Here is a 72,089-nt window from a genome sequence, read left to right on the forward strand (position 1 = left end):
ACTCTCCAACATCGAAGCAAAGGGAAGTTTGAGCAAGGCAAATGGCATGATCTGGATGTGGCAGGAAAAAAATGAGACAGACACTCTGTTCCAGTGCTTTGAAAATCTGTTGGTTGTAAGATCTAGAGAAGGACCTCAAGTTCCGAGAAGTATCACTGAGCAAATTGTACAATGTATGAAGCTGCCTAATGTTTGATCTGTTTGGATGAAATGGTTATCTTTAAATAAGTTTGGTGCAGTTTGCTGAGAATGATGTTCTCCAGATTCGTCCATGTCCCTACAAAGGACACGAACTCATCATTTTTGATTGCTGCATAATATTCCATGGTGTATATGTGCCACATTTTCCCAGTCCAGTCTATCATCGATGGGCATTTGGGTTGGTTCTAGGTCTTTGCTATTGTAAACAGTGCTGCAATGAACATTCGTGCTGCTGCACATGTACCCCAAAACCTAAAATGCAATTAAAAAATAATAAATTAAAAATAAATAAATAATAAGTTTGGTGCAAAGTTTCTAATAACCACTATTTTTCAGCATGTCTCAGAGTTCATCTTGTTAATCAAGCAAGATCAACTTACTTTTACTGAGTAAAGGGTGTGTTAAGAAAGCAAGGGTTTTGCATCTTAAGCAAAATGGATGAATGAAAAAATTCTTAAGTAAATAAATAAAATCTTTAAGTGACTGTTTCTTTTTCAGTGAAGTCATTGATGGAAGCTCTGTACTGATTATGATGATGCTCCATTACTCTCAACGTTCCTTCAATTCCTTCAAGGCAACCCTCTTTAGGTTGTACAAATTCTAGTTTAGTGGCTAATTAAGCCATGATACTAGTTTGAGATTTAAAAAAAACTTCCTTCTTATCCCTTCTTCTTCTACTGTTTGAAGACTGATCATGCCTGATCTTATTAACAGTGATTTCGCGGGTGTCGCTCAAGTACCTTCCAGACGCAATTTGGAGTTAGCCCATTCTGGCATCCTCCTGCTAGATATCACCTACATTCTTAAATCTTAATGATGTAAAATTATTCTACATTTTTAGTGATCAGTTTCTCAAGTCACAATCTGACTCGATATAAAAGCTATTTCCTCAAAACTATTTATTAGCAATACAAGAGGTATATAGGAATTTGACTTCATTACAACTCTGTACTGTTCTTTCCAAACAGCTTCCAAGGAATGCAAAGGCACTACACATTGGTTACTAAAAAGTGTTTGAGAATTGGATTATTTAAATATCATGAAGAAGTACCTGATTTTAGGACTGGGGCTAGGAAAGCACAACATGAGCCTAGAACTTTTTGCTGCACCACAAGGATGCACTCAAAGAATGACAGGGGCATGTCAAAAGGGCACAGAAGCCAGTCTGACAAGGCTCTTTCTGGACATACTTAGGACAATTTGAACATCAAAATAAGTAATGACAGGAATGGATTATTAATCAAATTGAATTAATTTGATTAATTAATTGAATTAAATTTGTGAGTCCATACTGATATAGACAAAGTAAAATAAAAAGACGGGAGAAGGAAAAGTTCTCCTTTACGTGGAATATGAGTCAATAAATTTAGAAGAAGTAATAGCTTTAGAAAAATCGCCATTTTGCTTCGATACCGCATATTCTCACTCATAGGCGGGTGATGAAAAATGACAACACATAGACACAAGGAAGGGAGTACTACACATGGAGTCTATTGGAGGGAATGGGGAGGGACAGTGCGGGGGGAGCTGGGGAGGGATAGCCTGGGGAGAAATGCTAAATGTGGGTGAAGGGGAGGAAGGCAGCAAAACACACTGCCATGTGTGTACCTATGCAACTATTTTGCATGTTCTACACATGTACCCCAAAACCTAAAATGCAATAAAAAATAGAAAAAAGAAAAGTCACCATTTTGCAACCATCAGAGGAATGGTTGATTGATGTGAGAATCCTCAATGGATAATAAAAACTATTGGGTGAAAGTTTGCTGGGAAATGTGATAGTTACACAATTTTGATGTATCTCTTCATCATTACTAATTAATTATAAAAGTCAAAATGGTACCATTACAGTGAAGAAATCTGGCAGACACCACCTTAACAAGGGATCAAAGTTAACATCATCAACACTGGGACAAACTGATATAATGTGCCTCCTGATAGGATGCACTGAGAAGAAAACAACACTCCTTCTGGGGTGCTTCTGCCAAATATCCACAACCTGAACTAATCATGAGGAAGTATTCTACAAACCTGCATTATGAGACCCTCTACAAAATGACTATCCAGAATTCTTCAAAATTGTCATGAAAGACAATAAAAGGCTAAGGCACTGTTCCAGATTAAATGAAACTACAAACATGTAGTTAGATGCAATGTGTGCTCATGGACTGGTTCTTAGATCAGGAACAACAACAATGAAAAATAGCTACAGAAAGCATTATGGAACAAGCGTCAAATTTTGAATATGAACTATAGATTAAATAGTAAGATTGTATCAAGGTTAGATTTTCTGAATTTGATCATTTTGCTGTGGCTTTAGAAGAAAATGCTCTTGTCTCTAGGAGATAAACACTAAAGTATTTAGGATAAAGAGTCCTGATATACACTTCTTACTGTCATCAAAATAATAATAATGATACATATGTTGGCCATAGGTGAATCAAGGTGAAGAATACATGGAAATTCATCCTACTACTCTTTCAAATTTTCGTAAGTTTGATTTTTTTCTCACAATGAAAGCATGTGCACACACACACACACACACACACAGATGCAGAAGCTCCCCATCAGACAGATGCAAGACACCACTCCATTAAGGCAGGCAGTGACCTGCTAATGATCTATATCAGCCCGCACCTATATGGCACCCACTAGCCACATTTGTGACTATCTGAATTTAAGCTTACATGAATTAAAATTGAATACAATTTAAAATTCACTTCCTCAGCTTCACTAGCCACATTTCAAGTGTTCAATAGCCACATGTGACGAGTGACTACTGTCCTGGACAGTGCAGGCATCAAACATTTCCATCATCACAGAAAGTTCTATTAGACGAGGCTGTGAGGGAAAGAGCACAATCTGCCTTTGTCATTTAGTAAATGACTTGGGCAAGTTTCTTCACCTCTCTCAGCTTCCTTCTCCTTAGCCATATGATGAGGATAATCATAGCTGCCTCACAATGGTTTTGTGTGAGAGAGAACTTAGTGAGCTCATGTGTGTAGAAATGGCAAAGACAAGCCAGTGCTTTATTCCTCACTTCCTGGGCTCCCCCAAAGGGAGCTGACTCCTCACCCCTCAACCTAGAGAACCAATTCAGCTCCTCTTTTCACCAAAATCCTTTTCCTACTTCCGATCCATCTTCTTTTTCTCACAGCCATTGTAACTGTGTTATTCTCACCTGCCTTGCCCAAGACAGACTCCCCAGTCCTCCCCATCAGTATTAGGCATTTGGTTTGGATGTTCTATTAGCAATGCCCAGCCCCAGTCCTGGGCTTCCTGCTACTTCTATTACATCTCCCCGACTCTTAGATCCACCCAAACTCAGTGCTTTTTTGCCGTCCTTATCAACCAGGAATCTAAACCACTCTCCACCCCACTGCAATCTATGGATGACTGAGCCTTGGTTCCTGATGGTGCTGCAGACACCTTGAGGTGTGGCCATGGCAGTCATTCAGCCCTTGCTCCGGTAGCAGCAACTTTTTCTGATAAGGTCCCCAGACTGACTCTCAGTTGTCCCCTGCAGTCCCATTAGGGCCTGTGGAATTTATGACTTCTATACACAGCACCAGGAAGCTGAGGCTGGCTCCACGTGCTAGCTCAATCTCTTTCCCCCTCTCTGCCTTTGACAGATTGTATTTTCCAAAGATGACTGCACCAAAATATTCCACTGCATGTGAACTTCTTAAATGTGACGTTCACGCCAATTCTCCAAGAAATGGGGCCTCTGTTTTCATCTGCTGAATCTTGGCAGGCCTATAATTATAGTGGTTATGATTCTAGTGATACTGTATGACTTCTGAGAACATAAAAAGGCAATACAGTTTCCACCTGGTCTTATTGGAACAGTCATTCTTGGAACCAAGCCACCATGTTGTGAGAAAACCAAGTCCACAAGGGAAGTTCACGTGTATGAGTGACAGTCCCCACTGAGCCCCAGCCAATAGCTGGCATCAACTGCAAGACAGGTGATAAGCAAACACTCAGATGATTCCAGCCCCCAGCCTTTGAGCTGCCCCGACTGATGCTTTGTGGAACAGAGAAAAGCTGTCCCCACTGAGCTCCGCCCAGATTGCATATTTATGGTCAAAATCAATATGGTCCTTACTTTCAGTCGCTAAATCGGAGGATGCTTTCTGTTACATAGCAGTAGATAATTAGAACACTGCCTAATCAAACTACTTTGACTCAGCTACTAGCTATACAGCTATAGCCGGGCATCATGGGGCCACCATGTCTGGCAGTCCCCACATCTGAGCTCCAGATGTGGAGCACAAAAGTCCCACTGTCGCTGATATTCCCTTCCCTTTCCAGAATCTCAGCCTAGCATGGGGAGCCAAGAACCCAACCATGTTCTTCCTCTGTCGGGGCAGATGGTTCTCTTCCTGCCTGGAAGGAATTCCCTCTGCATAAAAGCCTCTTTTGGCCAGGTGCAGTGGCCCACATTTGCAATGCCGGCATTCTGGGAGGCCGAGGCCAGGAGTCCAAGACCAGACTGGCCAACATGGCGAAACTCCATCTCTACCAAAAAATACAAAAATTAGCCAGGTGTGGTGGTGGGCACCTGTAATCCCAGCTACTCAGGAGGCTGAGGCAGGAGAATCACTTGAAACCAGGAGGTGGAGGTTGCAGTGAGCTGAGATCACACCACTGCTCTCCAGCCTGGGCAACAGAGTGGGACTCTGTCTCAAAAAAAAAAAAGCCTCTTTCTTCCCAAGAAATTACACACCTTTCCCCCTTCATTGGGGCCTTAATGGCAGATGGGACACTGGGAGAGATACTGACATATGCATAGAAGTAGGTACAAAAATATTTAAACTCTATACAAGAATTCAAATAAGCTATTGACCTTATGAGAGAGTCACAATGATGGGCACCTTCAAAGGAAGAATAAGTACCGTGGAGGGCAGAGGAGAAAGACTACACCTGCTTGACTTGGTGTGAGAAGCATTCTAGATGTTATTGACACATCTTATAATAGACAGATGACTAGCATAGAAGCTCAGACCCACGAAATGCCTTAATCTTATTGCCTGGCTAAGATCTATTTACAACATTTTCTCCACATGCAGAGAGAACACTTTCTTCACCTTTCATTCCGTTTCCATATGCTTAATTTTCCTCACCTGCAGGAAGCCCAGATCTGTGGAAGCCCTCCCTTGAAAGAAATTCGCAATAATTTTGTTATTTCTCACAACAAGTCCATCCTCACAGTGAGCTGTTCTTTGACATTTATAAGGATGTGGATTTATCCATAAGCAATCCTATTTACATAGTCTCACTCATGTTCTTTGTCATTATAATTGCTAATAACGCTGTTTTAGAATTGGCAGAATGCTTCAATATCAGCATAGTAGATGCTTATTGGTGTGCCTGCCCAGTCCCTATTCTTTAAAAATTGTCCATGTCATGCACAGGGTTTGCTTCCAACACACATAACACTCATGGTTTTGCCATCTGACCCTACTTTCCTTACCATAGATTACTTGCCCAGAGGCGAGTACATGATAAAAACTAAGTGAGACTCTCTTTCTTCAAAATATGAATGGAGACATCCAGAAACTGTAAGTTGGTTGTGGAGTTGTATGAATAGCAGCATTTTCGTGGGAAGTTTTATTGTAGATGAGACAGTGAGCTCTGATGTCCAGGCCATCGTTGGGGAACCAAGTTGTGGTCCCAAATGACTACCCAAAATGTTGGTGTAGTCTCCTTTCCATGATCCATACTAATAATAGAGATGACCATCAAGCCCACAGGTTGGCACATGATCTGTCTGAGTTTGGGTTCCCCCAAAAGCAGAACCTGATACAGGAATTTGAATACAAATAGTTTATTTAGGAAGGTCCAATAAGGAAATGAGGAAGTATATTAATCAAGGTTTTTCCGAGAAACAGAATAGGATGTTTGTATATAGAGACAGAGATAGAGATATAGAGAGGGACAGAGATAGAGATAGAGACAGATTTATTTTAAGGTATTAACTTACATGATCATGGGGCCTGGGAAGTATAAAATCTTCTGGGAAGGCTGATAGGCTGGAGACCCAGGAAAGTGCTGATGTTGCTGTCTCAAGTTGGAAGGCAGTCTGGAAGCAGGTTTCTTCTTCCTCTGGGGATCGCAGAAGTTTTAAGACCTTCAACTGGTTGATTGAAGCCCACCCTCATAATGGATTTCCCGTTATGGAGGGTAATCTGCTTTACTCAAGGTCTTTTTTTTAAATATTTATCTCATTCCAAAAAGAAATACCTTTGCAAAACCATCTAGAATAGTGTTTGTCCAAAAACTGAGTACCATAGAATAGCCAAATTGACATATAAAATTAACCATTATAGGAAATGAGGCAAGGAAGGAAAGACCACCAATAAAGGGTACATTATCAAGCAGGTTATCACTACAGGCAAGTGGAACATAATCTTACTAGGGAACTCTGGGAGACAATGTAGAAAATACATCCTAGAGCCATTCTAACTGAAGGGTGAGAGAGCTGGGATATTTATCCTTCTACTCCTGATGGTCATTGGTTGAGGGTTGCTCTGGGGAGTGGGTATCAGTCCTGCAAGCCTCCAGTCCTGCTGTAAGTGTGGTGGGCTACAGCAGCCAGAGAAAGCCCACAGGCAATGAGACACAGGTGCCTGCAGTCAGAAATCAGCTGGCATGCACAGGACTGGTAAATGCCAACAGGAATGAGGGTGGGTACCCACAGCATCAGCATCATCATCATAATCCAGAGAGAGATTATCTTTGTGACTTTGGATAATAATTAAAGAGACAAGGACCCCTCTGCATCATTCAATCGAAGATGTGTTGCTCTGCACACACTCTCTTTGTTCTTAAGATCTCACAGACCTGTTGGCAAGTAAACTACAGGAGATCAGGAGGAGGCAGCATGAGAGAAGAGGAGCAGTTGAGGTCCTTGGTTCTCACAGGTATCTCCTTGCCTCACACTCAATGACTTTGTCTGAGCTTATTCAACATGTAAATTAAAAGACAGAATAGGATTGTGCCCAACATTGCCTACCCACTACCATTTGCTCCTTCTCACACTAATAGAACCCCCATTATCTCTGGTGTGATGATATACTTAGTTAAACTACTTTTCCCAAACTCTCTTGAATTTATGCACAAGCATGTGACCCAGTTTTGCCCAAAGAGATGTAGGTGAAAGTTGCTGAGTTGTACTCCCAGGAAAGGTTTTTGGTTTTGTTTTGTTAAAGGGAAAGACCTGGCAGAAGTGAACCCTTTGACTCTTTTGCTTAACTCTTATCCCATTATTTTGCCTGGGACATGGTCACAATGTTGGGAGGTGGAGCAGCCACTATCTGGCCATATGAGGTTGGCAGAACCAAAAGTGAAAAGCAATCTATATTCCTGAATTCCCTGAGCAAATGCATCAGACCTGGCTGCCTATTTCAAGACTTCTTATTTACAGAAGCAAAATAAAGCCTTTTGTGCTTGAGCCCCTGGAGTCTGGTTTTGTTCTAGGCAGCCAAATGTAATCCAGACTGATGGGAAGTAATTGGAAGAATGCACAGCTAATTAACTGCAGTTATTATTTATATTATTTCTCTATACCCCCTGCCAGAATACAAGCTTCGTGAAGGTAATCATTGTGTTTGTTTACTACTATATTCCTAATATTGAGCACTGTAAACATTCAGTAAATCTTTGTTGAATGAATGAATAAACAAACAAAGAATGATACTCATCTTTGACTGCTTAATGTACATTGTTTAGTTTCCTCACTGAGATTATTCTTCAGGTGCTGAGACTCAGTCTTCTCTGGCATCCTTCAAAGCACACATACATCACAATGGCAAAACATACCTGAATGAAAGAATGAATGACGGTCATGGGCTTGAATCCCAGCTCGGTCAATTATCAGCTGTGTCACCTTGGGTGAGTCACTCTTTCCGAGCCCATTTTCTCTTATTTAAAGTGGGAAGAGCACTCATTTCACAGAGTTGTTGTGGGGATAGGAACAATATATATGTTTCAGATAGGGGACCCTAAAAAGCAGAGGACTTGGTTGTGGGTAGTTTACTTGGGTGGCGGGGAGTAAGCTCAAGAAGCTAAGAGAGAGAAATGGGACAGAAGTGAAATCATGATAAAAATGGATTACTGAAGTCTCTGATGTGGGCAATGGGGGCTTGATTTCACCAGATTTTCTGAGAAATGAAATTCCTTCTCTAATTGTTTGCCAGAAACACAGGAGGCTGGGGTTTTTAATTCTCCATTAGTTGAGTTGGATGTTCCCCCAGTAGAGTTATCTTAAGCACATTTCTGGGCCTCAGCTTTTAGGTTGAGCAGGTTCCTAAGCCTTGACAAAGGGACTTGAGAGAGAACAAGATGGAAAAATGTTTGCTGCGTGCTTCAGATGAAATGCTATTTTAACATGACTCTAAACTCACACAGATGAGTCCTTCACTACTGAGGTAGATATTACAGTTGCTCCAAGATGCAACTTGGGGCCCCAAAGCATCTGCTATGGTGTGTAAAGTGCCTGACCCTTTATAACCAACAAAATGGCCAAAATTACAAAGGTAAGCATACCAAGTGTTGATGAAGATGTGGGGACGGGGGTACTCATGCATGGCTGTGGGGTGTGTAACGAGTGCAGGTTTAACAAAAGCAATCTGGTTTGGCTCAGTGAAATTTAGTTGGTACATGCCCTATGATCTAGTGACCTCCCACATCCCAAGAATAGAGCTTAGAGGAACTGACTCATCCACAGGTTTATAAGGACATCTTTATGCAGATGTTCAATGAGCTAGTTGGTGACAACCTGGAGGAAAGTTGGGCACAACCTGAGTGTCCATCCTTAAAGGAATGAATAAGGAAAATAAGGTGGATGCACCTTATGAAATACCATGCAACAGTAAAAAGCAACACACAAAACAGATATACAACAATGGCAATAGTTCTTTATGATAATGCACTGAGTGAAAAAAAGGTAAGAAATTGATATTTGTAACATGATGCCAATTATGGAAACTAAAATTCCACTCACAAAAATGCTTTGCTTATTTGACATGGATGCCTGCATGTCACATAACAAGGACACAGAGGGCATGCTTGAATGTGGGAGGGCATGCAGGTGACGATTGGAGATGACGGAGGTGGAGTAGGGGGTGGGAGAGGAAATAAAACACAAGCAGGGCTCTACATGGACCAGGGTTTATTCTGTGCTATGAACTGAGGAGTATGATTAACCACCTCATCGTACCAGAAAGCCTATACAGGTTTTTTAAGTGAATAAAATGCCTGGAACACAGTAGGTGTTCAAAAAATGGCTGCTAAAAATGTGACTGAAGGGACAATTGAGCAATTTCCCACAAAGACCTGCCATGTTCCCTAGAAACTAGAAGGATGCAAAGGAATGGCTTTCTCCACCTCATGCCTTACCTCTAGTGGGGGCTAATATTGGATGAGTGGACTCTTGTCAATTTGGATGGGGAAAAATCACATATTTATTTGCACTAACCTCTGACTGCAATTTGCCATGTACACAGTTGTGTTAGTGGTATCTGTGAGTTTATTACAAAGAGAAATCATAGATATTTTTACATCACATTATAGTTGTTGCAGGTATCTTGAAATATGCTCAGCACTACATGGAAATTATAGTAGTTATTAGACCTGCCAGTAGATCATATTTAATGCATTAGTAAATGTCCATTTATCACATATTTGGCTTTTATTTTTTATTACTGTATTTAAACATCATTAGTTTCTTTTGTGATTCTCTGTATTTTATTCCATGTGTTTCAGACTATTATTCTGAGAAAAGGTCTATAGGCTTTATCAGATGTCAAAGGGGCTCAAAGGCATGGCAAAGGTTAAGACTCCCCCCTAAATAAGTTTTATCAGTACTTCCTTAAGTTACAATGATTCATGAGAAAATGCACAGTTAGACTTTCCATTGCACCATTCTCACTGGCCAAGAATGAATTAAATGGTGGCCCCAGCACTGTGTTGTCATCCAGCTGGTGCTGGTGCCAGAGTGGCTAGTGCCTGTCCTTCCTGTGGGGACAGGGTAGGAGAGGAACAAAGGAAAGGAGGGAAAAGGAGAAAAGAAACGAATTGGGAAAGAGGGAGGGGCACTGGTGGGGTGCTGATAGTATCTGCTACAGACCTAATGCTGGTAAGCCATCTGCTGCTCTCCAGTGTAACAACCTCTTCACCTCCACGATCTCAGTTTCCCCATCTCTGCAAGAGGCCAGGGCTCTTCAAAGGTTGCAAACCAAAGCCCTGAGAACCAAATGAGGTACTTGGGTGGGTTTTGTTTGGTCTTCATGGCTTTAAAAATTTTTTTAATTGAACCAACTTCTCAAAATCATGAGATTCCACATGAAAACATGACTATTTATGTTCTCTAGAAAAATATTTGGCAACACTAGACCCCAAACTAGATGATCCCCAATACCATATGGTTCTGAGAATCTAGACGTTCCTCTTTTCTGCCAAAGTAAAATGGTTTAAGGGAAACCTTTCACAGCTTGTGGGCAAATTCTCTCCCATCCCCGTTTTCTGAAAGGTTTTTGGTTCAGAGTGTTTTTGTTTGTTAATTTGCGTGTGGTTTGGGGGATTTGTGGTTGCGATTTTTGTGGAAGACAGTGCAATTTTCTGCCTTTTCACATAGTTGGGGAGGGGGGAATTTGGTTTTTAAAAATCCAGGTAGCCTCAGCCTGCCCTGCCAGGGTTTTAGAGCCAGTACGTTGTAGCATCAGCTGGCAAGCCGGCTGCTTGCAGGGAAGGCCCAGCCATCTGTTCCCGGAGATGGTGAGAGAGCCATCTTCCTTCCTCCACACCTGCCCCGAAACACAGGCCCAGAGACATTTTATTACAGGAACAGCTCTTGTCTGTGCCAAATATCGGACCCCAAATTCCTCTGCTCTTTCCTGCATTCTCCATTCACTCCTTGTTGGTTATCTCCAGCTCAAAGAATCGCTCCAGCTACTGGGTTCCAGCCAACCCCCAGAGGCTACCAACTGTACCTATCAACAGAAGTGGGAGTCGAGGGCTCTTAGCCCCATTGCTGAGCTGCCCTGGGAGTCAGCAGCTGATGACACTGGCTGTCCCCTGATTGCCAATCTAGATGGCGCTTTGAAATATCCCATCCCCGATGATCCCCTCAAAGGCAGCTGTGATTAGTTTAGTCTCCGAGGTCTTTGAGAAAAACCTCAGTGACTTTGAATAATAATAAGAAAGCCCATCTAAAAGCATAGAAAGTGTGAATCCAAGGGTCTTTTTGAACAAAATGAAGTTTTATTCATTTCACATGCATGAAATAAGGGCTAACAGGATGGTCAACGAGCAACTTTGACTTAATGAATGGATAAGAATCATCGATTTGGTCACTCTCTTTCTTTTTTTTTTTTTTACAGAAATGGGTATTGTTAAAATGATTTTCAGGTCTGTAGAAACAATTTGAATTCTTGACTGGGCTGGGAATGGGAGTTGCCTTTCAAAGCATGATTGAGAATATGGCTCTGGCATCAATCAGACTACTGGGGTTTTGAATCCAGGCTCTCCCGTTCATTAGCTGTGTGACCTTGGACAGGCCTTGACCTCTCTGTGCCTCAAAGTAATCACCTGCAAAATGGAGAGAATAATAAGACCTTCCTCACAGGGCTGCTTTGAAGATTAAATGAGACATCCACGAAGAGCGCTCCAGACAGTACCTCGTTCAGAGTCAGAACTCAGTAAATGTTATATATTATTGTTGTGTTATTATGAATGATTTTTTTTTTCAAGGATAGTGCCAAGATTCACATCAGTTCTGGTTCTCCGTGACAAAAAAATAAATCCAAATTTCTGAATAGTGGGGTCTGAATTGATGAGCTCTTACTAGCATCTTGCTTTTCTCGGGGTACTTGTCACAGTAAATCTGATAAGAAATGCAGCGGGTGTGCTCTCAGCAGACAAAAGCCCACGGTGAGGCTGCTCTGCATTGGCTGCGGCCTGAGGTTGAGAGGAGGACAAGCTTGCCCTGGTGCAGCCGGCCTCTGTACAGTGCCCACGGGCCCAAGGAATTTGTGTATTCAGCTGGCCTCTCAGTGCCTCCCTGCTCATTTGCAGGTAGAGGTGAAACATCAGAATACAATTTTTTGTCACCTTGTGAAATTATGAGACTCCATTCCAGTTGCGTTTGTATCATCAGAGCACAACGGACACGTGGGGTAATTGCTGTTGCTGGGTTACTCCTTGTAAGTTCAAACAGTTTCACATGCTGAATGACAATATATTTGCCGTGACCTGGGTAAATTAAAACAATGCTTCCTGCCTAGGTAGACTTTGACGTGATTCAGTCCATCTGCTTCTGATGAAGGTACTACTTCAGTAAAGCAGGAAATTCAAACACACAGTGCTACCTTGGCGTTTGGTTTTCCTTCCTCTCTTCCTTCCCTCCCTCCCTCTTTCTTCTTTCCTCTCTCCTTTTCTTCCTTTTTCTCCCCTCCCTCTTTTCCTCCTCTTCTTCCTTTTTCTCCTTCCCTCTACCTTCCTTCATTTCCTCTATTCTTCCTTCCCTCCCTTCCTCCTCCCTCCTCCCTTCTTCTTTCCTCCCTTCTTGTTTCCTTCCTTTTTCTCATCCTTCCCTCCTCCCCTTCTCCCTCCTTCTCCCTCTTCCTTATCTCCCTCCTTCCCTCTTTACCTGTCTCCCTCTTTCCTTTCCCTTCTTCCTTCCATCCCTCTCTTCTTCCTTTTTTCCTTCTTCCTTTTCTCTCTTCCCTCCTCTTTTCCTTTCCCTCCCTCCCTTTTCCTTCCTTCCTTTCTTCTCTCCATCTCTTCCTCTTCCTCCTTCTTTTCCTCTTCCTTTCCTTCCCTCTCACTTCCTTGCTGCACTCCCCATTTCTTTGCTTCTTCTCTCCCTTCCTTCCTTCTTCCCTATTTTTCTTTCTTTTCCCTGTCTTTTTTTTTTTTCTAAGAGGAGAAACAGCAGCTCTCAGCTGCTCTGTGTTCTCGGCGCCAGACACTGTTCTCCATGTGTACACAAGTCTGCATCCTATGTCCAAACATAAGACAGAAACGTGATCAGGGCTGGGGAGAGGACGGGGGTTGGGGAGAGGACAGGATTTGACAGGTCTTCTGCATCCTAAGTCTCCAAGATGCAAAGGTAAAGTCAGTCTCTTTCCTTAAAGGTTACATTTCACATTTTAATTGTCTCATGTGGAGGCTGCTCCAAGCTGGAGCTCCCCTTGTCTGCTTGGCAGCCCTCCCAGCTAACTGATGCTTAGGTTTCCTGAGGAATGCCTTGTGCCTCCCTCCAGCACCATGAGAATTGGGGCAACAACACAACAAATGCCAATGAGTCAAGCACTAGGTGAGGCTGCAGTGCTAGAGGGATCTCGTTTGAGCCCTTCATGCTTATACTGACTGGGGTAGATGTTTCTGCCAGTTACTATTGCTATTTAACAAACCATCATAAGACGTAGTGAACTTAGTGACTTAAAACAATGTTATTGTCGCTTGGGTTCTGTGAATTGAGTGGACTCAGCCAGACGTTTTTCACTTGGAGTCTCTCCAGCCGCCATAGCTAGGTAGTGGCTGGAGCTGAAGTCTCCTGGCGGCTCAATAAGGTTGGATGTCCATGACTTTTTTCTTGCTTTTGTTCTCGTTATAGTAAAGAAAACATTTATTTTAGTATCACGTCTTTTTCAAAAGTGGGAGGATGCAATTCTAGACTGGTGGCTGGCTCTTCGCTGGGACCTAAGCTGGGGCTGTCTAGTAGAGTGCCTAAGCGTGACTATTCCATGGGGCTCAAGCTTCTCTCAGCTTGGAAACTGGGTTCTGAGACTGTCCTGATAAGGATCATGAGAGGCTGAACATTCCAAGAACAAGCATTCAAGAAGCGTTCCAGGGGAATCAGGCAGAAACATCATGATCTTTTGTGACCCAGCCTAGAAGTCACATAGTGTCAGCTTCTTCATAAGCAATTGGTCAAAGCAGTCATAAGCCTACCCAGATTCAAGAGGACAGGGCATAATAAATGCCACCTTGCAATGGGAAGAGTGCCAAAGAATATGGGAGGCATATTTAAACACGGTTACAGAGTTTAAAAAAGAAAGACTCTGCTTATTTTATTTAATTTTAAAGTCCCAATTACGCTAACATTTAAAATTCTGCTACTTTGTCTGGGGGATGGAGGGGAAGTGGAACATTTGAGAAGAGGAATGGATGTCACATTTTTAACATTTCAGTTGTCCTTTTAGGACTCAGGTGACAAACTGGAAGTCCCCAATATAATGGAGCCTGACACGGGCTTTACAAATAACTCGTTCAATACTTTAAAAGTTGAAGATTTCATATAAAACTGAATTTTCAATATCTCTTACAAAATCAGATCTGGTAATATAGGCTCCTCATTCACTCAAGGCAACAGGAGCCTAGTGATGTCCCCCTTTAGATAGGATTGATGTGCACCAATTAGCCCCAGTCCCTACCAATCCTTATCGCCCCTAACGTTGAGATTAAATATTAGTAGTCCTTTATCCACATGGCTATCTTGGTATTTTTCTTGCTTTTGTTTTTATATCTTGCTCCCATGTGTTTATCAAAAGTGAGAGAACATAACACTAGACCTTGAGGGCCACATAGTCAGCACAAATGGGAAAAGGCAGTTTTTTTGGGCATAAAAAACTTCCTGTGTTGTTTTTAATACACACCAGAGAGGATCTGTGCTGACCGTTCTCATATTCCTTCCTTTCTCCTTCCTTCACCCTTGCTCCTTCCTCCATTCTTTCTTCTCATCCCTCTCCTCCTCTCTCCCTTCCCCTACTTTCCCCCTCTCCTTCTCTTCCTTTCTCCCTCTTCTTTTTTCTCTTTTAGCAGGAGATCTGATCGATTCTTGTTAATAACACTGAATTGATTTCATTTTTGGTCTTAGGCTGTTACTTGAGTTAAAACTGTTTTTCTCTCTCCTGATATTTGTCTTTTATATGACAGCCAGAAGCATAAAGAAAGATTGGGGACCTCAAAACACCATCTTCAGTATAACAGACACATCGAAAGGCCTCCTGGATGAGCCTAAAGTGGTCTCCCAAATGCTGTGGGTGGTCTGCTCTCTTCAGGGAAAGACCACTTGCCAGCCTAGCTCTGGGCCTCTTTGGGGATGTTTACATATATTCTAGGCCAGAAGAGGCACTTACTTCAGAACCACCACTCCAGCTGGTTTTTCAAAGTGCAGCAAACTGCTACACAATAGGCAAGAAGTTTCTTTTGACTGACAACTGTATCATGTTCATGTCTAGTGCTCAGTGCTTGGCTACAGAGTCTAGCCCCTTAGCCTAAGAAAGGCCTGTCACCTGTTCATGCTTGACTTGGGGATTTCTGTTCCATCCATCCGCCATTTGCAGACTTCCCTTGATTTATTCCAGGAGAAATGGAGAAGGGTCTCTCTCGCTCGCTCTCTCTTTCTCCCCCCTTCCTCTCTCTCTCTCTCTCTCTCTCTCTCTCTCCTCTTCCTTCCCAAGAAGCATAGATTTAGCCCTATTTTCCTGTTTACAGTTCTCCTTGACTCTTATTTGGACTTAGTTCATTCACTGCAGATGAACGTTTATAAATATCGGCATTCCTTTAGCATAGACTACAATCTTCAGAACTTGTCTCCTGGATTCATTTAAGAAGGAGGGGCTGCTTTGAGAGGAAGTCTCAGCACGTTCAATTCCTAAGTAGTCCTAAGAACAAGAGAGGGAATGGGCTAGAACAGGGATCAAGTAACCATGCTGAATAAGGATACACATTGGTCCAGATCTTTCTCTGCAGGGAGGCTGCCCAGTCTGGCTCATAATGGAGCCCTGTAAGAGGGCACCCATCCAGCCACGGCTTGGAGCCATGAAGCTGCATGCCTTAGGCACTGTGAGGTAGAGGAGCCAAAGGGGCATAAAGGGATGAGGGGATGAGGCGGCTACTTCACTTTTCTCCATGTCAAGAAAACAAATGTTTTGACATAAAATTTCCCTTCTGATTTGTTCTGACTTGGGAAGGAAACATTTTTCTGAATCATTTCCTCAGGGAAAACTCAGCTATCTCAAGAAGGAAAATAAGCTCCTTCTTCTGAGCTTACTATACCACCTTGACTCATAGAAGAGGTACGTCTATGAGGTCATGAAACTGATTTCTGGTTTGCTACAAAAAGCAGCTGGCATGCATGCATGTATGCTTGTGCATGGATGTGCATTTCTGGGTATGGGTGCACATGTGTGTGTGTCTGTGGAGTGTGCCTGTATGCACATATGTCTGTGTGCATATGTGTGAGCATGTATATGGGCATGTGGATCTGCATTTGCATGTATGCATATGTGTACACGCCAGTCTGTAGACATTTATGTGTACATGTGTTTGTGCTCATGTGTGTGCACATGTACATGTGTTCATGTATTCATGGTTGTACATGTATGTACATGTGTTGGTATTTGTCTGTATGTGTGTGTGTATGTGCACATCTGTGTATCATAACAGATCACACAAGAGCCTAAAGAGAATGTGGGAAGGCAAAGGCTGTTCTCCCTGGAGCCTACTAAGTTAGGTTGGGGGGTAGCTTCCAGGCATGCTGTGAATTCTATACAGCACCCTCCCTGCCGTGCCTCTCCCACAACTGACTGTCCACTGGCATCAGTCACCATGAAAATAAGAGGTGACATCATTCTATGTGTCCACATGCCCATCCCCAGCTGAGGCTAAGTCATCAGGGTGGCAATTGGACTGTCTCCGACCTTACAGCCCCCCTGCCACAGTGGGGGCCCGTGGCCAGGTGTCCCTTCCCATTCCTGCTCAGAACCTCCATGACTTTGCGCTGACACTGTAAGTGTGGTCATCTCCCATTTTATGACATAAAAAATATTAAACTTATGAAGTTAACCGAAAAGGAAATGATTTGAATTTAAAGATTTGGGGCAAGTACCCTCAATTCTCTGAGCTTCAGTGTCCTCATTTGTGAAATGAGTATAATAGTATCCTCTTTCTCAAAGGACTAAATGTATACGTGGCTGGTCAGTAGATGCATGTAAAACTAGCCTGTTACATGGACTGAAGTTGATGGGGTAGTAATAGGAAACAGACTGTTGCTCCAACATCTGCATTTGCACCTGTAACTATCAGCTCCCCCTTCCCTATCCCTTGACATCTTACTCAGCACCCATACCTTCCAGGAACCTTCAATTTCCCAGTCCAATCCCCTTGGGCCCACTCTAAGGTTTGGCAATGGGAAGAACAAGCTGTTGTCTCCTTCATCTCTCATTCCTCAGCCCCTCTCCTTGGCTGTTTCCGGGTCTTCCTTTCTTCTCTGACACGTTGGAGTCTAGAAAGAGAGGTGGGACAAAAGAGTACAGTCACACTTCCCTGGCCACCCTGTAGTAATCCCATCACTGGATCTCTCTAGGTAGGCTCCCAAATGATGCCTTCTCCTGGAGCATTTCCATGGGTGTTTGGGAGGCCTCTAAATGTCCTCAGCACTGTACTGTCTCTGTTGAAGACATAACAGGATCTTCCCTATAAGATTGTTGTGAGGTTTACTTGAGTTACTATAGAACTTTACAGTAAAAAGGCACCCTCTCAACTCCTGCCTAGTCTGTTACACCCCACAACCTCTCTCTGCTAGGACCCCTCACTCCAGCAGGCAGCTCTCTTGGGTAAGGTCTCTTTGAATCAGTGCCAGCCCAGTTACCTTGTACAGAAGTTGCTTGGTCTCCAGAAGCTCCCACACCCTTGCCATTCCAAGTCCTAGGAGTGCAGTCTTGCTACACTTTCTGCACTCTCTCTGTCACCTGCCATCAGAAGGAGGAAGAGGGGTGATTCCAGCCACTCTTCCTCCTTCCACACTCTTTAGGCAGAAAGCAGTTTCTGGTCTCTGCTGGAGAATTCTCCCAGCCTCCTAGGGACGGCTCAAGCTCTCCCTAGAATTCCAGTGCACAGCAGGTCCCTAGGTTTCTGCAGCACAGAATTAGACCTCTGAAGAGGGTCACCAGGTGCCCCTTCTGGCAGGCTCTATTACACAGACAAGAACACTTCTCCTGAAGCTCCCCAATTGGTTGGTGGCAGGGGTGTGATGGGAAGTGGAACCTAGGAGGAGAAAAAACACTATGCTTCCCTCCAGATGACCCCCTACTCCCACACATATCTGTATAACTCCCTCACATTTCTAAGCAGTCTTCTTACATAGGCTGATGGGGTGAGTAGGAGATGCCTATGGGACAATTTTTCACTTGCACACCTCCCTACAGAGACAAAATTTTGAAAAAAGATGAATATGGTGTTTGAGAGCGGAGGCTTGAGGACAGAGTGTGTTAAGTCCCAGGATTCTCAGCTGTGTGCCCTTGGGCAAGTTACTACACCATCTGTGCCTCAGTTTCCACAATTGTGAATGAGGACATAACAGGACCTTCTCTATAGGATTCTTGAGAGAGTTAAATGAGTTACTATAGGACTGGGGCTTCATAGTGCCTGGCACATATTAAGTGCTCAATATACAATAGTATTGTGTGAGTCCTTCCATCGAGTTGGCAGACACCTTTAGTTATAAGGAAGAGATTGTACATTTGGGGGCTGAAAGTATCCATTGCACAACCAGATACAGTGGACATTTTAAACTCACAGTCAAGGAGATTTTACTCTGTCATTCTCCTTCTTTTAGGCTTTCAGTTACTCCCTTTATATTAAGCCTAAAGTCAAACTTCTGTCTGGTCCACTGAACTACCTGCGATTCTCCCAAGCTTGCCACATTCGCTCTTTATTTTCTTTTTCCTAGCTTTAATGAGGTATAACTGACAAACAAAAAGTGTGTATATTTAATGTGTACGTGATGTTTTGATACATGTATACATTGTGAAATGATTACCACAATCAAACTAATTCACATATCCATCATCTCACACAGTTGCCTTTTTTGGGAGAGAATAATTAAGTTCTACTCTTAGCAAATTTTAAGTATACAACACAATATTGTTAATTATAGTCTCTATGCTGTACATTAGGTTTCCAGAACTTATTCCTCCTAACTGAAACTTTGTACCCTCTCACCAACATCTCCCCATTTCCCCAATCCCACAGCACCCAATAACCACCATTCTACTCTCTGCTTCTGTGAGTTCAACTTTTTCAGATTCCACATGTGAGATCATATAGTCTTTCTGTGACTGACTTATTTCACTTAGCATAATGTCCTCCAGTTTCATCTATGTTGTCAAAAATGACAAGATTTCTTTCTTTATTGAGGCTGGATAGTATTCCATTGTGTATGTATACCACATTTCTTTTATCCATTCTTCTGTTGATGGACATTTAGGTTGATTCCACACATGGCTCTTGTGAATAGCACTGCAATAAACATGAAGGTTCAGACATCTCTTTTATATGCTGATATCATTTCCTCTGGATATATATCCAGGACTGGGATTACTGGATCATATGGTAGTTCTATTTTAGTTTTTTTGGGGGAAACTCCATACTGTTTTTCATAATGGCTGTACTAATTTATATTACCCCCAGCAATGTAAGACGGTTCCCTTTCCTCCACATCCTCTCTAACATTTGTTATATTTTGGCATTCTGATAGTAGCCATTCTAACAGGTGTGATATTATATCTCATTGCAGTTTTGATTTATATTTCTCTGATGATTAGTGGTGTTGAACATTTTGTCATTTACCTGTTGGTTATTTGTATATCTTCTTTTAATAAATGTCTATACAGGTGTTTTGCCCATTTCTAATAGTTATTCATTTTCTTGCTATTGAGTTGTTTGCATTCCTTATGTATTTTGAATATTAACTCTTTATTAGATTATGGTTTGCAAATATTTTCTCCCTTGACCCTGTTAATTGTTTCCTTTGCTGTACAGAAGCTTTTAAGTTTGATACAATCTCATTTGTCTACTTTGGTTTCTTTACCTGTGCTTTTGGGGTCATACTGAAAAAATCTTTTCCCAGACCAATGTCATGAATCTTTTCCCCTATGTTGTCTTCTAGCTGATTTATAGCTTCAGGTTTTACACTGAAATTTTTCATCCATCCATTTTGAGTTGTTTTTTGTGTATGTTATGAAATAAGGGTCTAATTTCACTTTTCTCCATGTGGATATTCAGTCTTCACAGCATCATTTATTAAAAAGATTGTCCTTTCCCCATTGTGTGTTCTTATGTCATGGTCACTTTTGCCATCAGGCCTTTGCTCATGCTCTCCATTCCTGCTGGAAGCATCTTTCTCCACCTTCTTCACCAGGGCAAGTTTCATTTAGTGTGGTAGACATGCGAGGAAGTTCAGACTTCCCTCCAGTGGAAAATGTCCTGGGAGTAATGTCATTGTCTGACAGCCTCCAGCTGCCACACCTTCAGGATCTCTTGCAGAATTCCTGCTGGGGCAACCGTCTCTCCAGGCTGCTCCCACCCATGACAAAGCATGGAGAGTAGAGGGATCGGGACTGGCGCTCGGGTCATTCCTGCCTTACGTGGAACCTCTCTGATGGGTAGTCTGTACTCGGGGGCTTCCCATCAGCCTGGCTGAGACTTTGTCAGAACTGTGCTGCCAACTGAGGCTCTCTCTACCCACCCCTTCTTCCTTCCCCTCTCCTTCCATGGGGTTGCACCTGCCTCCCTGTCTGAAGGCCCTCCTCACCTCCTCCTGCTTCCCTCATGTATCCCTCACAGATGTCTAATTTGATCTTGATGCCTGCTTCCCAGAGGACATGAACTGACATACTTAGCCATCAAGCCTCAACTCAACCTTCACTTCTTGGAGGTGTTTTCTGACTACCTTCCCCCAGTTCTACTCAGCTAAATGAGGTACCTGCTCCTTCTCTGTGCTTTTAGACAACCTTGTAACCACCTCCACCAGAGCTATACTCAGCAATTTCCTGTCTGCTTCCCCCAATAACTGAGTACCCTGAAGAACTTTTCCTATTAATCCCTGAATTCACAGCACATAATACAATACCATGTACTTAGTAGATAATGAGGGTTTGTTGAATGCATAAATGATTGAATGATTGAATGAATGGAATAGGAAGCCAAGGTACAGACCTTATGAATGTGGACTTACCGGAATGTAAGCATGGGAGAAATTCTTCAGAATCAAGAGAGGAAAAGGAAAATAAGAACCAAGAGAGGAAAAGGAAAATAAAAAAGATTTGAAGGAGAATTTCCACATTGTTCTTGGGTTTCCAAAGCCTGAATTCTGTGGCCTGACCAAAATTTTAAAGTTTTATGAACCAAAGCATATGGAAGTTTATCTATTAAAAAATCATTTTCTTTTGATGAAAACATATCTTTTTTTTAGGATGAAAGTTGCTAAGAAAATAGAACTTCATTACAACAATTTGGTTTGTAACTCTCCTGGGATCCAGAGGACCATGATACTTAATCAGAGATTGCTTGATTTCAGAAAATCAAAGACCCAGAGCCAGCTAAAGGAAAGGAGCTTTAGGTAAAGAAGCTGGGGCTGGGCACAAGCCCCAAGGACATGCAGCATAAGTAGATCTCAAGAGAAATGGCAGCCAAGAGCTGGAAGGGTAAGAGCTGAGGTCAGGGCCTCCTAGCCTACCAGGCTACAGGCTTGGAGCTTCTGCACACACCTCTACATAAAACTAATAGTTCATTTCTGCCCAGAGCAACCATCCGACTAAGGAGACAACTAAACTCATCGTGTCCTGATGCCAAAGTGTTAGAAGGGACTTAGCTTGGCTGACTGTCCATGCCTCCTGGCCCTCAGCTGAGGCCACTGAATGTGGCCTCAGAACTACAGAGGAGGACTTGTGGAGTAAACTGGAAGAGGAATGCATCCTTACCCTATTCCCACCTAGAAGCCATGGAGAAGCCATGGAATTAGACCTGGCATTGAAAACTTTGGACCACCATGAGAGGTAGAAAGCCCCTTAACTTCTCTGCACCTCATTTCCTCATATCCAAGATGTAGTGAGTGGAGGATGCCCAATTTGAAGATTCCTTTCTTCCAGAGCCCATACAATTCCATTGCTACACCCTGCTGTCTCCCTAGACTTTTAAAATCCTCAATAACAATTTCTCCCTCATGGTTAACAAAGCCATGCACTCTAAAAAAAAAAAAAATACTGCACTAAACATCTTAAGGCAAATTTTTATTTCATTTCCTAATAATAACAAAAATCATTCAAAGCCACTTTACCATCGGAAAAGAAATATCTACACATACACTTAGATCATTTAAGCCAAATGCCTTTTTAACAACATTTCTCAATTAAGTATTCAGCAAAGATAATATTAAGTCTGAAGCATTTCATCCAGTTAAAAAAATTAGAGATGAAAGAATTCAAAATGTGGAATATAAGAAATTAGAATGAAAGGACCTTAGCATCAGATGCTTGTCCAAAAGGGCAGAACCACAGGTCAAAGCCACATCTCTCTGGATTTGCTGGCATTTAACTAGATGCAAAATGTCAGCACAGAAAGCGGCTTGTTCAATGCAAATATTAACAAGAGAGGAGTGTGTCAGTGTGTAAATGCGGTTTCAGCAAAAGCGGGCCTTTCTGACCGACCTCCCACAGTCACCTGGAGGCAATAAGGGAACTTTCTTTTTGCTTATTTTCACCCTCTTTGCTGGTGGTAAACTTATAGGGCATTTGTTTCATAGAAGAAAGGAAAGGCTGAAGCAGGAATTTTGAAGCAGCAAGTTGGTGTTGTTTGCCTGTATCATAAACTGGGCTTGTTCCGTTCTATTCCATTTCATTCCATTCTGTTCCATTCCATTCTTACTCTAGTCTATTCTAATGTTTCTTCTGCATATGTTCAGACAAGACTGGTACTTAACAATGTTAATTTGATCAAGGCCAGGAAGACGTCAGAAAAGTAAGAAAATATTTGCCTTTTTTTTTTTTTTTTTTTGAGACGGAGTTTCGCTCTTGTTACCCAGGCTGGAGTGCAATGGGGAGATCTCGTCTCACCACAACCTCCGCCTCCTGGGTTCAGGCAATTCTCCTGCTTCAGCCTCCTGAGTAGCTGGGACTACAGGCACGCACCACCATGCCCAGCTAATTTTTTGTATTTTCAATTGAGACAGCGTTTCACCATGTTGACCAGGATGGTCTCGATCTCTTGATCTCGTGATCCACCCTCCTCGGCCTCCCAAAGTGCTGGGATTACAGGCGTGAGCCACCGCACCCGGCCATATCTGCCTTTTTTTCTCTCTTCTCTACACTGAGGAGGTTTTAGTAGTAGCTTAAAACTGCACATTTCGCTTTCTGTGCTTACTCTCCTCTGGACAGAGTATCCATGGATTTTCCTACTGGCCCTTTCTCCAGCTCTCTGCCCTTCTTGTGCCGCTCCGAAAAGGACTCTTGCCTGTGAGTGACTCTGATTGGGTGATGGTGGGAAGACTGTTGGTGCTGCTCTTTCAAATACGAAGGGCCTTGATTCTGAGGGATGCAGGGAAGTGATGTCCAGGAAGAATCTGCTAGTCACCCAGGCTGAAACTTGCTCACTCTCCTCTGAGGTGGCGTTTTGGTGAACTCAACATGGGTGGCAGTCAGCTGGGTAGCCTTGGAAACCGGATGCTCTCAGCATTCCGAGAACAGATCAGCTCACTCATCCAGCTCAACAGAGACTTAAATATCCAATTCACAATGGCTAATCAGACTAATGCAGAGTGATGCCAGACCTTCTCACCAGCCTAACATCACATTCTCTGCCTATGAACAAATGATATGAGTGGCCACATTTGCTGATGGCAGCTTGGGTTTTAGAACAAACTCTGACTTAATTGGATCATGGAAGGAATTGTTGAAGCAATATTAGGTGATTTGCCAAGTTGCTGGTAAAACTGCTGAACCAGCCTTGAAAAGCAGGCAGAGGTCAGAGAGCAGCTGGGGAGGCAGACCCAAGCCAGCAAGAACACCAGTTTGTAGTGCCAACAGCTGACAGACATGACTCCTTTGTTCGCTGGTGCCTGCTGGGATCTGGATGTTATAGCCACCATGGCTGCTGCCAGAAAGAATTTCCCACTGTTCCTAGCTGCCGATTCCAATCTATGGCAGGTATATCTGACTGGCTGAGTCTATGTCACGCATGCATGGCCTGACCACCAGGAAGGTTGAGAAGGCAAGTGTCTTACTTTGGGTTTCTCCAGGCAAAAACCCTGAGATAAGGATAATTTACTTGGGAAGTGATTCCAGGAAGTGCCAGAAGGAAGTGGGGTATTGAGATAGGAAAAGAAAGAAACTGATAAAGGGCAGGTCATGAAACTTTATCATTTAAGGCAAAAAAAGGATTTGGCTTAAATGATCTAAGTATATGCATAGATATTTCTTTTCTGCTGTGGGCAACTGGGTCTCATTCTTGTTGGGGAACTCTGGGAGATAGTATAGACCTTCTTGGAGTTATCCTATCTGATGGGTGGGGAAACTGGAGTTTGATTGACCAGTTCCCACCTGTCATTGGTGGAGGGAGGCATTACCTCTTGAACGAAGTCAACTTCTATGCCCATCTAACCTGGTTTGTATCAAAAGTTACATGTGCTTACATTGGCATATGTAGGAGTGGTGAGGGCCAAGCACTTATGCGTGGGCACAACAGTGTCTGCTACAGCAAGTGCCATGCATTTTTAGCTGCTCAAGTGACAGGTGGGCTCTACCTGCTACCTAGATTGAGAGAAAAGGGGTTCAGATGCCGGGCAACCAAAAATCTGACCACAGTTTCTACTAATGAGTGCTTTTCCCTTTATCGGCCAAAGTCTTATGTTTTTCTTCCTCTGTTAACTGCCAGAACATGGTAGTTCCCCTGGGAGTATTTAACATGGTCACTGGGCTGTGTTAATTGGTTCAGGATGGCCCCTGACCCAAGATGGGCCAATCAAAAGTCTTTTCTGGAGTTTTCTAAACTAGGAATGAGTCAGCATTTCTCAAGTGGCCTGGAATTTAAGGTGGAGAATTAGGAAGCTCTGAGCACATACATATCCCACTGTGTAGTAGAAGTGGTCTACGGGTGAGAGAGAGTAGCATGCACACACAGAAGGAGTCACAGCGGAAAGACCAATGGTTTCCTTGCTACCCCCACCTTTCAACTTTCCTGGGATTCTGTAATCTGATGCATTGGTTTTTTGCCTAAGTTTACAACCAAAAGAATCCTGATTAATACGGTGAGCACAGAAATACACGGAGGGGATGGAATGATTATCGCAGGCTGTGCTCCCCTGTGAATGGACCCTCTAGATGAGTTACCACATGACATGCAAGAAGTTTGTGGAGGAGACGCTGCAGGGGAGCAAGGGAAGACAGAGAAGAGGAGGACCTTGGGCTACAATCCCTCCACTGAGAGGCCTCAGCTGACACCCTGGGGACTTTGGAGCTAGCCCTAGAGATTAGCCCCAAATTGGGGCAAGAGGTCAAGGCCTTTATACCGCTACATGACCAGTCACTGGATGTAGGCTGCCCCAGGAAGTGAGTGGACCTTGGATAAAGCAGCTCTCTTCAGCTGAGGCAATTCTTACAGGAGGTAGACTGCTGAAGCCTTTATGCCAGTGGCTCTCTTAGCAGCTGGAGGAAGCAGTTCTGTGGTCCTGAAGGGAATCCCAGGTGGCACATCAGAGCCTCCACTACAATGACCTTAAGAGACATCTCTCAGATAATCCTGAATGAGGACTCTCCCCTCATGGAAAGGATATCTTTCCAAACCAGTCATAACCATTTACCAGAGGCTCCACATTTAGTACTCTGCCAGCATCATCCTCCTGTATCCCTCTGCGAGATTGGAACTGTATCTCTGTTTCACAGAAGGGGAAGCTGGAGCTAAGGGAGTTAAGGAAATGGCTCAAGTTTACAAAACTAATAAGTGGAAGGGCCAAGATTCAAAACACACCTTCTATGCATGGACCTTCTGCTTTGAGCCTCTTTGGCAGGGCTAGGGCTCACGTGGGGCAGTGAGACAGGCAAGGCACAAAACTTGAGGAAGCACTCACTCTCAAGTGCTGACACTGAACTTCCACAACCCTGACAGTGAGGGCATCCTCAACACACTGGACACTGGTTACCTTGCTCAAGTCATCCAAGTCCCAGAGCCCTGATCTTAGCTAAGGAACAAAGGAAACTGACACACTCAAGGGTCCCAAGCCAAGGCACTCTTTCCCCTGGAGTTATTCAGTGGGTCCCTCTGGCCTCTGCCTCTAGGTCTCACTTCACTGGAAGTCTCCATGGCTGAGTAGCATCTTTCTTTTCACAGTGTCTTTCCAAACAGAGCATGAGACAAGGGACTTGATTTGTTAACTTAGCATTTCCTAATTTCCCATCTCATTCCAGGGCTGCCTCCCAGGACACATCCCTATTCAGCTTAAGCTGGCATTTTGGAGCTCATTCACTATTCTGTCAGCCAATCACCATTACAGGGTGGAGCTTCACCCCATAGATTATGAATCAGTCCCATTCTGTGCACATTGTACCAGCTTAACTGTGAGGGTAGCCCTATAGCCACTATTTGGTAGAGTGGAGGGGGGCTTCACAATTGCCTTCATATATGGACAGCCCCTGATAGGTATTTTTCTGCCTACAAAGAACCTTCAGACTCACACACTCCTTCAGCACATTGCGCTGTAGTTGTTATTGGCCTGCCTCTCTCCCTTCTGGGCTGGGATTGTACCCACTCCCTGCAGACACGATGTATTCCAGTTCCTCCATGGCCTAGGGTACTCAAGATGTGTTTCTTGAATGAAGATTAACCGACCCTCTCTAGAGCTTAGCTCAGGTGAATCCACTGTCCCAGCTGGAGTGAAAATCATGCCAGGCCTCCATCTGTTTTTGAAAGATAGAAGGGCATTCCTACTCTTTGGGGAGAAAGTGCAAGGATTTAATGAAATGTTTCTTCAGTTGAGGCTATGGATGATCAGTTGACATGGTCTAAAGGGTTGTAGTTGTTTAATGTCTTTCTGTACCATCAATTCTGCACTTTGTACCAACTCAGCAAGTTGGTATGAATTTAGGCTACTGACAAGGACCTTGGAAAATAATGTGGCTTCTGCAGGTTTAAGGAAAGAAAGAACTCAAAAGCAGTGCTCAGAGTCTGAGATGAGAACTTCTGTGATGCAGTGCCTCCAGGGATTTGGCCTGGAAGGGACTACAGCAGCACATGCTTCCTGCCTCTGGTGCACCTGCCCAAGGGCTCCAGACCTGCCTCAGAGTGCCAGCCTGGAGACTCCATGAACATCACCTGCCCCATCCCTGTATTTCTCATTGCAATAAAAAATCCCCAAATCACACTGTCTCAGGGCAGCTTTTCCAACCGTGGAGGCAGATGTTGTTCATTTCTATCAGCTTGATTCAGTGAGAAAAAGCAGGCCTTAGAATTCTGGCATTCGAAGCCTTGAGTGCAGCTCTGGATTGGCCATTTGAACTGACTTCAACTCAGCATTTTCAAGGATTTTCAAGAGGATTCCATTGAGTGCAGTGATTCTATGAGATATTAAATAGGACTGGTGTATTGGTGTATCGGCATCACTGATAATGATGCTGTGTGACAAACAATCCCAAACCTCAGTGGCATACAATGATTAGCATTTATTCTTCACTTGTGCATCTGCAGGTTGGCTGGGTCAGCTATGTTCCATGTGTCTCATTCCAGGGTTCAGGATGGTTGGGAAGCAGCCCACTGGGGTATTGACTTCTCATTGAACACAGAAAGTCACAAAAGGGCAAATGGAAACATGCAATATTTCTTAAGGCCTAGGCTTGAAACTGACACAGGATCACCACCACCTTCATTCCACTGGGCAAAGCAAGTCACATGGCCCAGCCTTTTATCCATGGGACAAGGAAGTATACTCTTTGTGAAGTGAAGATTTGGAGAGATTAAGTGAATTTTTATTGTATGGTAATTTAATCTACAAGTTGCATGAGAAAAATGTTCTCTGGTCAAATAAGTTGGGAAATGCTATGTTTTTGAAATAAGTTAAAAAAGAGCTGGGATCTTGGAGGTGGGGGGTGTCAATCTTTTTAAAGATGTGGGACAGGTCTCAGAGCCTTTAGTGAGTGTATCCATTTTGAATCCAGTTGGGAGGCATAGTGTGTGAAATGATGTTTTATGACTTTTTCACCATGCTATTAGTGTTCCACCAAACTCACTTGGAGAAAGGTTGCTATAGCTCATGGTCAAGTGCCCCAACCTCTCTGAGTCCCAGGTATCCAGGTTATTTGGACAGGAACAATGGTAAACATCTCAGAGGATGGTTGCAGGGGCTGACATGAGATAAAGTGCACATAGATGCCTATTCGCTCACGAGTTCAGTTCATCTGGAACCTCGATTAGAAAGAGGGCTCCCGTAGCATGGGACAGGTTGGGTCTGGGCCACGGGAGATTCACCCGCTGGATCGGGCAGGCTCTGGGTAGTGGAACAGATGTGAAAAGGAGTTGAAAGTCTCTCTGAACTCTGAGAGTGGAAACAGCAGAGGCCTTGAAAATGGGGGAGTGTGAAGGGGTAACAGCGTTGTGGTGGAAAGAGTTTTTTCTTGGTAGCAAGTTCTGAGGAACCCTAGGCTAAACTGATGTGGCTACAGATAGGCAGCAGTATTTCAGGGAAGGATCAAGTGAAGTGTTGGCCTCAACTGACCCCTGGCCTTGAGGAAAGGTCAGGCTGTCAGGTTAGAGATTGGCAGCCCCAGTTAGTCAGGGAGCAGAGAACTATAGGGGCAGAAAGCCATGGATGTCATCAGAGCTCGTATCACTGGAGCAGGGCCTGTATTCAGTTCAGAGTCCTGCCGTTTCCCTGTACCCAGCAGGAGCTTGTGTCCTTTTGCATCTGTCTCACCCCTGCCTAAACCTGGTCCATCTTTCCAAAACATGAACCATTCCTTCTTGTGGCCTCTGCAAACAACGAAACGCCAGTGTCATTAGCATAAGGACACGGAGGCAGGAACAAAGTTCACAGAAGATTCCAATTCCACCCAGGTAGGAATAGGAAATTCTCTGTGGAATTGTCTGCTTCTCCTTAGTTACACATGTGGTTTTTATTTCTCGGGGCAAAAAGGCTCCAGGTGTTGTTCTCCAAAATGTCACCCCCCACTCCTGGCCTTGGCAGGCTCCCAACTGCCTAGGTTTATAGAAGTGCCAGTGCTGGAGCCGACAGCTTCCAGAACTTTCCACAGATGTCACAACTAACACAAGAGACCTGTTCTACACCTTGGCTTTTCTCCCATTAAAAACACTCCAATATTTGTCCTCTCTGCTCCTCGGGGTGGTGTCTCCTTTCTTCACCTGTAGCATCTCCAGGTTGAACAACACTTTCAGGTTTCTTCCCTCTTGTTATTGAAGAACCCTCACCCTAAAATCTCAGGAAATGTATCTCAGAGGCCTGAGGGTATGCACCCTGGGTCCTGGTGTCGCTGAGCTGATGCACAACGTCCACTAGTCAGGGTTTTTTGTTATTGTCCTGGTATTTTGCTTGTAGACTTTTTTTTTTTAAAGGAAACAAATACCACATCTTTTTCCTTTGGAAAAATATATTTGGAGGAAAGTGAAATGCTGGGAATATGTGGGTGTATCCTTACAATGAAAACATCTCATTGTGAAAAAATACAAGTATCTATTTGAAAAATACTGTATGAATAAAAAAGCAAGATATCCACTGGGAGAAGTGGCTCATGCCTATAATACCAGCGCTTTGGGAGGCCGAGGCAGGTGGATCACTGGAGGTCAGGTGTTTGTGACCAGTCTGGCCAATGTGGTGAAACCCCATCTCTACTAAAAATACAAAAATTAGCCAGGTGTGGCCATGTGAACCTATAATCCCAGCTACTTGGGAGGCTGAGGCTTGAGCCTGGGAGGCAGAGGTTGTGGTGAACTGAGATCGTGACAGTGCACTCCAGCCTGGGCGACAGAGTGAGATCCTGTCACACACACACACATACACACACACACATACTCACACATACACACACACAAAAGCAAGATATCTGGGCAATTAAGATCATCCAATGATGGCAGAGCAATAACCAGCTTTTTATGGTTACATAAAAGTTCTTACAAGCACAGCCTTGGCAGCTAGGTGTCAGGGATTGGGATCCCAGCTCTGCTAGATATCAGCCATGTGACCTTCAACAAGTTACTTAATCTCTCTGTGCCTCAGGTGCCTCAGTTTCCTCGTTTATAATCTGGTATATTAATAAACCCACCTCATGGAGTTGATATGAGAATTAAATGAGTTAAGTTTCATATAGCTGTTGCTACAGTGCCTGAGTGTATAGTATGCATCAAGTGTTTGTTAAATAAAACTTCAAGAATAGGGCCACTCTCATAACATCATGTGAGCTGACACCCAGGGCATGCTAGAAACACAGGAAGTGTTCACCTTTCTTGTTGTTTTGTCTTCACTGACCTTGCCCCATCTTCTTTTTCTTCATGTTCTTTCTTCCACAATAATGCCTTCTCATGAGGCCCTTTATGTATTTCACCTCCTTATTTTAACAGAGAAGGTGAAAAAAACACACACACAATTCTTTGAAAACTACCAGAAGAATTTGCACTTTAATGGCAGAGAAAATATAAAGTCAAAGGAATGAATCCCTAATTGTAGAATTTGTGGTTGCTGGTGAGGGGACTACTTGGTGGGACAGAGGTGGCAGGGCTGGGCAAGATTGGTGAGAAGGACAGAGGATCAACCTGAAATCCCTCCACGCAGGCAGTTGCCTACTGGAACTGCCAGAAATGCCAGCCCCAGCTATGTACAAGAACATATGCCTCTCCTGAGGTCACACCCACTCCAAATGGAAACCCACACGTGCCCTGGACTGGTTCTTCCAATGATGGAAAAGGCCCCCAAACTTCACCGATTGGCATACCACATAAGCTGAATCTCAGCAATAATGATGATGATAATGGCATTGGTAATAGCCACAATGCAGCTGTTACTCAACCATGTGCCTCTTCAGAGTCTCTTAGGGATTGACAGTGTGCTAAGAATAGTCCTAGTACCAGCATTCAAGAATAATCGGCTGACCAAAGTAAACCCCACAAAGTGGGATCCTGCTTGCCAAATGGGCTACCAGGTGTGAGGGCACGGAGTCTGCAATGCTCTACTCCCCTGGGTGGGCTGAGAACGAGCAAGGAGACTTGGCTGTGTGTTCAGGCTGGGGAAATCCTGGAACAAGGGCTAGAGTGAGACTTTTCAAAACTGCGGCACTTGGATTAACCTCGCTGTCAGATCTCACCTGTGTCATAGCTCCTGGGACCTACTCCGTTGTGGACTTTACCACTCAGAGCAGAGAGAGGAGTCAGCCTGCATGACTGGTGACTGGCATGGAGAAGATAAAGCGCTGTCAAGACAGGGTTAGCTAAAAGTGATAGAAAATGCCACAGAAGACTGGCTGAAGTTTCTTTCCGTCATCATAAATAAGGTTCAGAGGTGGACAGTTGAGGGTTGAAAAGGTGGCATTACAAAGTCAAAAGGACCCAGGCTATTATTATTATTATCAATATCATTGTCATTAGGATTGCATAATTTACATGTGGCGAAATACATAGATCCTGATGAATTTTGACAAATGTTTGCACCATGTAATCAAAAGCCCGACCAAAAGAGAACATTTCCATGGGCTCAGAAGTTAACTAGTGTCCCTCTCCAGGTGATCTGACGTTTATCCCCAGGGAGTGGATGTGCCCGCTCTAGAATTCCATGTAAATGGAGTCATACAGTAGCTATTCCTTTGTTTCTGGCTTCTTTCAGTCAGCATAATGCTTTTGGGATTCACCGATGTTGCAGTATCTGTAGTTTGTTCTTTTTTATTGCTTATTAGTCTTCTATAGTATGAACACACCATAATTTGTTTATTCACCTGTTGTTGGACATTTCAGTTGCTTCAAGATTGGGATTATTATGGAAAAAAATTGTTACCAACATTTGTGGGGAAATCTGTGTGTGGAGACAGGTTTTCATTTCTCTTGGGTAATGAGAGGGAGGAGGATTGCCGAGTGTAGTACAGGTACATGTTTAATTTTGTAGGAGATGGCTGGTTTTCCAAAGGGATTCTACAACTGAAGGCTGTATCTTGCTCTTCTGCCATTAGCCATTCACGACTCCTACCTCATGGCAAAACATGGCTGCTTGAATTCCAGCCGTCATGTCCACATTTCAACCCACAAGGAGGAAGATGGAGGAAATGATACGCTTCCCTAGCTTTATTAACACTTCCTGGAAACGTCACACACTACTTCTGCTTACATCCCACTAGTTAGAACTTAGTCACATGGTTGCATCTCTTGCTGAAAGGGAGGCTGGGACAAGTACTTTTTGTTATGGAGACCGAAGTGCCTAGCTAAAAACTGGGGATCTTATTATTGAGAAAGAAAGTGATATTGGATGTTGGGGGGCAAGAAGCAGTTCTGCCACAGATGAGTGGCCAGAAATTAGTCAGGGATCATTCCTGTCTTGCTTCAGGATGGTTCTCCAGAACCTATCTTGGACCTTGGCTCATGATATACGCTCTATAAATGTTTGTGATGACAGGTAGAAGGAGGGAGAAAAGAAGGAGAGAAGAAGCCATGGCAGCTAGCCTCATGACTCAGGGAAGTTTTCTTGAGGTCACTATGCTCTTCTGACAGAAGTGTTGTTCTTAAAGGACTTTCACCATTCTTCTGTTTCTGACATTGTTTCAAAACATCTCTTGGATGCAATTAAACATCACTGTGTGAGTTGTCGAGTGAGTCTTTCAGTGACCTGATAGGTAAGGGACTTTTCGACTTTGTTATCTGATAGAGATAGTTTGGGAATTTTGTTTCTCAGCGTGGAGTCGAATGTGTGTGGGTGGGTATGTGAGTCTGCACAGGAAACCTTCTGAGGACATTTTCCTGTCAAGAGTCTCACAATTTGTGTTGTGATAAACATGTTGTTATCAAGGGCTAGTGCCTTAGAAATTCTAAATGAGGACTGAGATGTCTGAGGGGAGGGGAAGAGAAGAGAGCTGAGAGCAACATTGTTTCGAAGCAGAGTTGTGGCCGAGACAGGCAATGGGAACTTTTGTGAGAGGCCTCCCTGTTTCCAGCCGGATGCCCCTTCAGCAAATGAGGGGGTCATCGGGTTATGTTATTTTATAGTACAAAAGCAGATACAGTCCACTGCCTCCGCTCTACCCTGATAATTTTGTTTTCCTGGCGAGTTTGCCATCAAGGATCTGACATGCCATTAGGTTTTTATCTCTGTTGCCCAAGGAGGGGCAACGGTGAACAAGGGTCTGCTTTTCATTAAAGTGAGCCTGGTTGCACAAGCACTTCTTTGAACAAAACAACCACGGTTCACGACAAGGTTAGGGGAAGGCGGGGCAGAGGGAAGGTTATTAGTTATTACCTCTGCTTCCTTAGCGGGAGTGGAGGCTTCTCTCTAGCGGGGTTTGGCTCCCTCCCTGGGGGGCCAAGAGCTAATTCCACACTCAAGCCATGATCCCCAGGCCCGCCTAAAAAGCGGCGCCTTCTAATCATGCCAAATCATCAGGCTGATTCTGCGACATCAACTGTTACCCATTAGGGAACACGCTGACACCAAGAAATGCATTTCACTTCCAGTCTTGGCCCTCCCTGAACTTGTAGTCCAGGGAAGGCCCAGTGATCCTGCCGGGGACACGGGCCTCCTGCCAGCTCTTAAGAGCTTCTGCCAGGGTTTCTCTCCCCAAAGGAAAAAGTGTTTGGGAGGGCCTGTGAGGAAGGGGAAAGGTTGAAGGACGCCGGCTCGGAGTCAGTCCAAATTGGCTCTGCCCCGCGTGAAAGGGCCTGATACATTCAAGGTCATTGATCCAAATTTGTCCCCTCGAAGCAGAACAAAATGAGCAGAGACACGCACTCAGTAGCAAGTCTAAGGGGAAAAAAATATCTTATGAATCTGTCTATTTTGTTTTCTTTTAAGATGCAGTAGCCAATGTTGGTGTCAGAAAGGGGCCCAGCTGTTTATGGTGCTTACCTAAACAGCCTGCCTGACTTCAGAGTCATTTCTGGCTGCTTCTGCCAACCCAACTACTCCAGGCCACTGTTTTGTGCCATTCCCATCAGAAAAATCACAGCTGTCTGATGCTCACTCTGGCATGCTGGCCTCCCGTGAAATGCTGTGATCAAGGGTCTCCATGGGACCCAGAGCCTCCACTCCTCTGTCCCTCCCCTAACATCCTCCCTCGGCCCCTCAACACCCTCAACCAACCCATTGCTGGGTGCGATTTATAAGCAGAGAAATCTACTTAATCCTGTAGATATGTGGTTTACTTCACCCAAGAATTCTGAGAGCTACGTCCTCTCTCTCGAAAAGTGAATTATAACACCAGCATAGAATATCGATTCCAGGCGTGTGGAATTTTAATCCCCAAGTTCCCGTGAAACGTTTCTGTCCATGGCAAATTGGCCCACCATTTCAGCATGTCCGAACAACTCTGGCCACCACCACTCCCCAGTCACTGGGGGCAAGGTCTGAGGGTTGCAGGGAAATCTGAGAGCCTGCATCTCATTCTTGTGACTTTGTGTCTGCTCTCAGGTGCTGCGTGCAATTCTATTTTGTATTTCTTGGAACCTGACATCAATCGGGCATTTTTAAATCCCCCTGCTGCCAGCAAAGCCAAAGCCAGGAAGCCGTCTTCAAAATGTCACCAGCCATTAACCGTGAGCAGGGATGAATTATACTCACCACCGCCATCAGGTACATTGAGAAAAACAACTCACAGAGGCAACCTGCCATGTACTGGGGGAGTTCCAGCTCCAAACCCTGCCCTAGGCTGTCCCAGGACCATCAGCCTGTTTCCAGAGACCTTGTGGTTCTATCTGAAAATAGGTTGGGTTTTAATGGGTAGTAAGTCTCCATGATATGCCAGACCCTGTCCCCAGCACCACTTCCACAATAACTTTCCTCACTTCCTCATTACAAGTGGGAATTAAAAGGCTCAGAACTTACAATTAAAAAAAAGTCTCAGAGCTGTTGGGTACATTGCTCAATGTCACACAGCTGGTGACTGGAAGAAACACATCTGTTACCAAGATTTGTCTACTTTCTATAACATTACACCCAAAGAAGTTTCTGTCAATCTTATGCATGGTTTTGACTGCATGCCTCAATAATATAACCAGTCCCAGGTACCTACATTTTAACGCTGATACAGTTGAAGGTTAAGTGACCTGTGCGAACATGCACAGTCATGGAGGGAGAGTGGGCTCTGTGATGTGTAATGCCACAGACATTTGTTGGGCATCCACAAGCTTTGGCGATACACTGGTAAATAAGACATAGTCACAGCCATGGAAAGACTTGACAGTCACATGGGGTCAGACTACAACATCCATGATTCCACATAATTCCAAGAATTTAATAGTATCTTATTGGTATTTGTGAGTGTCATGGGAGCCCAGGAATGGAGTGAGCCATTCACAGAGAAGGTGACATTTGAGTTGAATCATGAAGTCTGTGGAGGAATGAAGAGGCAGGCGTCAAGTAGAATTCCCTGATGGCACACTGCCCCACCCACAAGCCTTACCCCTGGGGTGGCCAGTTTACTGTGAGCATCAGCAAGTAAATGTCAAACAGCCTGTCCCATCCTCTAACTTAGCACTGTCCAACAGAACTTTCTGTGATAATGGAAACGGTCTAGATCTGCGCTATTCAATACAGTGGCCTCCCAGCTGCAGGTCCCTACTGAACACTTGAGATGTGGCCAGTAAGACTGAGAAACTGATTGTTTCATTCTATTTACCCTTAATTTATATTTCAATTTAAAAATCCATATGTGGCTAGTGGCTCCCATAGAGGACAGCACCTCCAACAGAGAGTGGGAATACAAGCATTAATCTTGGAAGATGATGAGAAACCAACTTCTGTGCAGGTGGTCACTGGACAGTTCTCCATCATCGACAGGCAAAGGGGCAGAAGCATGGGCACAGCCCTCACAGGGTCCAGTCACAGGGCCCTGTCATAGGTCCAGATGCTCCCACAACCGTTCAGTATTCCCCAGCATCATGTGATCAGTGGGACTAGGTCCGAGTTGCCATCACGTCACCTCCTCCTGGCCCTATAGTCTCTGCTGAGGAGGCTGGAGAAAAGATGCACTATGAGAGACCCAGTCCCTCATCTCACCTTCTCCTCAATGGCGACCTTCCCCTGGTGACCCCTTCATTGGATGAATGTGTCACAGCTTCCCTGGGGTGAGTAGAAGGTCTGGATGTCATGCTGGGAAGGCCACCCTTGTTATGAAGCCCTCCTCTCTTCTCTGGGTACCCCAGGCGCAGGGCTCCAGAAGAGCTGTCTCCATGCTTACAACAGCAATGAGACTTATAGCAATTACATTAGTCCATTCTTGCATTGCTATAAAGAACTACCTGAGACTGGGTAATTTATGAAGAAAAGAGGTTTAATTGACTCACAGTTCTGCAGGCTGTACAGGAAGCATGGCTTGGGGGGCCTCAGGAAACTTACAATCATGGTAGAAGGCAAGGGGGAAGCAGGCACACCATCACATGGAGGAGCAGGAAAGAACGAATGAAGGGGAAATGCTACACACTTTTAAATAACCAGATCTCGTGAGCCCTCTGTCTCCAGACAGCACTAGGGGGATGGTGCTAAGCCATTAGAAACAACCCCCATAATCCAATCACCTCGGGCCAGGCCCCACCTCCAACACTGGGAATTGCAATTCAACATGAGATTTGCGTGGGGACATAAAGCCAAACCATATCAACAACTCACCATGCACCCGAATTAATTAAGGCATGCAGCTTTCATTTGTCTTCTTTCCTACACTTTCATTGAAGAAACTGTAGAAAACAGCAAAATATGAATAAAGAAGGAAATAGATCCAGAACTCCTTCTTGCCACCTCCACCACTGCCACCCTACTCAAACTGTCATTGTATCTGCTTTTACAATGGCCTCATCGGTCTTCCTGTTCCTCCCTTGCTGATACATAGTCCATCCTCAACAGAGAGGCCAGAGGGATTCCTTAAACACTAAGGCACATAGAGGAACTCCTGTCCATAACTCTCCAATACTCCCCACCTTGGAGCAAAAGCTGAGGTCCTTATGAGGGCCTGTGCAGTCCCACAGTCTGCCCATTTTTTCTCACCTCTGACTTTGTCTATTGCTCCAACTCCCACCATAGGTCTGTCCCAGCTACACTGACCTCTTCGCCGCCCCTGGAACATGCGTGGCATAGCCTGCCTCAAGGACTTTGCACTGGTCCTCTCCCCTGACTGGAGCAGTGTTTCCTTAAACAGCCACATAGCCCACTCCTGAGTGTTTTTCATGCCTTTATTCAAATGCCAGCTTCCTGGCCAGCTCTTCACTGGACACTTAATTAAATTTGCAGTCTCACCTCTCTCCCAATTTCCCATTTATTTCCCCAGATCTCTTTTTCTTCCTAGCTTTATTTCTGTCATACTATGGATTTTGCTTGTCTATTTGGTTTATTATCTGTCTTCTTTCACTCGAGTGTGAGCACTATGAAGGCAGGTGGTTTATTTGTGCTTTGTACTCTGCTATACTTACAGTGTCTAGAAAAGTGCCTGGTACAATCTAGGCTGTCAATAGACATTTGGGAAATAAATGAATGGAAACCACTATATTTCTCCACTCAAAGATAACCATTGCTAATGGCTGGTTGTATTTCCTTCTAGACTTTCTTCTATTGAGCCTCATTTTGACTAAGTTAAGTAAAAGTCCTGTGGCTACCAAGAGAGTGCTGAGAAAAGAGGGAGGGACAGTCCCTTTCTCTCTCAGGAGGGACAGCTCTCTCAGAAACTGTGTCTTGGTGGAAGCCTGGGCCTCATCGTGGCTGGCCCAGAAATCAACACCTTTAGTTCACTCAGAGATCATTAGCCTCTGTAGGACCGACCCACATTAACCAAACTCACAAGAACCTGCAGATATATAAAGCCAAAGACCACTTTACTAATTCCTACCCCTTTCCAGTGATTCTGCCCTCAAGGAACACAGAACACTATGCTGGAAATCACAGCTGCAGCTGCAGGAGGTGTACTTTGTTGATTGCCCACAAGGTTGTATTAAGATTTTAGGGACCTTCAAGCACTGAAAAGATTATAGTGTGCTCTACACGATCCCATGTGTTATTCACAATAAAAATAGTGCTCAGCTATGAAACAATTACAATGAAAAGAATGCTCCAAATTTTCTCACTATGATAACGTCAATGCTTTCAAATAAATATTACCTTTTTAAAAAATCCTCTTTGTTTCTCCTGCTTTGTTCGAGCCCTGGATATGTGCTTGGGCTCCCTGTGGGACAATCCAGCCGATATAGTTTGGCTCTGTGTCCCCACCCAAATCTCATGTTGAGTTCTATTTGCTAATGTTGGGGGAGGAAACTGGTGGGAGGTGATTGATTAGATCAAGGGGGTGGATTTCCCCCTTGCAGTTCTCATGACAGTTTGATAGTGAATTCTCACAAGATCTGGTTATTTGAAAGTGTGTAGCACTTCCACCTTCACTCTCTTCCTCTTACTCCTGCCATGTAGATGTGCCTTCTTCTCATTCGCTTTCTGCCATGATTGTAAGTTTCCTGGGGCCTCCCTAGGCATGCATCCTGTACATGTTGTGGAACCATGAGCCCATTAAATGCCTTTTCTTTATAAATTACCCAGTCTCAGTATGTCTTTATAGCAGTGTGAGAATGCACTAATACACCAGCTTGGGTTGTCTCTCCAGCTTTTCTCAATCCTTACAAGCAAAAGGACACTGATTTTTTTCTCAGGGGATCACTTCCCCATTTTTCAGTATGGTTTGTGGAGGTAGACTTCCCCTCCACACTCCGGGAGGGGGTTAATCGTGAGGAGCAATTTGGTGGGACTTCTGAGAAAGCCCCTGGGTAGTGTGATGCGAATGTGCTTTAAGATCTGGTGCTGGGTAGCAATTGGTTATTTTAATGAGGGACCTGGGGAAAATGGAGGCCACCATGTGGAACTGTAGTCAAAATGGAAAAAGGCAGAGAAGAGAGATGAAGAGAAACCAGGTTTTTTGTTGCACAGTTGTTGTGCTACTGGATCAAACTGTCCCTGAAGACAACATTGCTGCTCAACTTTTTTTGTTATGTGAGCCAACTCTCCTGTGGTTTAAATTGGTTTGAGTTGAGTCTTATGACATTTAAAGTCAAAAGATTCCTAACAGATATACCTTGGAAACATGAGTCATAGCACAGAGAATTGAACAGACTTCAGTACCTTTTTAGATATATTCAGGCTGACACATTCTAACATTTTAGACTCTATGAAGACTGCCTATTTCCGTTGAAGGACATATTTGGTTGTTTTCTAATTCATCCGATTAGTTTATATACTCCATGAGGGCCAAAATTTTGTCTGTTTTGTTCGTTGCTGTTTCCTCACACCTAAAACAATGAGTGGCCCTTGGTAGACACTCCATAAATGTTTAATGCCTGCCTGCCTGAATGAATGAATGAAACGGAGGCACAGATAAAGTGACATACCCCTAGTTACATAGTTAATTATTGAGATAGTAAGGTGGGGAATCCACCATATTATCCTAACATACATGTAAACATTCTTAACTCATGATAAAGAGAAGAAAGAACTAATATTTGTTGTTGTTTTTCCCTGGGCCAGATGTAATTTGAGTGTCTTCACACTATCCTATTATTCTATGTGAATCTCCCACCATACACATACAATATCAAAAGGTAGGTATGATTACTGTCATTTTACAAATGAGAAAACTGAGGTACACAGAGGTAAGTTTCTTCCCAAACATCACAAAGCTACTATGGCAGAAAACACAGCTTCCCTTAAAGAAGCCCCAATGTGGAAAGCACTTGCAATGGTGCCTATGACACTGGTCAGCTGGCAGAAGATTCTACAGATAGCTAAAGCCATGCATACTAGGCAGGTTTTTTCAATCACATTTCCTTTCAGAGATTGACACTTTATGACACTCACCTCCAAATCTAGAGAAGACAGCTTTCCCTGCACAAATTACATGCATGTGGATAGGTGGGAAAAGAATATTCAGTGATGTGCCAGCTGCGATGTCATCATCCATGTGAGCTCTGTGCTGGCATGTGCAGATGTGAACAGGAACATTGCATACTCAAACGCACGGGTGTGTGTGTGTGTGTGTGTGTGTGTGTGTGTGCACATATGTCTTTTCATGTAGACGGTCTCAGAACTGTAGGACTATTATTTCTGTGGCCCTACCCTGGTGTAGTGTAAACACATCACAATAAAGAAAAGTGACAGACTCTTCTGGTCACATTGAACCACCCAGATATGTACCCAGCACGGCCACAATTTCAGCAGAGCATGCAATACTACTTCTCTGAACATAAGATAGCAGAGGAGCCTGGGCACTGCTGTCTAGAGTAATTGACTATATACCAGAATGGTCACTTGCCCCATCTTCTCTCTAAGTACTCTTAAATCACACACCCTGATCAGTCCAGTTACTTGTCATGGCTCCCCGTGTGCTCAAAGCAGCTTTAGTAACACCTGGGGCATCCCTGAGGGTAACACAAGTATGCCAAAGTGGCATATTTGTGACTGGCATGTTCTACTACCCTTCAGAGGCAATATTAAAACCATGTGGAAGATCACTGCATGGGAAAGAGATGCAAATCCAAAACCATTGCATGGGGAAGAGAAATAGACTAATCATTGAATATAAGCATAACTGCGTAATTTTTATACCACGACAGAAGAATCCATAAACAACGGGAAAGAACAAAAATATGTTGGGGAAAGGCCTGCAACATAATTTTCATATATACAGTTAATATTTATAAACCTTATGTTCTATGGGAAAGGTCCTGTGGGAAAGGGTCATGCTTTGTATCCTAAGAAAAGCCTCTCCACTCTCTGGGCCTTGCCATTCTCGCTGGGAGAATATGGCAGTTAGATTACAGAATTTCTAAGCTCCTTCACTCTATAGTACTAAAGTAGAAATTTCTAGATGTGGAAATGAGGAAATGCGATGGCCATGGGTCTTCAAACTGGGGGGCTTAGGATCTGGTGGGAATTGTCCACTGAAGGTACCCCTAATACGGAGGGCTGCTCAAGGTCTCCCCTGGCCTGGTTTGGAGGCTACCAATTTGGTGTGCTGGAGAGACAGTAGAAGGAAAACTAAAAGGTAGTGAGGGAAGGGTAGAATGCAAAGGCTTCACAAACACTGACTCATGTCGGAGTCCGCCTGGTTCCTCCCCACTTTGCAGGGGAAGCATAAAAGTGTATGTGTATGTTTTTTAAACCCACTCAGGTCAGGAGAAATGGAGAAAGTAAACATCTAAGAGACAGAAAAGATTGCTTTCCTTTGTGATTTTTCTTCCGTTGAGCAAAGCGCCCCAGAATGTATTGCAAAGGGCGGGGCAGGGGGTGAGGAGAGAGCTGTTAGCACTTCCCTCATGCCTTTGAAGGCAGCGGGCCTCTGTAAACAGAAGTGACTTCTGACTTCTCACAGCTCTAAAAATAATCAGAGTGTGGGGGTTCTAAATCAGGAACAAAGAAGAAACAAAGGGTTAATGAGAGGACACAAGTTTGATGTCTCATTGCATAAACACAGAGCCAGCTAGGAACAAAGGCGTCAGAAGCTGGCCTTCACCAGAAGGTAACCGGCACAGCTTTTAGCCCTTGAAATTCTGCACATTGCTATTTCTTCCTCACACTTGCAAAGGGCACCTCACACCCTGCTCTCTGTGCCACCCCCTCTCTAAAGTGTGCTGGCAGGGAGTTGGCTTTTTCATCTAACTCAGGACCCTTCCCCTGTAGCTTCACCCGTCTCCCCTCACCCTGATCAAAGCCTTGATGTAAGATCTAACTCATACTAACTTGCAAGTGATTTATATGGCCCTAGCAGCAGCTCATGTTTACCATGGGGCTCACTTTCTCTGTGCTCTGTGCATGATCTCGCTGTGATTCACACCACTGCTAAGTAATATTACCACATGCACGTTATAGCAAAGAGGATGGAGAATTGCCCTAACTTTCCCACAGTCCCAGATCCAGGGGATGGTGGAACAGCAATCCTAAACCTCAAGCCAGAACCCAAATCCTTAACCCTCGTTGTCCTGCAATTCAAGGCAAAAGAATTAAGTAGTGGGGAGTTATCTAGCAGCTGTAACCCAGGGCAGAGACCTATGGCTGGCATTGTAAGGCAATCATTCCCTTTGACTCTCAAAAAACCCATCTCAGAAGGTTGCTGTCGTTGTCTAGTTTTAATGAACTTTGAGGGAGGTCCACTCAGCACCACCTCAGCTCCATATACTGTGCCAGGCTCTTTAAGGCATTCAGCACACACAGCCATCTCTGTTTGCAGTCCAACAAATCAGTTTCTGTTTGGAACAAATGTCATGCACTAGCCATCATGCTGCATGTGTGAAGATGTGTCTTTTGGGGCTGGGGGAAATAGGGAAAGAAAAATTTGGAGATTGAAAAAAACCAAGTGATAAAGCCATTCTGCGAGTCTCTTTCCTAATCCCATGTAAGTAGAATATCACAGTTCCTGGCATAAAGGAAACACTCCAAGAATACATATTGATTGAAAGCATAAAGGAATGAATACGTGAACAAACAAATACTAATAAATGAACTGACTCATAGCTACCTTCCTTGTTTTCTTCTCTTATGTTCTCAAAGTCATCACCAATATTCCCTCAACATCTAATGTGCACACCTGTCAGGCGTGCAGGTTCCATTTGTGGAGGTCTGGGCCGGGGCCTGAGATTGTACACATCTAACCAGCTCCCAGGTGATGCTGTGCTCCTGCCGCTCCTTGGACCACACTTTGAGTACCAAGGGTCTAGTACACCTGTGTCTTACTCATGGCTGCTGTCACAGTTCAATGTCATGAAAGGTCTCATCTGTTCCATGGAATTACTTGCATTAAACTTCCACAGCCATTTCATCAGTGCGTTTTTGTTTTTACTGTAAAGTTTTGGTCTGAAGTGCACAGGACATTATTGTGTGTTAAAATTCCACCTGTGTTGTCTTTTACCTCACACTTGTAACAGAGGTGGATTTCCCATGAAGCTAATGAAGATTAAACCACAGGTCCCCTCACTATATGGACCCTGTTCCACATCCTCAGGCATAGATAGCAATATCTTTTGACAGTTATACAATTTTGTAAATTTCTAAAAGTAAAAGTATTGTGTAGTTTTTAAAGAGGGTTCCCCAATTTGTACAAATCTCAGGTCCCACATAAACCTGGCTCCACCCCTGCATTTGCCTTACTGTATTTCTTTGAGTAGATACACATTTCTCTTGTACCCATGTCTCTATCAAAAAGAGGAAAATAAAGGAAAAGGCAGCCACAAGTTTCAAGAAATGTGAAAGAGCATAATTCTCAGAGGATACACTTTGGTATTTAAATATGCAATGATCTAGCTCTGATTTATGGTTTCTGCTGCCCACCTAGCTCATGTAGGCATCTGTGTTGGCAACCATTAATCTGGCCTTTAGTAAGAAGCATTACAAAGAAAAAAGTTGCATTTTGTCATCCCATTACCTGTAGAACTTCATGGAACCCATCAGCCTTGGTCTCCTGGACAAACAGGCTCAGCATCCTCACCTGTTCAAGGAGGAGGCCGTGATTCTGTGACACCATTACACGACGTAGACTACCATGTCAGTATATAGTATCTGGTCCATTTACTGGATTATCACAAGTATGGGTGATAAACCTCAAGACAGATGCCTCCATCGAAGTGTGTGCAGCCATGTGGTAACTTGAACCAGTTCTACTCAACTTTGGCTGCACCTTGGAATCACTTGGGGAGCTTTAAAACATAATGTTGCCTGGATCACATCCCCAAAGATTATTCCAATTTAATCAGGCTGAGATGTGGTCTGAGCAATGGCATTTTTTTAAAGCTTCCCAGGTAATTGCAATGTGCAACCAAGGGTGAGAGTCACTGTCTGTGTCCATCTGATCAGGAGAGAATGCTAGAACCATGTTACCCAAGGTGTGGTTCTCAGACCAGCAGCATTGGCATCAGCAGACAGCATGATAGAAATGGAGATTTCTGCTCATGCCTGTAATCCCAGCACTTTGGGAGACTGAGGCCAGTGGATCACCTGAGGTCAGAAGTTTGAGACCAGCCTGACCAACATGGTGAAATCTCGTCTCTACTAAAAACACAAAAGTTAGCTGGGCACAATGGCATGCTCCTGCAATCCCAGCTACTAGGGAGGCTGAGGCAAGAGAATCACTTAAACCAAGGAGACAGAGGTTGCAGTGAGCTGAGATCGCACCACTGCACTCCAGCCTGGGCGACAGAGCAAGACTCTGTCAAAAAAAAAAAAGAATTCCAAGCCCCGCCCCAGACCTACCCAATCAGAATCTGCATTTGTCAAGATTCCCAGGAGATTCACCTGCCCACTAGATTTTGGGAAGCACTGCCTTAGAAACTGTCAGTTTCTGGATCAGCCCCCCCTTATTTCCAGATGCAGAAATTGGAAGTAAATCACATGAAATGATTTTGGCCAAGCTCCCCAAGAAGTCAGCTAGAGTCCCAGGTCTTCCATCCTCTAGCTTCAGCCAGATTTCAGCCTCTCCCTCAGCTAGAATTCGTGTCGTTTTAGAAGGATATCAAGAGTCAGAGCCACAGGTTCCATTTCTCAGGTGCAGAAACTACACAGTTTACTGCAGAATTTCTGGCTTTTTCTTGCTAGGGGAAAAATATGTCTCAGTAAGCTCCATTATGTATTCTGGGTATATGCAATGAGTTTGTCTTGAGACATATTTATGCTTGAGAATATTATGTATTCTCTTTATATACCATGCAAGGTTAAACTTTTTGAAAATTTGTATTTGCTTTTTATCACCCAGACATATAAGCGATTTATAGCCAGGTCTGATGGATTGGAATCAGGTGGCAAAACCTGGATTAACCCCATGGATCCTGATGACCATTGGTCAGTCCTTGCTATCCATGATATTTTCACCTGAGTGAATGCGTTAAAAGACTTTCCTTTTAAGATAAATATGCAGGTGGGTATCGTTTTTGCAAAGCAGGCACTTCCTCTTGCTGCTTTAAGTTCATCCAGCAATTTTTTCAAAGACAGACATATTGAAACAGTCATACACTGAATAATTCATGTGGAAAAATTGGGGGGAAAGCTAAATAGAGGTGACTCGTGAAATATTCTTACTTGCTGATGTTAAAAGATGGAGATTTCCTGTGTTACATAATTGCTATGCACCTGAAATAGTGGTTGAGGCAGGTTAGAGACCCCTCATGAGGCCCCTTGTGCACAAATCCTTCGGTCACTCAACCAACTAGTTATCTTTTAGAAATTAAAGATGCCCTGAGCACGCAGGTATACTTGAAGGCCATCATGTAAACTGGCCCAATACAGAGAGGTCTGGTAACACACCAATAGAAGCTTGCCGAACACGAGACTTTATCACATGTGCGTGTGCATAGGTGCAGGCACACCACCACCGACCCCCTCCCCAGCCACTAGTGTGATCTATCACCTACGGTTTTTGCCAGGCCCAAAGAGGGTCTTTATGTGCAAATCCCTGGCCAAGGGTGGTCCTACAGAACCCCTCAGCATTCACCCAGGTGCAAAAGCCAGCCAGAGGATGAATCATTATTATTTTTTTAATCAAGTAACAGACCCAGGTGTAGCAGCAGCCCAGCTTTCTAATATCACTGTGGCTTTGATAAATATGTCCCATACCTTGATAACTTTTCCAAATCCTTTAATATCCTGCAGCTCAGTCCCTGATGTCTGGCTGTCGCAAAAAATGTGTGAAGGGAGACCAAATGTCAATAAAATCTCCCTGCCTGCCTCAACCCAGTACATAATCAGCTCCAAGGTAAATAAATGGTAAGTTAGTTATCTGTTGCAGGGGAGGGGAGGCCTCCAGGCTTATCTGGCTTTCATTTTTGCCTTCCTATGGAGCTGACCAAAACATCTTCTTATTCCACTCTCTTCTGGAGAGGGTGCTGAATTTTTTCCTCTTTTCTTTTCCCCCTTTCCCCTTGGAGGGACAGACTGCTTTGCTTTTCTGAAATGGCTGTCTGTTTTATGCTTTGCTCTCCTCAACTCCATTAAATCACCTTTCATCACATTAAATACAGGTCTTCAGGGTGGTCAGAGAGCTTCGCTCTGAGGGATGATGTTATAATGAGGGCAACGTGTATGAAAATCATTTTTCAGCTCAATCCCAGGCAGGCCACAAGGAGAAGGGAGGCACTAAGTGTGTCTCACTTGAGACAGGAGCTAGGTTCCTGAGGATATGTTTCATCTGTTCCTTCCTTCCTTCATTCATTCATTCAGCAAGCACATAACAGAGTACCACTATGTGTCAGGTTATGGGAATTTATCAGTGAACAAAAGAGACCAAGATATCCCTTCCCTCACAGAGCTTCCATAAGTAGACACATTGGAAAGCCTCTTAGAGAACACGCTTAACGGCAGATTCACAGAATAGAAGAGGGGCTGACTTGAAAAGTTTAAGGTGCGGTTGCCTATAAATTGCTCCTACTCCAGTGCCAGAGTGTGGTATTCTTCCAGGAGACACTCTTTCTTTCTAGTTAAACAGTCCTTTTTTCTATCAGCCATATTTTTTCTCCAAAAGCAATTGTCCTTGGAAGGGATTAGCTATTATCACTCTCTAGCCTCATAGTGTGAATTTATTTACTGACTCCCCTTCCTGCCTAGATAAGAGGGGCTCCAGGGCTCCAAAAAGACAGAAAAACCCTGAAAAGGCAGCAATCAGAGAGACTGAGGACAATTTGGGCCAGTGTTTCTCCACGCAGTCCCCTGGAGCCACCTGTTAAAGAGCCACATTCTTCATCTCCCCACCTGGCCCCACTGAACAAAGATCTCACTCCATAGCCTAAGAGCCCTTACACAGGACCTTCCCACTGAACAATCCAGGGACATTAAAGGAACTCTTTAGGAAACAGGCCAAATGGGATTGAGGTTCTCCAAGCTCAGATAACTTCTAGCTCCCCTTCCTCCTGGTAGTGACAGCTCCCCACTGTTACTTAGCCTTGGGTACTGCACTGACCTAGGTTGGCACCTTTAAATCGCCTCTTTATTAAAGGCATACTCTCTTTGAGTGAGCCATCTGTTTACTGTCCAGACCTAGAGCCATTCAGGGAACAAAAAAAAGGAAGCAGAGAGACCAATTCTAGAACTCGAGTCTGGGCACAAGTGGAAAAAGCAGGTATCTGCAAAGCCTGATGGAAGGGAACATCTTTACATTTAGTGAACTTATGCATGTCCCTAAAATGCAGATTCCTCCTTCATAGTCCCTTCTGACTCAGTCCCAGACCAGAGGCCTGGGAACTTGGATTTTTAACAAGTACCAAACATGATGCTGAAGCTGTTGGCCTGTGTACCACAATTTCATACCTACTGATTTAATTTCATACCTACTGTCTCATACCATCTGAGACAAGGCAAGTCCCTTTTGCCTATGAGCCTGTAAAATCAAAACATCCTAACTCAGCATGTTTACCCCTTTTGCTGTGATTCCATTCTCCTTTCCACTTGTATTAGTGTGTTTTCACACTGCTGATAAAGACATAGGTGAGACTGAGTAATTTATAAAGAAAAAGAGGTTTAATGGACCCACAGTTCCATGTGGCTGGGGAAGCCTCACAATCATGGTGGAAGGCAAAGGGTACGTCTTACATGGTGGCAGACAAGAGAGAAAATGAAAGCCAAGCAAAAAGGGAAACTCCTTATAAAACCATCAGATCTCGTGAGACTTATTCACTACCACAAGAACAGTATGGGGGAAATTGCCCCCATGATTCAATTATCTCCCACCACGTTTCTCCCACAACACATGGGGATTATGAGGGCCACAAATCAAGATGAGATTTGGGTGGAGACACAGCCAAACCATTTCACCACTCTATCTAAAATCTCTACCATGTGTCACAAGCAATTTAAACAACAGATGAATAGCAATAAAGTACAGGAGAGTAAAGAAGAGCTAAGGAAAGAACTATTCAGTTTTTGTGTAGAATTTAAACAAAATGTAAAGAAGCCAGGACTTGATGGACTTAAATATAAAACTTTTTTTCATCCCTAATCTTTCCTGGCAAAAGACTATCAAAGTAATAAATGACCTTCAGGCTGCCAGTAAAATATGGCCTCAGAGTACAGTCAGATCAGGGGGACTGCCATAAAACTGTCTTCTAAGAATCTTAAGGATGCTATTCCACAGCCCTGGCTTGTAGCCTGGATCCCCAATATCTCTACCCATCCCTTATATACAGTGTGACAAAATGGCACAGAGAGGTTAAGCAATCTGTCCACAGTTACACAGGTATTAGTGACAGGGGCAGACTTTGAACCCAAGAAGACAGACTTCTACACTGTGACCCAAGACAAACTCTTCACTCACTGAGAGAGGTGGATTCCCTTAAGTGTCAGTCCTCAGGTCTTTTAGTTTATTTCATACATGTAGCAGTTTGTTTTGATGCTGCTAATAAAGGCATACCCAAAACCAGGAACAAAAAGAAAGGTTTAATTGGACTTACAGTCCCAAAGGGCTGGGGAGACCTCAGATTCATGGCAGGAGGTGACAAGCTCTTCCTACATGGTGGCGACAAGAGAAAAGAAGCAAAAGCGGAAACCCCTGATAAAACCCATCATATTTCGTGAAACTTAGTCACTATCACAAGAATAGCAGGGGAAAGACCAGCCCCCGTGATTCAATTACCTCCCCCTGGGTCCCTCCCACAACACATGGGAATTCTGAGAGCTACAATTCAAGTTGAGATTTCAGTGGGGATACAGCCAAATCATATCATTCCACCCCTGGCCCCTCCAAATCTCATGTCCTCACATTTGAAAACGAATCATGCCTTCCTAACAGTCCTCCAAAGTCTTAAGTCATTTCAGCATTAACCCAAAACTCCACAAGGCAAGTCCCTTCTGCCTATGAGCCTGTAAAATCAAAAGCAAGTTAGTTACTTCCTATATACAGTGGGGTTACAGGTATGGGGTAAATAGAGCCATTCCAAATCGGAGAAATTGGCCAAAACAAAGGGGTTACAGGGTCCATGCAAGTCTAAAATCCAGTGGTGCAGTCAAATGTTAAAGCTCCGAAATGATCTGCTTTGACTCCAGGCCTCCCATTCAAGTCATGCTGATGCAAGAGGTGGGTTCCTATGGTCTTGGGCAGCTCTCCCCTCCCACCCCATGATTTTGCAGGGTATAGCCTCTCTCCTGGCTGCTTTCACGGGTTCACGTTGAGTGTCTGTGGCTTTTCTAGGTACACAGTGCAAGCTGTCGATGGAGCTACCATTCTGGAGTCTGGAGGATGGCAGCCCTCTTTTTATAGCTCCACTAAGCAGTGCCCCAGTAGGGACTCTGTGTGGGGGCTCTGACCCCACAACCCCACATTTCCCTTCTGCACTGCCCTAGCAGAGGTTCTCCATGAGGTCCCCCCACCCCTGCAGCAAACTTTTGTCTGGGCATCCAGGCATTTCCATATATCTTCTGAAATCTAAGCAGAGGTTCTTAAACTTCAGTTCTTGACTTCTGTGCAACCACAAGCTCAACACCCCATGGAAGCTGCAAAGTTTAGGGCTTCTATCCTCTGGAGCCACAGCCTGAGCTCTACATTGACCCCTTACAGCAATGGCTGGAGCGGCTGGCACACAGCATGAGGACCCTGGACCTGGCTCACACAGCATGGGGACCCTGGACCTGGCTCATCTTGTTCCTCCTGAGCCTCCGGGCCTGTGATAGGAGGGGCTGCTGTGAAGGTCTCTGACATGGCCTGGAGACATTTTTCCTATAGTCTTGGGATGTCATGGTCTTAGGCTCCTTGCTACTTCAGCAAATTTCTGTAATGAACTTGAATTTCTCCTCAAAAAAATGGGTTTTTCTTTTCTACTGCATCATCAGGCTGCAAGTTTTTTGAACTTTTACAGTCTGTTTCCCTTTTAAAATAGAATGGTTTTAACAGCACCCAAATCACCTTTTGAATGCTTTGCTTAGAAATTTCTTCTGCCAGATACTCTAAATCATCTCAAGTTCAAAGTTCCACAAATCTCTAGGGCAAGGGCAAAATGCTGCCAGCATCTTTGCTAAAACATAACAAGAGTCACCTTTGCTCACATTCCCAACAAGTTTCTTCTCTCCATCTGATTCCACCTCAGCCTGGACCTTATTGTTCATATCACTATCAGAATTTTTGCCAAAGCCATTCAACAAGTCTCTAGGACGTTCCAAACATTTTCCTATCTTCTTCTGAGCCCTCCAAACTGTTCCAATCTTTGCCTGTTACCCAGTTCCAAAGTCACTCCCACATTTTTGGTTATCTTTTCAACAACGCCCCACTCTACCAGTACCAATTCACTATATTAGTCTGTTTTCACGCTACTGATAAAGGCATATCCGAAACTAGGAACAACAACAACAAAAAGGTTTAATTGGACTTACAGTTCCACATAGCTGGGGAGGCCTCAGAATCATGGCGGGAGGTGAAAGGCTCTGCTTACATGGCAGTGGCAAGAGAAAATGAGGAAAATGCAAAAGCAAAAACCCTGATAGTTCCATCAGATCTCATGAGACTTAGTCACTACCACAAGAATAGCATGGGTAAGATCAGTCCCCATGATTCAATTATCTCCTCTTGGGTCTCTCCCACAACACGTGGGAATTCTGGGAGATACAATTCAAGTTGAGATTTCGGTGGGGACACAGTCAAACCATATCAATACACATTTCAAGTTATTTATTGCAATATTCTTTGCAACTCTCACCCTGTCAGAGAATGAATTGAACCAGAGTTGATGTTTTAGAATTTGCACAGATGTTTTCATGAGCTATCCTGAATCACCTTTCATTATATTTACCTACTCTAGATGATGAGATGGTGTTTGGTAAGGGCAGGACGGAGCAGGACATGGGCCCCACTGTCCCCTTTCCTTGCTGTCCTTACCCTCAGACTTCTCACTGTGCTCTCTTCAGTGACTTTATTCATGACAGCCCTACCATTAGAGCTGCCTTTTCACTGCATGTAATAAGCAGTATTGATGGATAACTAATCATCTTCAAAACTTGATGGCTTAAGACAACAACCATTTTATTATGCTCGGAGATTCTGTGGGTCAGAAATTCAGAGAGGGCATGGCAAAGATGGTTTGTTTCTGCTCTAGGATGTTAGAAGCCTCACTTGGGAAGCCTTAAGCCTAAGGATGACTTGCAGCTGGGCAGTGGAATCTGGAATCACCTGAGGGTTCCTATTCCCATGTCTGGTTCCTGGGTTGGGAGGACTCAAAGACTGCCAGGCAGACACCTACAGAAGGAAGTCCACATAGCTTGGGCTTCCTCACAACATGGTAGCCTCAGAATAGTTAGGCTTCTTATATAGCAGCTCAGAGCTCATAGGCCTCTTATAAAAGTGATATAGCAAATAAGGGGGAACCTACATGGTCTTTTATGGCCCAGTCTCAGAAATCACCAAGCATCATTTCCCTTGGATTCTATTGATTGAAGCAGTCATAAGTCCCCCCTAATTCATATTCAAGAAGGGACACAGACCCCACCTCTCAATGGGAGGAGGGTCAAGGTCACATTGTAGAAAGGTCTGTAGCTTATGAGATATCGTTGGCTGCCATCTTTGGAAAATAGTCTGTTAGTGTGACCTCTGATCACAATTCATAGAATCCTACCCATCTTTCCATGCCTGAGTCAAACCTCCTCCTCCAGGAAGTCTTCTCTGATTACCAAAGTCCACCTTAACTCCTATTTTCTCTCTGTTGCTTCTATCACAGTCATAGTAATACTGCAACTGTTCTGTGATAGAACACAGTCATAGTATTAATAGTAATAGTGCAGCTAACATTCTGAGGCAATGAACACTTCATTTAGATTAACTCATGAAATCCTCAAGGCAATCCCTTAAGGTAGGGGCTCCTATTATCACCCTTTTATAGTTGATGAAAGTGAAGCCCAGAGAAGTTAGATTACTTGTCAAAGTCACACAGAGCCAGAATTCGAACTCGGGCAACCAGCTCCAGTGTCTGACCTCCACCCCTCCTCCTATCCTGCTTCTCAGTAGCTCTTACTGATCATCGTTCATTTTTCCCCCAGTCAGACTGAAACAGCTACATTCCTTGGCCACAGCCCCTGACATAGTGCTAGACTCACCCATATTCTCACTGAGGGATTTCTAAATGGATGTACATTAGTGCCAGCAAGCCCCTACCCCAGAACTGAACATATTCCTAAGAGCCAGTGCGCATGTTTGTGCAAGTGGCCTGCTGACCCCAGCCTGACCGAACCTGGAGGACAGACATTATTTGCAAAATACGTAAAAAGCTTCAAGAGAATCATTCTACTCCAGACCACTAGAGTAGGGCAAGCCCTGAGAACTGGTGGCCAACAGGGATGTCTAAAGTGTCGGCATAAATGCCCCATAAAAGCCAAAGGTAAAATTATGTTGCTAGATGGAGAAGTAAAAATTTGGATTTCAAGATGGTTTTAATTCCAGGCTCTGGGAGTCCAGGGGACTGAGTTGCGTAAAAGAGAGAGAGAAAGGATTTAGAACCACAGGGTTGTTATGGGCGGAAGGGTCTCTTTCAGCCTACGCAGGCAGATTGAGAAATCCGTAAACAACTAAGGAGCAAGCCTAGAGATAGAGAGCGTGGTCTATCAGGCAGAGGGATAATAGCGCTCAAGTCAAGGGGGGCCCTGAGCCACAGGAAAATGATTCAAGGCGTAACAGACTGAGCCTGGGTGCTTTGTGTCTGAACAAAAGCATTCCGCATGCATGAAAAAGTGGCTTCCGAAAAGGAACAGGATTTTCTAACTGGCCTTTCTAGCTTATAAATTTTGTTTCAGCTTTGGCTTCTGGGGCAACCCAAAGTCAGACACCATTTCTTGTATAAGGCTACCCATGCTACCATCTGCTGCCTGGGGCATGCTTCAGACCTTTATCTTGAAGCCACATTGCGCTGTAAGAGCCCATCTTAGAGATGCAGTGGGGAATGTTCAATATTAAGCAGAATATTGACGATTGTTGGCTGCCAATTGTCTCGGAGTGCGTCTTTGGTCAGCTCCAGCCAGTGTGCTATTCTGAAAAAGCAAAGAACGCTGAAGGTAGTGACTTCATGACCTTAGGCCATGGATGCAGGAAGAAATGCAGAGGTGGGCAGATAACTTTATCATCCTTAATGGGCTACCTAATTCCTTGGGGAAAAAAATGAACGAGGAGCCACCAGTGACATGCCCCAGGCAGCAGATGGCAGCGTGGGCAGCCTTATACAACGGAGGGTGACTGAGTTTGGGTTGCCCCAGAAGCCGACCCCAAAACAAAGAAATGAATGCGAATAGTTTATCTGAGAAATGCAAGAAACACTAATACCGGAGTAGGAAAGTGAGACAGGGAACAAAAGGGAGCCATTTAAAAGTGCATTGTCAAGCCAGCTGGTACCGTGGGGCAACTGGAGTTTAATCCCACTAGGGAAACTAGGAACCAGCGAGAACAGTGCTTCTCAAGCTGTCTGGGGAAAGAACCAGGTTGTCTGCTGTTGTTATCAATCCATTATAAATGGATACTTTTGTAAAAATACAATTAAAATGTCACAGCAATGTCAAATTGCTGTAATGTTCCTAAACACCAACTTTCCATTTGTGTACGTACCTTAAAATGTAGAAGCAATAAACATTTCACAGCTTGTCACTGGTCTAGGGACCACACTTCAAGTAGCACTGGCGAAGAATGCACACCTCCATGTTATCTCATTCATGGAGCTGGGCGATTTACACACTAGCTTGCAATAGTCATGTAATTCCTTCGTGTGCACAGGCAGAGTGGCGGTTCACAGTTTCTAGAAAACCATCAGGCAAAGAAACACACACACTGGTAGTTAGGAGTCAGCCTGAACAGGCTGAGGGAACAGGGTGGGGCGTTGACAGCGTACAGAGGGGCCCACCCTGACAGTGTCCTTATCTTCCCCCTGTTAGCAACACTCTGGGACTTTAGACAAGGGCAAGGCAGAGGCCAGATGGGTGAACCCTGAGCACAGGGAGATCTGGAGCCCAAAGTCAGGACTTCTCTATGGCTAGTTGTAAAAGGTCAGGGAATGGTGGGTGGATTCTACTTTAACTGCCTGGCCTAGCATCTGAATTCAGCTTTTATCAAAACAGCCACGCTACTGTTAAAAGAAACCGAAACCAAAACCACCCCATCACCCAATGTCAGCATCGATAAGACATCAAATACAGAGGGGCTTTTTTTGTCTAACAGGGTGCAGGTTGCTATTTGGTTTACTCCTACCTGGAGCTTGCGCTTCACAGGCTTCTTTTGCAGGCTTTTTTTCCAAGGGACCCAGCAAATATTTCTGGCTGTGTAATAAACTCATGGCCTGCAAGATGGAGGCAGGAGGTGACTACAGTCTTGGTGAAGGGAATCAAGGGATTGAAGAGTTTACCTGGGCTGCCCAGGGGTCCTCAGGAAAACAGACCAGCCTGGCCTCTCTACAGTCAGCATCACTCTTGGGCTAACTCTTATTTTTAGGGTATAAGAGAAGATGAGGATAAGAGTAATATTAAAATAATGACCATATCAAGAATGGACACCTTCAGACTCCACCTGGGCAGTGACCTTGAGCTGGGTCCTTTATATGCACTGTTTCATGGTCCCAGGAACAGTTCTGAGGAGTGTGTCACAGTGACTAGAAGTGACATCACCCATGCCACACTGCCTGGGTCTGGATGCCGGATCTCCCATCTCAGAGCTGAGTGACTTAATGTACCGCAGTTTCTTCATCTGTAAAGTGAGGAATGTACCTCTCTCCTTGAGTTGTTGCTGTATTAAATGTGCTAATCTGTGTGATGTGCTTAGGGCAGGGTGAGGCCTAGAGTTAGTATCCAGTACTTATGCAGTCTTGGGACCCAGGCCCTGTGGGGAAGTAACCAGTAGCAGGTTGGCTGGGCCCCCTGCCCCTGAAGCACAATTGCACTGTTGTCATGCTGATAGCAGCCAAAGAAAGGAATGTGATTAACACTTTACATTGTCTGCTGTTGGCGCTCTGTACTGCTCCTCCTTCTACCGCCACCTGGGAAATATGGTATGGCCACAGCCTTGAAGGTCACAAGAGTTTTCACCTCAGGGAACAGACCCCTGGGTTGTGGTCATTTCCTTACCCTTTTTGAGTCATGTTTCTCCCTGACTGTCCTCACACAGTTAGTTAGGTATGAGAAAGGTTAAAAGATTCACACATCTGCCTTATCCAGCCCAGAATGACACAAAATCCTGGCCTTTGTAATCATTTCCAGGTTCCTAATTAGTTCACCTTTCTTTCCAGACATGATTCAGGTTGCCAGAGAAAATACAGGATGCCCAGGTAAATCTGGATTTTAGATAAACAGTGATATTTTTAGTATAAATATGCCTCCAATGTTGCACAAAACTTACACTAAAAATGTATCTGTTGTTTATCTAAAATTCATATGTAAATGGGAGTCCTGTATTTGTTTGTACATCTGGCAGCCCTTATCCAGGGTCACAGAAGGGCCTCTCAGTATCATCAGAAAACCCTGGTGTCCCCTTCCGCATCAGGTTAGGTGCCTCAGAAAGGACTTAAATGCAGGTGGTTTTATTGAGAGGTGATCCCAGGAAGCACAGCAAGGGATCAGGGAAATGAGGAAGGGAAATGATGGAAGCCAGTAGAAGAGGTGTTAATGAGGACATTACCCCTGTGGGCAGCTGGGGCTCAATCCCTCCAGGGAACCTTCCAGAAACCCCATGCAACATGCCTTAGTATTATCCTGTCTGAGGACAGAGAGGTTGGGTATTTACCTACTGTATTAGTCCATCAGGCTGCCATAACAAATACCAAAGAACTGGGGGTGTTGAACAATCGATGTTTATTTCTCACAGTTCTGGGGGCTAGAAGTCCAAGGTAAAGGTGCCACAGATTCAGTTGTTGGTCAGAGCTCTCTTCCTGGGTTGCAGACACCCACCATCTTGCTGTGCTTCCACATGGCAGAAAGAGAAAGAACTCTGTCTCATTCCTTCCTCTTCTTATAGAGATACTAATACCATCATGGGGGCCCCATTCCCATAACCTCATCTAAATCTGATCATCTCCCAAAGACCCCACCTCCAAATACTATCACACTGGAGTTTAAGGCTTTGACATATGAATTTCAGAAGGACACAAACATTCAATCTACATCTACCAACTCTCATCTCCCATGCTTCACGGTTGCCCGAAGGACGTTAACTCCTCCTGTACCTCTGAGCTGCATTTGTGCTCAACTGTGCATGTACAGGTCAGAGAAGCAGGGAGATGCAGTCACTGGAGGTAAAAGGCTGTTAGGGCACTGAAAACCATGAAGCACAACTGGAGTTAAGCATCTCTGCATCTGAGCAGAGAATCAACTGTGGGCCATCCAGAACATCTGCTTCATTTTCCTTTGCCTCAAGCTGACCCCTAAATCATAGCAGGATGGAAGCCTTGCTCAGTTGGCCTCCCATAGTTATTGCCAATATTGGATGAGATTATGTGAAAGAGTATTACAAACTACAAGGCACTACAGAAATTGAAGGTAGAGTAAGCATTATTTAGTTAAGAAAGAAAGGGAGAAGAGGAAGCGAAGAGACGTGAGGAAAGGAACACAGGATGAAGGAGGAGGAAGAGAGCAAAGGAGAAAGGGAGGGATGGAGGGAGGAAGGAAGGGAGGGAGGGAGGGGAAAGGAAGGGAGAGAAGAATGCACTGGTCACTAACAGCATAGATTAAGACCCAAGAAAATTAATTTTATGTACTCAACAAATTGTTATCAGACACATCACTGTTCCAGGCCTTCTTCTAGGTATTAGAAATTCAGTTGTAAACCATATGTTCCAGTTTCTTTCCTTCAAGGATCCTACATTCTAGTGGGGGAGTAAAATACACAGCAAGATTGTAAAGTGATATGAATAGCAACAAATCAGGGAAGGTTGCTAGGCAGGGTTGGAGAGTGATAGGGTTGTAGCCTTTAATAGGTCTAAAAAGGTATCACTAGAAGGTGACTCTGGGGTCAGGCCCTGAAGAAGACGAGGGAGGAAAGAGCCAGGGCAAAGGCCCTCAGATAGATGTGTGCCTACCCTGTTGGGGGAAGGGCAAGGAAGCCATTGTGACTAAGACAGGGGGCAATGGGGAGGGTGTTAGGAAGTGAAGTCACAGGGGCAATGGGGGAGCTTGTGTAGGGCCATGTGCGTCACTGTGATGATTGGCTTTCCTTGGGATAAGCTGGGGACTGTTGGAAGGTAGTGAGCTGTGAAGGGGCATAGTCTGCCTCATCTTCTACGAGAAGCATTTTAAGCCTGGCATGGTGGCTTGTGCGTGTATCTGCAGTTTCTCTAGAGGCTGAGGCAGGAGATCACTTGAGGCCAAGGTTCAAGACCAGCCTGGGCAACATAAGAAAGAGCCCTGTCTCCAAAAAAAAAAAAAAATTAAGGAAGCACTTTAGCAGCTGTGTTAAGAACAAACAGGGCAGTCACTCAGGAGGCTACCTCAGCGATCCAGGCTTGAGAGGGTGGGGCAGGACCGGACAGGGTGGAAAGTAGCCAGGTTCTGCATCTATGTTTTCAAGTATTGCCAATGGGATTTACTGCAAGAATGGGCAAGAGGAAAAACTGAAGGATAAATGTAAGGTTTTGGACCTGAGCAACTGAAAGAATGGAGCTGCTAAAACTGACACTCCAAAGACCAGGAGGAACGGGCTCAAGCAAGGAGATGATGGGAACTTGGCTGAGTCTGAGATGTTGTTTGGTGTTGAGGGGAAATGTCGAGTAGCAACCAGGAAGATATGCACTGCAAATAGGAACATGGGACTTCTGAGTGCATAGCTGCCATTCAACATCGCACAACTGGATGGGGCCACCTGGGGGGAGGGAATAGAGAGAGAAGAGAAAAAGACATGCACAGGAGTCCTGGGACACTGCAAGGATGAGAGGTGGAGGAGGCGAGAAGCAAATGGGCCAAGGAGGCTGGGAAGGCACGGCCAAAGGGATGAGCAAAACCAAGAGAGACGATGTTCTGGGAGCCAGGTGAAGAATGGTGTGGCTTTAGAATTAAGGCACTGTGGGCTGCAGGGATAACACCACCACCAAATTTTCCCTAACAATAATGACAAAAATCCTTCCAGGAAGGGTGAAGTCCTCAGGGGTCTTTCTGCCTGGCTCACTGCTTCCCTTGCCTCCCCCCATAGACAAAGCTGCACTTCAGCCCCCCAGTTTTATGCTCCCTGTTTCTTGAGCTCCTGTCCTTGTCTAGACCTGACTTTTGTGCTCCCCTCTTGTATCATACATATCTCCTAGCATCTGGCCAGGTCCTCATCCAAACACCCACTGAGCCTCATAATACATATGCATGTCCCAACTCCACTCCAGTTCCCACCCAGTCCCCAATTCTTAACCTACCAGCCACCCCTCTCAAATCAGCACCTGCCTAGATTTGTGCTTGTACCCTGCCTCAAATCACCAGTCTGTGTTCCACAGCACTCCCTTCTGGTTCAAGGCTTGTTTGTAATTTGTGCACTTTATTGGCCAACAGTTTCTGTCCGTGTATAGCAAGCACCATTCTTCTGGAAGCTTTTAAGCAAGCACACCTTCTTTTCTCACACTTAGCCAACAGCATTAAAAAGACCTGGTATGCAGAGCCCACTTGATTGTGGAGAGGCACAGACACACACACATCATCATCATCAACACCACCACCACCACCACCACCATCATCTTTTGCACATCCATTGCCAAGCCACTCGGCGGCCAATACCTATTGGGAATCATGACTGAAGAGGCCAAGATTGCAGATCTCTTCTATTCTTGCCACTCTTGCATCAAGGGCCCTTAAAAACCGATTAAAACATTCTCCCTTCCTACCGAGTAAATAAATGCTGACCTCTGAGGAGGGAGCGGGGAAGGGAGGCTGTGAGGCGTTGGGTGGGTGGGTGGGTTTTTCCCTCGCCACAGCAACCTCTTCACTCATCGGAGGCTGGCTCAGAGGTTTTAGAGGGAGGCAGCACCGTAACTCATGAGATTAAAACATGCCCACTTCTTCTCAGACATGTATTCTATATGAAAATGTGGTTTATGGGCAACAGGTCCACAAATCTAAAGCCCAAGCAATTCTACCTATGACCATCAGTCATGGAAGTTACACTCACGGAGAATGAAAATTTACACGACCACTGTTAGCCCATAACCAGCGACAAAGCGTCCTCCCCTGCGAGGAGTCAGGTCTCCCTGACAACAGCTACCCGCCCCATTTTTACTGGCTGGTACCCAGGCTGGTGGCAATGACTCTCAAATGTGAGTATTTATTATGAGATGCTCTCAAGGCCCATCTCCTCTGGTTTGTAGAAAGGGAAGTAGATTAGGAATCAGGAAAAAAGGGGTCAATTTCTGTCTCTTCCATTTAGCACACATGCAAACCTCAGCTGTTCACTCTCTCCTTCTGTTTCCGCCTTGCTGTCCTGAGAACCTCAGGTGTAACAGTTGTTACAAGGATGATCTTAATTCAGCATAGCATAGTTGGGAAGCTCTTAGGATCTGGAGTCAGAGTACCCTTCAAATTCTGACTGTCTCACTCACTGTGCAACTTTGGGCAAATTACTTAACCTGTCTGTGTCTCCATTTCCTCCTCTATAAAAGGAGATAATAACAATACCTTCCTCGTAGTACTATTTCCTATTATAAGAATTAAAGGAGTTAATATTTGTATAGGACTTAGAATAGGGCTTGGCAAGTAGAAAACGCTAAGTAAGTGTCACATCAGATTCATTCACTCAACCAACATTTATCGAGCATTGTATTAGATTCCCAGGACTGCTGTAACAAAGTAGCACACGCAGGTGGCTTACAACAACTGAAATATTTTGTCTTAAGGTTCTGGAGACTGGAAATCTGAGATCAAGTTATTGCTAAGGTTGGTTTCTTCTGAAAGCTGCGAGGAGAATCCCTGCCTCTCACTCAGCTTCTGGTGGTCATTGGCAATCACTGGTGTTTCTGGGTTCATAGTAGCACCACCCTGATCTCTGCCTTCATGTTCGCATGGTGTTCTCCCTGTGTGCATGCCTCTGTGTCCAAAGTTCCCCTTCTTGTAAGGACATTAGTCATATTGGATAAGGTCCCACCCTAATGACCTCCTCTGAGCATGATAACATCTGCAAAGACCCTATTTCCAAATAAAGTCCCATTCTGAGACACTGGGAGTTCGGACTTCAGCACACCTTCTCCGAGAGGACACAATTCAATCCATGACAAACACCCATTAAGGATCAAGTATTCTGCAGGGCATTGCAAATACAAACATTAATGAAATACGGTCATAGCCCTAAGGAGTTCACATATGACTGTGGAAAACAGATTTTTATGCATTATCTCGTTAAGTATTGTATCAGGGAAATATACAAATGCAAGGACAAAAGGAACAGGAGTGGTGGCACCAGAAGAAAGATTTCAGGAAGTGTGTGCTGGGCCATCAAGGGTAAGCTGGATTGACATTCTCCAAAGAAAAACACACAATCAGAGATGCAGGAATCTGAAAGCATATGGCATTTTCCGGGAACTCAAGTTTTTTTGATATGGCTGTACTGTCAGATGAGACTCATGAAAGATAAATCCAGAAACATTGTTAGGATCAGATTCCAAAAGGCCTTGTCTTCCAAGTTCAGGAGGTTTCACTTTAGCCTATAAGTACTTGTCTTAAGTCAAGGTCCCCAGAAGCAGAAAAGGATTCTTGTGAAAATGATTTATTAGGAAGTGTTACCTGGAAGTGCCAGGAATAAAGTAGGGAAAGGCAAAAGCCAAGCCAATGGACTGTACTAAGCAAAGTCGCATGGAGGGCAACTTCTGCTCAATCCTGTAAGGGAACTCTGAAGACATTACAAGGCACACCTTGGAGCTGTCTAGATTGAGAAGGGAATGGGAGGACTTACAGCCTCTCACCCAGCAATCACTGGTTCAGAGCTACCCCCGGGCACTTTGGGCTGCACACAGTCGCCCACAACGCAGGTGACATGGCTCTGGCAGCCTGAGGGCAGTCCCTCAACAGAGAAACACTGGCTTCCAAGAGTGAAGGCACACTGGGAGCCAATGTCCACACAAATGGCAAAAAGACTGGAGGGTGAGGCAATAAGAGCTTCTGCTACTGTTACAGAACGTCATCAAAATGTTTTCATGAAGGAATTAAGTGATCTGATCTCTATGTCAGAAATCTGATAGTGGTATTAAAATGGAATAACAAGAAAAGAGGCTGGTGGCAAGGCGAGTACTTAGGCAGCCATGGCAATGGTCCAGGCATACTGGGGACCCTAAAGGTGAGGGGAAGGAGGAGAGGGCATCAGAGAGACATTTGTGTCTAGGACTGGATGACTCTTGGCTCTGAGGGAGAAGTAACTAGCTTGTATGTCCAAGGGGATAAGAGTTTGCCAAAGAAGTGGGGAAGATGGTCTTGGATATGTGAAATGCCTACAGCATACCCAGCTGGCAAAATGATGGGCCTGGACATCAGGAAAGAAGCTACAGCAGGAGCTATAAATTCACAAGACATTGATATGGAGGTGGTAGATGAAAATAAGCATCAGAAAGAAATGATAGAGTCAGGAAAAAAAAGATCAAGAAGAGAACACTAGAGAATGACAACCCTTGAGAGATGAGTGAGGGAAAGAGATGGAGAAAGAGCCATAAGACAGGTCCAGACTAAACGGTGTGTAAGCGAGAGGCAAAGGAGGAAGCTGCAAGAAAAAGAAGTGGTCCACGGCATTTGCTGATGCATGGATGTCAAAGGAGGGTCGGGAATGAGCAGAAGTCATTAGTTTTGACTATTACAAAAGCATTTGTGACCGTCACAGGAACCATGGTACAGGAGAAAACCACACTGTAATACGTTGAAAAGGAAATAGAAGAAATTGAGGTAACAGTGGATTCCCATGCTACCAAAAGCAGGGTCTCTGAACCAGCAGTATCTATCAGCATCATACGGAAGCTTGTTAGAAACACAAATTCTCCAGCCTCTCCTCAGACCTACTGAGTTAGAAAATCTGAGGCTGTAATCCAGGAATCTGTTTTTAACAAGGCCTATAGGTGATTCTGATGAGTGTTAAAGTTTGAGAACCACTGATATATACAACTTCAAAGAAGTTTGACTGTGAACAGAAAACAATGTGACAGCTACTTACAGAGGAGGCAGTGCCCAGTTCAGATGGAAAACTGGACGATACTTTACAAATAGAAGGAGGTATTGGAAAAACATACAGGTAGCCACTGGTTTTGTAATTAACAAGAATAGACGATCTACAGGTAATCCATGAGCAAACCACAAACAGATGCCCAGAAGAAATGTGACGTCCATTTCTTTCAAAGCAAAAAGTTGTCATCTGGATCATAATTTTCATCTAGATTTCTCACAGCGTTTTACAGAATAGTGACTGATTATGACTATGTGTACCCAATGTAAAACCAACCATCAAACAGGGCATGAGAAACCACTAAACCTCTGTGTTTTTAGAGACAGATAAGTCGTGAGGCTAAAGTGGGTATGTTGTGGCAAATCTTGCCATAGAATCAAACTTCTAATTCCCAATGTCCAACTTCATCCTAATTTTCTATTGCTGTGAAACCAGAAACACCAAACCTAATGGCATAAAACCGTAGCAATCAGTCATCATTATCTCCTATGGTTCTGGAATTGGCTGCGCTCAGCTAGGCGATTCTCCCTGTCTGAGCCCAGCCAATCCCAGAACCGTAGGTGATAATGTAGTTTCAGGCAGATGGTGGCTAATGCTAGAGTCATCTCAAAAGCATCATCATTTTCATATCTGGCTGTGGATGCTGCCTGTTAACTGGGACTTGGTGTGCGGTGTTGTCAGGAATCTCTCCATGCAGTTCTGTATCATCTGGGGTCCTCACAGCATGGCAACTGGGCTCCAGGGATCATGTCCTGAAAGAGAGATCTAGGCAGAAGTTGCATTGCCTTCTCTGACCTAGCCTTGGAATCACATAGCATCACTTCTGCTGTACTCTGTTCATAGAGGCAGCTATAAGTCCTGCCCAGGTCCAAAGGGAGGGGACACAGAATCCATCTTTTCATGGGAGTGAGACCATTTTCCAGAAGAACATATAGGGCAGAAACTATTGTTTCAGCCATTTGTGCAAAATACAATCTGCCACAGGAAATAAATCCTCAGTGGTCAGCCCAGTTATGACCCTGCTCACTCTGGCAGGTAAGCTCTAGTCCATCTGTAATTACCCATGACCAGGCTGATTTGTCATTCCTGTGACCTTCCTTCAGAGCAGGGGCATGGACAGTTGAAAGGCAAATCCTCAGAAGGCCTCGTGACCCGAATACTGCCCTGGGTCCAGCCAGGAGCTCTGGAAAATCCCCCACAAGAGTCCCTTCCTCCTCCAGGAGTGAAGCACAGGAAGGGTGTGGTTGCTGGAGGGACAAAAGGAATTGATCAACAGCCGTAATTACATCACCCCCTCTCTTTGTTCATTTTTCATTACTGTTGTTCTTTTTCCTGTGTTAAATTTCTCTCCTTCCTTACTCTCCCCTAGGACCTCCCCCTTAGAGATGGGGTTGGGGGGTTTGATTGATTGGTGCTGAAAGCAGGGAGGTTGCAAGTAGAGAGAGATCGCCTTACCCCAGAGATAGTTTCCATGGCAACAGGGACAGGTTGGTGGGAGGGGCGGGCAGATAAGGGCCCCACTTTGGGGTTCAGTGCACGGTGGAGGTGAAGGCTGGAGTATTTACAGTAGAGAGACAGAAAACCAGACTGTGCAGCTGGGTTAGGAAGTGGAAACATTCTTCAAGGCAGCTTTGAGGCTGGCCTTCGCTGACCTCACACCCTCCACTCTCCCCTCATCCGTGATGCAGCAACCTCAGCTCGGCTTCTGCCTGCTGGCCCACCACCCCTCATCCTGACTTAAGCCCTTCTGGTCATTATTTCTTCAAGGAGAAGCTCTCCCATCCTCCTTCTCCTCGTCCTTCCTCCCTCTGCTACACGGCGCCCCCTCCCCCGCCGCCCCCCAGCTCAATCTTGGCTTCTAACCCAGAGAATCAGCAAAGCCAACTTCTCATCCCTCCGGGTCAAGGTAAGGGAGCCAGCCCAGCTCCCTGCTGCAGCCCTGGGGGGAGGTGTCTCCGGGCCCACCCTCCCACTTCTCCACAACAGCTTTCACCTGGCGTCATGCCTCAGGGGGCCACAGGTCACTGCAAAAGAATCCCCAGGGAATCACCAAAGCCCATTAATTAGCCCAGAATACGCAGGAGGCCCCTGAGCAGTGACCACCCAGGCATCAAACACTTTCCTGTGTGCCCGCCCACGCCTAGCCCTTCAACGTGACCAGACCCAGCATGCTCAGGGCAAGGGGTGGCTCAGCTGAGAGGTTCCTCCTGAAAGCAGAGGGATATTTTCATCCTTTTGCTTTGAAGTGACTCCTGCTTTCCCAAGGATGGATCCAGACATTGATTCTCTCTCCTTTCCCCTTACCACCTTCTCTCCCTCATCCCTTAACTCACTGATGCTGTGACCCCACACTCAAGGGCCACAACACACTTCGTACTCTCTGCTAGTTTTTTTTTTTTTTAACTGATTTTCTTAAATGTCCGGGAGCAACAGAAATCTCTGGGGTTGGCTCATCCCAAAGCAAATGCTCCTCCAGTTCCCTGAAGTAGGGTACAGAGACAGGATGACACTGTGGGGGACCCTGAGCCTCAACAGGCAGGCCCTCCAACTCACCCCTGGACTGGGGGCCCTCAAGGGCAGAGTCTAGGTATTGTTTCTTGCTAGATCTTAAAGAACTCTTCAGTGCTTACACATGAGGGGCTTAAAAACACATGTTGATTGTCAACAAGTTCAATGCGGAATTACCATATGATCCTGGAATTCCACTCCTATGTACATGTCCTCAAAGAATTAAAATCAGGGATGCAAACAGAAACTTGTACGTGGATGTTCATAGCACCATTATTCACAAGACCCAAAATGTGGAAACAACCCAGGTGTCCATCAATGGATGAATGGATCAACAAAATATAGTTTATACATAAATGGAATATTATTCAGCCATAAAAAGGAATGAAATGCTGACACATGCTACGACATGGATGAATCTCCAATACAGTATGCTAAGTGAAAGACAAAAAGCCACATATTGTATGATTTCATTCACGTGAAGTGTCCAAAATAGGCAAATCTATATAGACAAAAAGTAGATTCGTTGTTGCCAAGGGCTGGGAGAAAGAGGGAATAAGGAACGACTGCTAATGTGTATGGGCTTTCCATTAGGGTATTAAAAAGTTCCAGAACTGGGTAGTTTGCCAAACATTGTGAAATATACTTAATGCCACTGAATTTGTATTTTAAAGTGGTGAATTTTATGTCACATGACATATGTATGTAATCACAATTTTAAAGTGTGTGCTGTAATGATGCTGCACCCTTTAGTCTCGAATGCCCCAGAACCGTGGAGTGATCAGCACTGAGGGTAACAAACCACACTGGATTTCCCCTGGCTGTTCTTGATTTAGTTTTGAAAGCCCCTCAGTCACAGGCACACCAGGCTGATTGCTGACTCTCTGGAATCCTACCTCCTCCTGGCTTTGGGCGCTGAGGCAGAGTTGTTACCTACACCAAATCATGGTTTCCTGCCCAGTGGGTGTGCTTCAGGATAAGATGGGATAATAAATAATAACACTAATCCCAGCCAACAGTTATAGAGCACTTAGTTCAAGCACTATTACCAGCCAGTGCTTCCAACTTGCACATGAACCCCCTGGAGGTCTTGTGGGCATGCAGATGCAGATTCAGCAGGTCTGGGGCGGGCCTGAGATCCTACATTTTTAAGGAGTTCCCAGGCGATGCTGGTCCACAGACCACACTTAGAGAACTAGTGTTCTAAGTTCCTTGCATGTATTAATTCATTCAATCTTCACAACAACCTAGTGAGGTAAGAACCCTGTTCACATTTCCATTCTGCAGACAGAGCTGGAGGTACAAGGAGCTTCAGTGACTTGCCCAAGGTCACAGAGCTGGGAGGTGAGAGAGTCCGGATCTGAACCCAGGCAAGTCTGGCAACAGAAGCCACAGTTGCCACCAGTACTCTTTTCTGTTACAGAGATAATATGGGTAAAGAATTCAGCATCAGGCCTGCCACAGGGTAACCCTTTTGAAAAAAAAAAAAGTAGCTATTGTTGTTATGAATTCTATTAGAAGCCTCCCTGTCCTTGAGAAAATCGTTCATCTTTTCAGATTCCTCACTAGACCACACAGCCTCTAATGTCTTGCCAGTTCTCATTCAATCTATACGCAAAGGACTGCCCTATCAGCCTAGAGTTCAGAGCCAAGGTCTTCCCTCTTTGTCTTTCTTTTTCAGTAAATTGTTCAGAACTCCCCAAGAGCTGAGCCCCAGGGATAGGCTTCTCTGCAACTCTGCAATCTACCAAAGCAAGGACGCTGAGTCTCCCACCTTGTCTTTCAACAGTAACCTCCCCCAACCCGCCATGAAGAGGCAGGGATGATGACTTACATCTGTATCCCCGGTGCCTAATTCACAACCTGGCATAAGTGCCCAACACACACCAAGTACCTGTCAGCTACCTCTGTGCCTCTCAAGTCTCAGTTTCAGGATCTGTAAAATGAAGATGCTAATACCTACCTAGAATCCCAGCCTATGCCATTGGACTAGTGGAACAATCCTTTCTCACTGTACCATAGATCTGTGATTTAACACCTACTGTGTGCCTTGAACTATGATACAACCAGAGAGAGATAACTGGAACAGAAGCACCTCCCTGTCCCCCATCTGGCAGTTTTGTGATTTCTCACAGCAGATGGTTCTATGGGAATGGGGACTAAGAGGCGGACTGCATAGCACAACTGAGTGCTTTTAGTGGCTCTGACCAGCCTGTGGGAGGGAACCTAGGATGGCTCTGTGAGAAAAGTGGGAAGACAGGCTCGATCTGGGTCTTGACTGAAGTCCAAGAAAATATTTGGATCTACAGAAGGGAGGAGGTTTCCCAAGCCAGGGCACTAACAGCTGACAGCTGTCACTCTGTCCCATGTGCCCTGTTCAAAGAGTCTTCTGAGCCGGTCTAGGCTGGGAGGGAGTGTGAGGTGAGAAGCCGGTCACTGAGAGGGCAGACGGTGAGACTTCTGTGGGGTGGGTCTGGCCTGAACGGGTTTGTGCAGGAGGGGGCTGCCTTGAAGTGGTTCCCTCCCTTCCAGCAGAGCTTGAGCCCCTGGATCTTCTGCAGCTCTCACTGCCTTCCCTCTTTACCCCCACCCGGGCCTTCCGCAGGGACAGCTTCCAGAGGTCTCCCTGAATCCATATGTGGGTTTTGGCTCTTCCAGTTTTTGGCTCTACTCAGCGGCAGGGGATTTGTGGGGTGGTTGTGTGATTTGTACAGCTGTCATTAGGGTAATTGCACGATATTTTCCCAAATTTCTCCTGCAGCTTCAGGATGGGTTTCCAAACTTCCTGCCCTAACAGGGGTTCTGGTGAGAGGCGCTGGCTCTGAGCCTCCCCAGCAGCTGCTAACAGCATCCAGGGACAGCCCTTCCCATTCTCTCCATGGAAACAGGCTGGACCCAGTATTCCAGGACCAGGAAGAGGGGCAGAATGGGGTCCCTGGGTTGGAGGTGTGGTGACTTCATAAAAGGCCCAATAGTGGTCACTGTTAATTGTACCCAGTGTCACTTACCCCTCTCAATATGGAAGCAGGTACAAATGAAGCCTGTTCCTCTCCTGAAAAAGCAAGAACACCTTCTCATGACACCAGGATTTGGAAAGTTCTTTTACTGTCTTCAAAGTAGGAGGACTAGCCAAAACCCTGCAGAATATCTCTTGGCACCTTCTGAACCCATCCCAATTATATACAGAATGTGTGTCTCAAGCTGGCTTAGGTGAGTGTCCAGAAAGCTGGTGTGGTAAGCAAGTAGGGAGTTGTGTAGGCCTGGCCCAGGTAGGGGATCAGAGCATTTCCAGCAAGCCAAATGAATGAATGGAAGGAAAACATGCATACTGGGGACCAGTTTGGATCTGCCTGGTGTAGGATTACCTCCCTCCCTTCTCAAGTGGATTTTTTCCACTCACTTCTCACTCAGCCTGACAAATATTTATTTGTTTGTGTGTTTGTTTGAGATAGAGTCTCACTCTGTCACCCAGGTGGGAATGCTGTTGCCCTATCATAGCTTACTGCAGCCTCCAACTTCTGGTTTCAAGGGATCCTCCCCTTCAGCCTCCTGAGTATCTGGGACTACAGATGTGTGCCACTATGCTTGGCTACCTTTTTCTTTTTTCAGTAGAGACTTAGTAGAGACAAAGTCTCACTGTGTTGTCCAGGCTGGTCTCAAATTCCTGGATTCAAGCAGTCCTCTTGTTTCAGTCTGTGAAAGTGGTAGGATTACAGGTGTGAGTCACTGCACCCATTCCCTGACAGATATTTAATGCTCTGGACTGACTCCTCCAGCTTTCCAAAATGTGTGTGCCTGCACACACGCGCGCACACACACACACACACACACACACACACACTCTCATACACGCAGACAGCAAAAAGTGCTAGAGATGATGCTCCCTGGACCTGTCTTCCTGGACTGCCTAGGAAAGAGTCTCCACTGCTCAGGAAAGAGTCTCCATGTTGGGCCCTCTGAGGCTGCAACAGCCAAGGAGACTATGGGCAGATCGTCTGGCTTTAGGCTTCAGGGCCCATGTTCCTTCTGACCGGCTGGCTAGGGAGTGGGATGTACCGTGGAGAGCCTCGTCACTTAGCATTGTGTCTGCTCCGACATGATGCCTCCAAGTAATGTAATTTATATTTCATGCACAATTGAAGCAGCTAATGGTGTAATTCTCCAAGGGGGAAACAAGTTGTTATAGTGTTAATTACATTGCAGGCATGTTCCTTCTCCTTTGCCCCCCAAGTGCTCCAAGGGAAGTCACCAGGTAGTAACGGAGTGGGTGTCCAAGAACATGGCTTCGATGGACTCCACTGACATTGGGGCTGAGCAGTGGCAGGACGGCCAAGGATGCCTTCATCCTCCCTGTTGAGAGTAGTCGATTTGGCTTAAAATCCCCAGAGGTCTAGATTTCCTTGTCCAGTCTGTTAATTAAATCCTGCTGGGCTGTGGTACCCCTTCTGCATTCACCAGGACACTGCTGGGGAGGGTACAGCAGAGATGATACATTTGGGAAAGGAGCCAAAACCCAATCAAAACAAACAAAACACAGCCTAGACATCAGCAGCTGATGCTGTAGAGCTTGGTGTTTGGGCATGTGGCCTCTGAGGGAAGACTTCTGGGATTGGAATCCCAGCTCTGCCACTTATAAACTGGAAAACCCCTGGAGAAATTATGTCACCTCTATGAGCATCAGTTTTCTCAACTGTACAATGGGGGTAATAAATTGCCAGCCCCACAGGGTTGCAGTGAGGATTAAATGAGTTAATATGTATGCAGTGTTTAGAATACTGGCACATAGCTTTAGTAAACGGAATTGATTATGATAGGAGAAGTAAATGGAGTTGAACTGTTATAAGGTTCTGGCATTTTCTGTGAAGTGGCAGAAGTACATATTTTTTATACATTCATGGAAGCTAAATCTACTGAAAAAGAACAAATGTCTTGCTTTTCAAAAAAAGGAGAAATGTAGATTTTGAGGAATTATAGAACCATGAAGTTGAGGATGTTTCCCAGAAAAAAAATTAGTTTGACTGTTAAAGTGGTAGTCTTTTAACTTCTGGAAAGAGAAAGACAAAATAGGGGAGGGTCAGAGGGAGAAAGGAAAGAACAAATAAACAAATGAAGGACTCAGGTCAGGCCAAACTTACTCTGTATCTTTTTCAGTGATATATCAGAGTAAGTCATCCAGTGGATCAGGGAAAAGCAATGCACATAATTATACCTGATTTATGCAGAACATTTTACAAAATCTCAAATCTAATTCTTATGGAAAATACAGACAAAAGTGAACTGACTGGTAATATAATTTGCTAAATTGAAGTTGATTGAATTAATTGTATGTCTATGGGGTTTGAACCCCACTTCTGGTACCCATTCCTATATTAGTCAGGGTTTACTAACTGCTTTAACAACCCACCCCAAAATTTCAATGGCTTAGACAATAAAGTTGCTTTTCACATCACAGCAAAGTACGATCAGCAAGAGAAATTTTGTCCCCACACAGTCATTCAGATGCATGGGTCCTTCCATATTGTGATGCTGCCATCTTTAATTTATGACCTCCAAGGCTTCCAAAGAAAGGGTAGAGAGGAAAATCTTGTGTGGGAGATTTCTGCAAGCCAGGACTAGAAATGGTGTACATCATCTCCACCCACATTCCACTGGCAAGAATTCAGTCACATGGGAGCACACAGTACACGGGGGCTGGGAAATGAGGTTTAGCCATGTGGCCAGAAAGAAGAGGAAAATATGGATATCACTTAGCACTAGCAATGTCTTCCGCAAGTATTGATCTACATCGGTGTCACTCTTCAGGGAGGTCTCTGGTGGCACACAAAACTCTATCTCTTGCCCTACCCTAAGCAACATTCTTTTCTTTCAGTGATGTAGATGAAGACGTAGAATGTGCCTTATTATCCCTTTGGAGTGTAACTCATTCAAGTTACCTTACATAATGTCAGTTTACTTGGAGTCTCCAGTAAGAGAGCATGCCATATGGCCAGATCTCATGCCGACTGTACTATTGCAGAAATGGGAGAATCTAACACAGTCATAGAGTCTAGATTATCAAATAAACCACCTCCCCTCCCCCAGGCAGCAGGAGTTCACTCTCTTCACTTGACGATGCTCTGTCTTAAATGTGACCCACTATTCTCCTCGACTTGTTTCTCTCAGTATATCTGTCTACTTCCTCTCCTCCCACCAGGTGAACAATTCTACATCCTGCTTCTCCATGGAAACCTGAGTGGGAGAGGAAATGCATCTGATTTGTCCAGGGAATGGTTGTGGTCCCTGCTTAGGCAAAGCATGAGCTCTTTCAAACCAGATCCCCTGTAGGCATTTGGGCCGTGTAGAACTTGACTGGCTTTGGACAGGAAAGAAGGCTTGTTCACCAAATTTCCAGGTAAGATAAACCTGGAAATAAAAGCTATTATGATGGATAAAAAAACTAAGCCTCAGAAAGATTTCACTGGAGTCAAAAATATTAAATATAAATCAAAATATGTTTTATTTAAAATATTAAATATAAATATAAATATATTTTAATTAAAATATTAAATATAAATTAATGTTTTTGACTTCAGCTCATCACTCTGGTTTAGCCAGGAACCCATCCTGAGCAAATCACACACTTGGAAAGTTTCACTTAAGAGAGTTTAATTAAGGAGTTATTTACAGAGGTGGAGGCAGTGTTAAGGAAACTAACAAGGAATGGTGAAGCATCCAGAGGCTAGCAATAGCAGAAAGTTAGTACCACTTCTAGGCCTGAAACGGCAAAGGGAACAAAGATGGTTTTGCCACAATTCAGCACAACAGCCGTGGAAGACATTCCACCAGACATGACCTGTGGATATGGGTAGAGAAATGCAGCCACTGTCAATATTGTGAGCCGGATGAGAGAGATTTGGGGGTGGGTTAAATACCCAACTTCACACTCCTCACTCTAAACTCCTGTGGGTGCCGCTCATTAACTACAACAAATGGGGAGCCACAGGACCAGTGATGCCATCTACAGAGGTCAGCCTCCCAAAACACAGAACACAGCAAAGAGCAGGGAACAGATCTGGAAGGAGAAAAAGAGAATTGTTCATGCAAAGATTCCTAGAAATATATGTAAAATGTTGGCATTCAACTTACAAAGTCAGTTGCATAAAAATTTCGGGTGAAATTGCTGCTATAGTGTGATCTAACTCTAAGTTCTCTGTGAAACAACTGTGGATGCATTAATAGGAGCAAGGGGTCTCATTTAGGGAGGATATGGTCCATGTGGTCTCTGCTTCCTGCCCTGATCCAACCACATCTGGGGTTTTGAGC

General features: G+C 44.5%; 1 long non-coding RNA gene across 1 annotated transcript; it reads right to left on the minus strand.

Annotated features, from left to right (window-relative positions):
* Positions 1–15,625: 15,625 nt before the first annotated feature.
* On the minus strand, positions 15,626–50,616 carry LOC144581093 (uncharacterized). The gene is made up of 4 exons (XR_013531630.1): positions 50,534–50,616; positions 17,968–18,258; positions 17,342–17,497; positions 15,626–15,875 (listed from the first exon to the last, which is right to left on the minus strand). It is a non-coding gene; the product is annotated as an uncharacterized LOC144581093 (long non-coding RNA).
* Between the last annotated feature and the right edge of the window lie 21,473 nt (positions 50,617–72,089).

This window comes from Callithrix jacchus, chromosome X, assembly GCF_049354715.1.
Source record: "Callithrix jacchus isolate 240 chromosome X, calJac240_pri, whole genome shotgun sequence".
In the NCBI taxonomy this organism is placed as follows: Eukaryota; Metazoa; Chordata; class Mammalia; order Primates; family Cebidae; genus Callithrix; species Callithrix jacchus.